This window comes from Salvelinus namaycush, unplaced genomic scaffold (assembly GCF_016432855.1).
Source record: "Salvelinus namaycush isolate Seneca unplaced genomic scaffold, SaNama_1.0 Scaffold85, whole genome shotgun sequence".
Lineage (NCBI taxonomy): Eukaryota > Metazoa > Chordata > Actinopteri > Salmoniformes > Salmonidae > Salvelinus > Salvelinus namaycush.
Genome location: NW_024061586.1, coordinates 332147 through 404235, shown reverse-complemented (window position 1 = coordinate 404235; position 72089 = coordinate 332147). Strand labels below are relative to the sequence as shown.

At 46.6% G+C, this 72089-nt stretch overlaps 1 long non-coding RNA gene across 1 annotated transcript; it reads left to right on the top strand.

Annotated features, from left to right (window-relative positions):
- Window positions 1-41399: 41399 nt before the first annotated feature.
- LOC120043057 lies at window positions 41400-51025 on the top strand. Its single transcript, XR_005476308.1, has 3 exons — window positions 41400-41416; window positions 50669-50704; window positions 50817-51025. It is a non-coding gene; the product is annotated as an uncharacterized LOC120043057 (long non-coding RNA).
- Window positions 51026-72089: the final 21064 nt, after the last annotated feature.

The following is a 72089-nucleotide window of genomic DNA, read 5'->3' as shown; positions in this document are numbered from 1 at the left end:
TAACCCATGTGTGTCCAGTAGCCTTCACAAGATCAGACTGATGTCTATGTATTATTAACCCATGTGTGTCCAGTAGCCTTCACAAGTTCAGACCGATGTTGTCTATGTATTATTAACCCATGTGTGTCCAGTAGCCTTCACAAGATCAGACTGATGTCTCTGTATTATTAACCCATGTGTGTCCAGTATCCTTCACAAGATCAGACTGATGTTGTCTATGTATTATTAACCCATGTGTGTCCAGTATCCTTCACAAGATCAGACCGATGTTGTCTATGTATTATTAACCCATGTGTGTCCAGTAACCTTCACAAGATCAGACTGATGTTGTCTATGTATTATTAACCCATGTGTGTCCAGTAACCTTCACAAGATCAGACCGATGTTGTCTATGTATTATTAACCCATGTGTGTCCAGTAACCTTCACAAGATCAGACCGATGTTGTCTATGTATTATTAACCCATGTGTGTCCAGTAACCTTCACAAGATCAGACCGATGTTGTCTATGTATTATTAACCCATGTGTGTCCAGTAGCCTTCACAAGATCAGACTGATGTTGTCTATGTATTATTAACCCATGTGTGTCCAGTAGCCTTCACAAGATCAGACTGATGTTGTCTATGTATTATTAACCCATGTGTGTCCAGTAGCCTTCACAAGATCAGACTGATGTTGTCTATGTATTATTAACCCATGTGTGTCCAGTAGCCTTCACAAGATCAGACTGATGTTGTCTATGTATTATTAACCCATGTGTGTCCAGTAGCCTTCACAAGATCAGACTGATGTTGTCTATGTATTATTAACCCATGTGTGTCCAGTAGCCTTCACAAGATCAGACTGATGTTGTCTATGTATTATTAACCCATGTGTGTCCAGTAGCCTTCACAAGATCAGACTGATGTTGTCTATGTATTATTAACCCATGTGTGTCCAGTAGCCTTCACAAGATCAGACTGATGTTGTCTATGTATTATTAACCCATGTGTGTCCAGTAGCCTTCACAAGATCAGACTGATGTTGTCTATGTATTATTAACCCATGTGTGTCCAGTAGCCTTCACAAGATCAGACTGATGTTGTCTATGTATTATTAACCCATGTGTGTCCAGTAGCCTTCACAAGATCAGACTGATGTTGTCTATGTATTATTAACCCATGTGTGTCCAGTAGCCTTCACAAGATCAGACTGATGTTGTCTATGTATTATTAACCCATGTGTGTCCAGTATCCTTCACAAGATCAGACCGATGTTGTCTATGTATTATTAACCCATGTGTGTCCAGTAACCTTCACAAGATCAGACTGATGTTGTCTATGTATTATTAACCCATGTGTGTCCAGTAGCCTTCACAAGATCAGACTGATGTTGTCTATGTATTATTAACCCATGTGTGTCCAGTAACCTTCACAAGATCAGACCGATGTTGTCTATGTATTATTAACCCATGTGTGTCCAGTAACCTTCACAAGATCAGACCGATGTTGTCTATGTATATTAACCCATGTGTGTCCAGTAGCCTTCACAAGATCAGACCGATGTTGTCTATGTATTATTAACCCATGTGTGTCCAGTAGCCTTCACAAGATCAGACTGATGTCTCTGTATTATTAACCCATGTGTGTCCAGTAGCCTTCACAAGATCAGACCGATGTTGTCTATGTATTATTAACCCATGTGTGTCCAGTAACCTTCACCAGATCAGACCGATGTTGTCTATGTATTATTAACCCATGTGTGTCCAGTAACCTTCACAAGATCAGACTGATGTTGTCTATGTATTATTAACCCATGTGTGTCCAGTATCCTTCACAAGATCAGACTGATGTTGTCTATGTATTATTAACCCATGTGTGTCCAGTAGCCTTCACAAGTTCAGACCGATGTTGTCTATGTATTATTAACCCATGTGTGTCCAGTAACCTTCACAAGATCAGACCGATGTTGTCTATGTATTATTAACCCATGTGTGTCCAGTAACCTTCACAAGATCAGACCGATGTTGTCTATGTATTATTAACCCATGTGTGTCCAGTAACCTTCACAAGATCAGACCGATGTTGTCTATGTATTATTAACCCATGTGTGTCCAGTAGCCTTCACAAGATCAGACTGATGTTGTCTATGTATTATTAACCCATGTGTGTCCAGTATCCTTCACAAGATCAGACCGATGTTGTCTATGTATTATTAACCCATGTGTGTCCAGTATCCTTCACAAGATCAGACTGATGTTGTCTATGTATTATTAACCCATGTGTGTCCAGTATCCTTCACAAGATCAGACCGATGTTGTCTATGTATTATTAACCCATGTGTGTCCAGTAACCTTCACCAGATCAGACTGATGTTGTCTATGTATTATTAACCCATGTGTGTCCAGTAACCTTCACAAGATCAGACCGATGTTGTCTATGTATTATTAACCCATGTGTGTCCAGTAGGATGCCATGAGAATGCTACCTGCCCCAATGCATCATGCCAACTGTAAAGTTTGGTGGAGGAGGAATAATGGTCTGGGGCTGTTTTTCATGGTTTGGGCCCCTTAGTTCCAGTGAAGGGAAATCTTAATGCTACAGCATACAATGACATTCTAGAAGAATCTGTGCTTCCAACTTTGTGGCAACAGTTTGGGGAAGGCCCTTTCCTGTTTCAGCATGACAATGCCCCGTGCGATAAAGCGAGTTCCATACATGAATGGTTAGTTGAGATTGGTGTGGAAGAACTTCACAAAGCCCTGACCTCAACGACGTCAAACACCTTTGGGATGAATTGGAAACGCTGACTACGAGCCAGGCCTAATCGCCCAACATCAGTGCCCGACCTCACTAATGCTGTTGTGGCTAAATGGAAGCAAGTCCCCGCAGAAATGTTCCAACATCTAGTGGAAAGCCTTCCCAGAAGAGTGGAGGCTGTTATAGCAGCAACGGGGGGACCAACTCCATATTAATACCCATGATTTTGGATTGAGATGTTTGAACAGCAGGTGTCCACATACTTTTGGTGATTTAGTGTATATACTGCAGATGGCTGGCTGGCTGGCTGGCTGGCTGGCTGGCTGGCTGGCAGACAGACAGAACATTGGCAGTTATATCCTGCCTGTTTTGCCCTGTATGGGGGTATCGTCGGATGGGGCCACAGTGTCTCCCGACCGCTCCTGTCTCAGCCTCCAGTATTTATGCTGCAGTAGTTTATGTGTCGAGGGGCTAGGGTCAGTCTGTTATATCTGGAGTATTTCTGCTGTCTTATCCGGTGTCCTGTGTGAATTTAAGTATGCTCTCTCTAATTCTCTCTTTCTTTCTCTCTTTTTCTCTCTCTTGGAGGACCTGAGCCCTAGGACCATGCCTCAGGACTACCTGGTCTGATGACTCCTTGCTGTCCCTAGTCCACCTGGCCGTGCTGCTGCTCCAGTTTCAACTGTTCTGCCTGCGGCTATGGAACCCTGACCTGTTCACCGGACGTGCTACCTGTCCCAGACCTGCTGTTTTCAACTCTCTAGAGACAGCAGGAGCGGTAGAGAAACTCTGAATGATCGGCTATGAAAAGCCAACTGACATTTTCTCATGAGGTGCTGACCTGTTGCACCCACTACAACCACTGTGGTTATTATTATTTGACCCTGCTGGTCATCTATGAACGTTTGAACATCTTGGCCATGTTCTGTTATTATCTCCACCCTGCACAGCCAGAAGAGGACTAGCCACCCCTCATAGCCTGGTTCTACTCTAGGTTTCTTCCTAGGTTCTGGCTATTCTAGGGAGTTTTTCCTAGCCACCGTGCTTCTACACCTGCATTGCTTACTGTTTGGGGTTTTAGGCTGGGTTTCTGTACAGCACTTTGAGATATCAGCTGATGTAAGAAGGGCTTTATAAATACATTTGATCCGACCGACCCGACCCCCCCCCCCCCCCCCCACACACACACACACACACACACACACACACACACACACACACACACACACACACACACACACGCACACACACACACACACACGGACCCCCTCCACTCTCTCCCTGAGTCCAGGCCACAGACAGACAGACAGACAGACAGACAGACAGACAGACAGACAGACAGACAGACAGACAGACAGACAGACAGACAGACAGAACTACTAGTCACCCCTCCACTCTCTCCCTGAGTCCAGGCCCCAGACAGACAGACAGACAGAACTACTAGTCACCCCTCCACTCTCTCCCTGAGTCCATGCCCCAGACAGACAGACAGACAGAACTACTAGTCACCCCTCCACTCTCTCCCTGAGTCCATGCCCCAGACAGACAGAACTACTAGTCACCCCTCCACTCTCTCCCTGAGTCCAGGCCCCAGACAGACAGACAGAACTACTAGTCACCCCTCCACTCTCTCCCTGAGTCCAGGCCCCAGACAGACAGGCAGACAGACAGAACTACTAGTCACCCCTCCACTCTCTCCCTGAGTCCAGGCCCCAGACAGACAGAACAGCAACACCGTCAGAACTATAGCAGTCTTCATTCTGAAATGACTCTGGTCTTCTTCAGAAGTAGTGCAGTAGTCTACAGGGTTCAGAACTCACCTTTTTAAACACTTCTTATCACTCATATCATGAGGTTTCACATGTGTTTGGTTACATAGTGTCCAATGTTCTTCTGTGTGATAAAACAGCAAACATTAAGAGTGTTTACTTATCAGACCCACATATATAATAAATATACTATAATATACTATATTCATATGCTTTTAGTACTCACACATGAATCATATCCTGTATGCAGGTCATGTGTTGTTTTGAGCCAGCAGTAAAAACACACTGACAGGACAGTTCCTCTTATGGCCACTAGGTGGTAATCTGGTGTCACAGACGCAGGACTGAAGACTAAAGAGAAGCATTGCCCCAATTATCTCCTTTCTCCTGAAGTGTGCACTTGTTCCCTTCACTGAAATGACTGGTAAACTAAATATAATGTTAACGCCCACTTGATAACAGAAGGTAGAGTCCTCTGAGTGGAACGGTGGGAGACAAACAGTACCTCCTCTCCCTTTCTCCCATCCTCCTCTTCTCTCTCTCCTCTTTTCTCCTCTCCTCTTTTCTCCCCCTCTCCTCTCCTCTCCTCTCCTCTCCTCTCCTCTCCTCTCCTCTCCTCTCCTCTCCTCTCCCCTTTCTCCCATCCTCCTCTTCTCTCTCTCCTCTTTTCTCCACCTCTCCTCCCTCTCCTCTCCCTTTCTCCCATCCTCCTCTTCTCTCTCTCCTCTTTTCTCCCCCTCTCCTCTTCTCCTTCCTCTCCCCTTCATCTTTTATTCACTGACTTCTCGGTTATGTTGTAACTAGATGTGATGGGTTATGTTGTAACTAGATGTGCTGGGTTATGTTGTAACTAGATGTGCTGGGTTATGTTGTAACTAGATGTGATGGGTTATGTTGTAACTAGATGTGATGGGTTATGTTGTAACTAGATGTGCTGGGTTATGTTGTAACTAGATGTGCTGGGTTATGTTGTAACTAGATGTGCTGGGTTATGTTGTAACTAGATGTGATGGGTTATGTTGTAACTAGATGTGCTGGGTTATGTTGTAACTAGATGTGCTGGGTTATGTTGTAACTAGATGTGATGGGTTATGTTGTAACTAGATGTGATGGGTTATGTTGTAACTAGATGTGCTGGGTTATGTTGTAACTAGATGTGCTGGGTTATGTTGTAACTAGATGTGATGGGTTATGTTGTAACTAGATGTGCTGGGTTATGTTGTAACTAGATGTGATGGGTTATGTTGTAACTAGATGTGATGGGTTATGTTGTAACTAGATGTGATGGGTTATGTTGTAACTAGATGTGCTGGGTTATGTTGTAACTAGATGTGATGGGTTATATTGTAACTAGTTGTAACTAGATGTGCTGGGTTATGTTGTAACTAGATGTGATGGGTTATGTTGTAACTAGATGTGATGGGTTATGTTGTAACTAGATGTGCTGGGTTATGTTGTAACTAGATGTGCTGGGTTATGTTGTTGTAACTAGATGTGCTGGGTTATGTTGTAACTAGATGTGCTGGGTTATGTTGTAACTAGATGTGATGGGTTATGTTGTAACTAGATGTGCTGGGTTATGTTGTAACTAGATGTGCTGGGTTATGTTGTAACTAGATGTGATGGGTTATGTTGTAACTAGATGTGATGGGTTATGTTGTAACTAGATGTGATGGGTTATGTTGTAACTAGATGTGATGGGTTATGTTGTAACTAGATGTGATGGGTTATGTTGTAACTAGATGTGATGGGTTATGTTGTAACTAGATGTGATGGGTTATGTTGTAACTAGATGTGATGGTTATGTTGTAACTAGATGTGCTGGGTTATGTTGTAACTAGATGTGCTGGGTTATGTTGTAACTAGATGTGATGGGTTATGTTGTAACTAGATGTGATGGGTTATGTTGTAACTAGATGTGATGGGTTATGTTGTAACTAGATGTGCTGGGTTATGTTGTAACTAGATGTGATGGGTTTTGTTGTAACTAGATGTGATGGGTTATATTGTAACTAGTTGTAACTAGATGTGCTGGGTTATGTTGTAACTAGATGTGATGGGTTATGTTGTAACTAGATGTGATGGGTTATGTTGTAACTAGATGTGCTGGGTTATGTTGTAACTAGATGTGATGGGTTATGTTGTAACTAGAGGTGATGGGTTATGTTGTAACTAGATGTGATGGGTTATGTTGTAACTAGATGTGATGGGTTATGTTGTAACTAGATGTGATGGGTTATGTTGTAACTAGATGTGATGGGTTATGTTGTAACTAGATGTGCTGGGTTATGTTGTAACTAGATGTGATGGGTTATGTTGTAACTAGATGTGATGGGTTATGTTGTAACTAGATGTGCTGGGTTATGTTGTAACTAGATGTGATGGGTTATGTTGTAACTAGATGTGATGGGTTATGTTGTAACTAGATGTGCTGGGTTATGTTGTAACTAGATGTGATGGGTTATGTTGTAACTAGATGTGATGGGTTATATTGTAACTAGTTGTAACTAGATGTGCTGGGTTATGTTGTAACTAGATGTGCTGGGTTATGTTGTAACTAGATGTGATGGGTTATGTTGTAACTAGATGTGATGGGTTATGTTGTAACTAGATGTGCTGGGTTATGTTGTAACTAGATGTGATGGGTTATATTGTAACTAGTTGTAACTAGATGTGCTGGGTTATGTTGTAACTAGATGTGCTGGGTTATGTTGTAACTAGATGTGATGGGTTATGTTGTAACTAGATGTGATGGGTTATGTTGTAACTAGATGTGCTGGGTTATGTTGTAACTAGATGTGATGGGTTATGTTGTAACTAGATGTAACTAGATGTGCTGGGTTATGTTGTAACTAGATGTGCTGGGTTATGTTGTAACTAGATGTGCTGGGTTATGTTGTAACTAGATGTGATGGGTTATGTTGTAACTAGATGTGCTGGGTTATGTTGTAACTAGATGTGATGGGTTATGTTGTAACTAGATGTGCTGGGTTATGTTGTAACTAGATGTGATGGGTTATGTTGTAACTAGATGTGCTGGGTTATGTTGTAACTAGATGTGCTGGGTTATGTTGTAACTAGATGTGCTGGGTTATGTTGTAACTAGATGTGATGGGTTATGTTGTAACTAGATGTGATGGGTTATGTTGTAACTAGATGTGCTGGGTTATGTTGTAACTAGATGTGATGGGTTATGTTGTAACTAGATGTGATGGGTTATGTTGTAACTAGATGTGATGGGTTATGTTGTAACTAGATGTGATGGGTTATGTTGTAACTAGATGTGATGGGTTATGTTGTAACTAGCTCTAGATGTGATGGGTTATGTTGTAACTAGCTCTAGATGTGCTGGGTTGGTAGAAGGAGACATGGGAGGAGGGAGAGAGAGAAACATTTAAATCAACTGAAAATATTTGTATCACTGACTTCTCACCAGTGATGTCATCATAACCAGTAACCTGTTCCTCTCTTGGCCCAGCCCAGCCTGACCCTGACATATAGCATCAGGCCTGTAGAGTTGACTTGGGTAACAGACCTCTAGCTTCTACACCACATCCCCCCTCTCCTGCTCTAACATGAGACCTCATCAGTACTCATTTTGGGTGCTGGTACTGTTTATATTGAGGTGCTGGAACATTAAGCCAATATTCTATAAGAGGTGAACTCAAGCAGTAGAAAGTTAGAGGTGATATTATAGGACACACTATGTGTAACGTTGCTGCTCTGTCAGCAGTTTCCTGTGGAGTTTTTCAGTTTGCTGTAGTGTGTTCAACCACTGATCCAAGATAAGTTGCTAAGAAGTTTATCTCACATCATTGAAGTTAGGACGTAATGAGAGAGAAGTCATAAAGCCTAGCAGTATTTTCCACACTTCAGTCCTCTCTTCATGACAGTAGTCTTGTTTCGCTCAGTGGAGCCCCAGTTAGAGACAGATATGATACCTGCAGTGGTACTGACCATCCTGTTGTGGAGCACAGGTAGGAGGCTGTTACGTTGATATACACTTGTGACAGTTACTGAGATATGTTTTGATATTGTAAGATATATTACCATTTGCAGGGCTAGTAAAATAACATGCAACTGGAAGCAGACAGTAAAAATGTGTCTCAAAGCAGGACAATGATGTGATCACCTGTAAATGTACTTTACTGTAGCCTAACTGTCCATCTGGGGACAGGCACTAATGTCAGTTAAGTTGTGATGGTGTCATGCATCTGACTGTTGTATATTCAGTGTGTCAATGATTGATTGTATCTGTCTCTATGTAAATGAATGAGAGTATATTTTATGTATCTGTTTAATATTGGTCTTATGTTAGAGCAGGAGAAGGGGGGAGTGTCGATGCCAGAGGTCTGTGACCTGAGTCAAGCTCAACAGGCCTGATGCTACATGTCAGGAAGAGAGAGAGAACGAGAGATAGGAGGGGAGGGGACAGAGCATAGCCGAGGGAAGTAGGGGTGTGGGGAGGGCAGAGGAGAGAGATAGGAGGGGAGGGGACAGAGCATAGCTGAGGGAAGTAGGGGTGTGGGGAGGGCAGAGCAGAGAGATAGGAGGGGAGGGGACAGAGCATAGCTGAGGGGAGTAGGGGGAGGGGAGGGCAGAGGAGAGAGATAGGAGGGGAGGGGACAGAGCATAGCTGAGGGAAGTAGGGGTGTGGGGAGGGCAGAGGAGAGAGATAGGAGGGGAGGGGACAGAGCATAGCTGAGGGAAGTAGGGGTGTGGGGAGGGCAGAGGAGAGAGATAGGAGGGGAGGGGACAGAGCATAGCTGAGGGAAGTAGGGGTGTGGGGAGGGCAGAGGAGAGAGATAGGAGGGGAGGGGACAGAGCATAGCTGAGGGGAGTAGGGGGAGGGGAGTGCAGAGGAGAGAGATAGGAGGGGAGGGGACAGAGCATAGCCGAGGGAAGTAGGGGAGGGGAGGGCAGAGGAGAGAGATAGGAGGGGAGGGGACAGAGCATAGCCGAGGGAAGTAGGGGTGTGGGGAGGGCAGAGGAGAGAGAGAGGAGGGGAGGGGACAGAGCAGAGAGATAGGAGGGGAGGGGACAGAGCATAGCCGAGGGAAGCAGGGGTGGGGAGGGCAGAGCAGAGAGATAGGAGGGGAGGGGACAGAGCAGAGAGATAGGAGGGGAGAGGACAGAGCATAGCTGAGGGGAGTAGGGGGTGGAGAGGGTAGAGGAGAGAGATAGGAGGGGAGGGGACAGAGCATAGCCGAGGGAAGTAGGGGTGTGGGGAGGGCAGAGGAGAGAGAGAGGAGGGGAGGGGACAGAGCATAGCCGAGGGAAGTAGGGGAGGGGAGGGGACAGAGCATAGCTGAGGGAAGTAGGGGAGGGGAGGGCAGAGCAGAGAGAGAGGAGGGGAGGGGACAGAGCATAGCTGATGGAAGTAGGCATTATGAGGGTGCTGCGGCGCCCCCAAAAAAATACATGAATGTAATTAGATTTTTTTACTTTTTGGAAAACCATTTCCCCCCTGTGGTAGACCAGGGACTTTGGTCAAGACGTTTACCCAGATCAGACACGAACAGAGTAGGATTAGCTCGGTTTCAAGGGTGTTTATTTAAATAATAAATCAAAAAGATAAAGATAGGTCTCCCCCATGAGACCCTCTCCGGGATACCGTCTTCTACGCTCCGGGTCTTGCTGTATCCTGTCCAGCACAAAAACTCCCGCCTCATACCTCTGCAACCGTCCCCATCTATACGGGAGTCCTTTCCTCCCCCACTCTCTCTGTGTGCTGCCCTTCTGGCAGCTCTATGGGCCTTGCACAGCTGGTGAGCAATCAGCCCCTGATTACTCACCAACTCCCAGTCAGCTACAATTAGTCCTGGCCGGAGAGCCCGTTGAGACCTGGCACGTCCAGCAGATGGAGCCATCGGCTCGTGATGTATACTCTGTCTGTCACCAGGCCTCGACGAGTCTCCCCCTGGTGGCTGACCTGCTGTACGCCACACCCACTAGTAGTCCAGTACTGTATCAGTGGTTTGATCCCAAAATTAACTTCTTACCTATAAATCTACATCATCATCCTCTGTCTGCATCCTAATCCCTACCTGTAGTCTACCTACCTCTGGTATAATGCATTTCCACCTCTCACTCCATCAGTGTTGCTCTGTCTGCATCCTAATCCCTACCTGTAGTCTACCTACCTCTGGTATAATGCATTTCCACCTCTCACTCCATCAGTGTTACTCTGTCTGCATCCTAATCCCTACCTGTAGTCTACCTACCTCTGGTATAATGCATTTCCACCTCTCACTCCATCAGTGTTGCTCTGTCTGCATCCTAATCCCTACCTGTAGTCTACCTACCTCTGGTATAATGCATTTCCACCTCTCACTCCATCAGTGTTGCTCTGTCTGCATCCTAATCCCTACCTGTAGTCTACCTACCTCTGGTATAATGCATTTCCACCTCTCACTCCATCAGTGTTGCTCTGTCTGCATCCTAATCCCTACCTGTAGTCTACCTACCTCTGGTATAATGCATTTCCACCTCTCACTCCATCAGTGTTGCTTGTCCATCTTCCTGAATTAAAAGATGAACAGATCAATATTGCTGCATAACGTCATTAAATATTGCTAAGTTATTTATCTATAGTGTGGATGTAGGGCTGTTTTTAGTATATAATGAGCACCCAGATGCTGCGTAGGCAACACAATAATATCAGACAGACAAACTGGCCCTGCTGCCTCCGTGTTGACTACTATGTTGCAATATGAATATTCTCAGAGTTGTCTTGTTGATACTAAATGTTTCAGTTTCTCCGAGCCGCCTCGTTCATTTATACAATGTTTCAATATTATCAGAGCCACCTTGTTGATGCAATGCTTCAGTATTCACAGAATGTTTCCTTTCTCTGGTGAATAATGCAGACAGGCAAATACAAAATGAGCTGGGTGCACACATCATAAGGAACATCTCTGAATGCAGAGCAACACTTTTGTTGGGAAGCACATGAGACAATTACACTTTCATAGTACACAATACGAACCGCTCCACAAGGGTGACTTCAAATACATAATAGCAGGGGGTCGACGACGTTTTTCAACGTACAAATGATCCTCCCATTTCTAAAGATCTGCGTGCCTGTATAACGCCCCACCCAGCGGACTGTCGACCAATCACGTTCACGTTGTCATGCTGCGTCACGCGGTTGCTAAACCAATCGTCACGTAATCCCTTCTCAAAGTCAATGTACTTTATGTCGAGAAACTGCCTATATTCATCAAAAGTACGTACTGTCATGATTCCAAAGCTATACGATACTACAGAGAGCAAGTTAATTATCTCACATCTCCGAAAATATCTGTAATGTTGTATTTATTTTTGACAAAACTCATGATAATGTTGTGTTTTTGATCTAGAACCCAATAAACTCCCATTCAATCCTTGAAAGAGCGCTCTCCTTGTCCCAGAATCACCCAGAATGCACCGCGCCGCCTAATGAAGTAGCAAGGGCAACGTTTCCCGTCTCCTCAAAAGTATTTCTGAAGTTGTGAATGTTAGATTCCACTCTGTGAGACACATCGATCTGCAGGTTGAATATGGTGAGATTGTAAACTCCTAAATTGATAGTGCAGTTTGTTTAGGTGATTTAACAGCTAGTTAGCTACTTCGCATGCTGATATTGTCTTTGGTATTATTGTGTGTAGATACGTTTAGCTACCAGCCAGCCCATACAGATTGCATTGCATTGTGGATTTTGTAGTCGACTTGAGCTGCAACAGATTTCCTCAACGATTTTCCATCTTGCTACCAACCTTATTATAACGCCAAAATGAAACATTTGTTTACAAAAAGTATTGTTCTCACATACAAGTATTATTTAACACTGTCAAGTAAAGGAATGAGTGATGAATATTTTCATCTTGTATTGCATGATATTCTTCATTCTTTGAATCCAGGCTGCATCACATCCGGCCGTGATTGGGAGTCCCGTAGGGCGGCGCACAATTGTCCCAGCGTCGTCTGGATTAGGCCGGGGTAGGCCGTCATTGTAAATAAGAATGTGTTCTTAACTGATTTGCTTAGTTACATAAAGGTTATATAAAAAATATTTTTATCTGGCATAGTTTACATTCACAGTCAGCTGTTTTATGCTCTGGTTACTTTCACATTGATGTGGGTATTTGAAGTCAGCATTGAAGTGTGTATTATGCATCTATTTCATTGTACTGTTCCACCAGTAGACTAAATGAGTCAATGTAGCCTCTGTATGATGAGGTTGAGTAGTACATTGTACATCCATTCCACAGACCTTTAAACCTAATATAAACCTAATATTGCAGTGATAATTCATGTCTGGGGGCATTCATTTATGTTAGTTTTTGCTGTTCTCCAAATAGTATTATAGAGATTTTAAGTACAGTAAATTAGCTTCAACTGGTGGGGGGATTTATACACACCCCATTTAGCCATACCCTAGGTTTAGCTGTATTTATACACATCCCATTTAGCCATACCCCCTAGGTTTAGCTGTATTTCTACACACCCCATTTAGCCATACCCTAGGTTTAGCTGTATTTCTACACATCCCATTTAGCCATACCCTAGGTTTAGCTGTATTTCTACACACCCCATTTAGCCATACCCTAGGTTTAGCTGTATTTCTACACACCCCATTTAGCCATACCCTAGGTTTAGCTGTATTTCTACACACCCAAACTACTTGATGTGTCTATGGGACAGAAGAGGAGGGGATATGGAGATGGAGAGAGAGAGAGAGGCAGATGTCAACAGAGATGGGCTGACAGAATAACATGCAGTCAACTCAATATCTTTTCATTACTGACTTCTCACCAGTGATGTCATCACAACCAATAACCTTTTCCACGCTTAGTCCGACTCAGCTTGACCGGGACCTACGATATTAATTATTTTAAAAACAGACGAAAGCAAATTTGTTAAATTTAATCCCCCACACGTTTCAAGTAGACATCCGAACATCACACCTGCGGGACAGGTACAGAATGGCAACAACAACTGCCCGAGTTACACCAGGAACGCACAATCCCTCCATCAGTGCTCAGACTGTCTGCAATAGGCTGAGAGAGGTTAGACTGAGGGCTTGTAGGCCTGTTGTAAGGCAGGTCCTCACCAGACATCACCGGTAACAACGTCGCCTATGGGTACACACCCACCATCGCTGGACCAGACAGGACTGGCAAAAAGTGCTCTTCACTGACGAGTCGCACTTTTGTCTCACCAGGGGTGATGGTCAGATTTGCGTTTATTGTCGAAGGAATGAGCGTTACACCGAGGCCTGTCCTCTGGAGCAGGATCGATTGGAGGTGGAGGGTCTGTCTTGGTCTGGGGCGGTGTGTCACAGCATCATCGGACTAAGCTTGTTGTCATTGCAGGCAATCTCAACGCTGTGCGTTACAGGAAGACATCCTCCTCCCTCATGTGGTACCCTTCCTGCAGGCTCATCCTGACATGACCCTCCAGCATGACAATGGCACCAGCCATACTGCTCGTTCTGTGCATGATTTCCTGCAAGACAGGAATGTCAGTGTTCTGCCGTGGCCAGCGAAGAGCCCGGATCTCAATCCCATTGAGCACGTCTGGGACCTGTTGGATCGGAGGGTGAGGGCTAGGGCCATTCCCCCCAGAAATGTCTGGGAATTTGCAGGTGCCTTGGTGGAAGAGTGGGGTAACATCTCACAGCAAGAACCGGCAAGTCTGGTGCAGTCCATGAGGAGGAGACGAGGCTGGTGGCCACACCAGATACTGACGGTTACTTTTGATTTTGTTTTTGTTTGTTACTTTGTTCAGGGACACATTATTCCATTTCTGTTAGTCACATGTCTGTGGAACTTGTTCAGGTTATGTCTCAGTTGTTAAATCTTATGTTCATACAAATATTTACACATGTTAAGTTTGCTGAAAATTAACACAGTTGACAGTAAGAGGACTTCGTTTTTTGCTGAGTTTATAAGACAGATCAGGAAACTCATATTATTATTTTACATGTATTTCACCCCTTATTGTTTGGCACTAAACTATCTCCATATATACTTCCATAAATGTGTTAAACTGGTACCAGGAGACCTTCAGACGAGTCTTGTAAAGCTTGTGGGCGTCCTAGATCAAACCAACCTGTACGTGTTCCTGAGAGACTCACCTTTCCATAGTGGGGTCATGTTAGTGTGTCCTAGATCAAACCAACCTGTACGTGTTCCTGAGAGACTCACCTTTCCATAGTGGGGTCATGTTAGTGTGTCCTAGATCAATACAACCTGTACGTGTTCCTGAGAGACTCACCTTTCCATAGTGGGGTCATGTTAGTGTGTCCTAGATCAATACAACCTGTACGTGTTCCTGAGAGACTCACCTTTCCATAGTGGGGTCATGTTAGTGTGTCCTAGATCAATACAACCTGTATGTGTTCCTGAGAGACTCACCTTTCCATAGTGGGGTCATGTTAGTGTGTCCTAGATCAATACAACCTGTACATGTTCCTGAGAGACTCACCTTTCCATAGTGGGGTCATGTTAGTGTGTCCTAGATCAATCCAACCTGTACATGTTCCTGAGAGACTCACCTTTCCATAGTGGGGTCATGTTAGTGTGTCCTAGATCAATCCAACCTGTACATGTTCCTGAGAGACTCACCTTTCCATAGTGGGGTCATGTTAGTGTGTCCTAGATCAATACAACCTGTACATGTTCCTGAGAGACTCACCTTTCCATAGTGGGGTCATGTTAGTGTGTCCTAGATCAATCCAACCTGTACATGTTCCTGAGAGACTCACCTTTCCATAGTGGGGTCATGTTAGTGTGTCCTAGATCAATCCAACCTGTACATGTTCCTGAGAGACTCACCTTTCCATAGTGGGGTCATGTTAGTGTGTCCTAGATCAATCCAACCTGTACGTGTTCCTGAGAGACTCACCTTTCCATAGTGGGGTCATGTTAGTGTGTCCTAGATCAATCCAACCTGTACGTGTTCCTGAGAGACTCACCTTTCCATAGTGGGGTCATGTTAGTGTGTCCTAGATCAAACCAACCTGTATGTGTTCCTGAGAGACTCATCTTTCCATAGTGGGGTCATGTTAGTGTGTCCTAGATCAAACCAACCTGTATGTGTTCCTGAGAGACTCACCTTTCCATAGTGGGGTCATGTTAGTGTGTCCTAGATCAAACCAACCTGTATGTGTTCCTGAGAGACTCACCTTTCCATAGTGGGGTCATGTTAGTGTGTCCTAGATCAAACCAACCTGTATGTGTTCCTGAGTCTCATCTTTCCACAGTTTACAGGCCAAACTGATCGGACGCTACAGATGTTTTCATGAGAAGACCCATTTTCGGAATGTTTCAAGGTCTGACAAACACAGCTCTGTGACCTTTCACCTCAGATGAGGAGTGGAGATGTTGGTGGATGTGCTGGAGCTGCAAAAAAATATCTCTAGTTTAAACAGATGGATTTTGATGTAATTTACAAAATAGCCTCCAACACTCTACTCAGCAAATTGGATGCAGTCTATCACAGTGCCATCCGTTTTGTCACCAAAGCCCCGTATACTACCCACCATTGTGACCTGTATGCTCTCGTTGGCTGGCCCTCGCTTCATATTCCTTGCCAAACCCACTGGCTCCAGGTCATCTATAAGTCTTTGCTTGGTAAAGCCCCGCCTTATCTCAGCTCACTGGTCACCATAGCAGCACCCACCCTAGCACGCACCCCAGCAGGTATATTTCATTGGTCACCCCCAAAGCCAGCACCTCCTTTTGCCGCCTTTCCTTCCAGTTTTCTGCTGCCAATTACTGGAACGAATTGCAAAAATCACTGAAGCTGGAGACTTATATCTCCCTCACTAACTTTTAAGCATCAGCTGTCAGAGCATTGTTACAGATAATTGAACCTGTATATAGCCCATCTGTAAATTGCCCACCCAACGACCTCATCCCCATATTCTTATTTATATTTTTGCTCCTTTGCACCCTAGTATCTCTACTTGTACATTCATCTTCTGCTCATCAATCACTCCAGTGTTTAATTGCTTCAAATGTCTTATGGCTGGGTGGCAGTATTGAGTAGCTTGGATGAAAATGTGCCCAGAGTAAACTGCCTACTACTCAGGCCCAGAGGCTAAGATATGCATATTATTAGTAGGTTTTGATAGAAAACACTATGAAGTTCCTAAAACGGTTTGAATGATGTCTGTGAGTATAACAGAACTAATATGGCAGGCAAAAACCTGAGAAAAAATCTAACCAGGAAGTGGGAAATCTGAGGTTTGTATGTTTGCCTATCCAATATACGGTGTCTGTTGGGTCATATTGCACTTCCTAAGGCTTCCACTAGATGTCAGTCTTTAGAACCTTGTTTGATGCTTCTACTGTGAAGAATGAGAGAAAGAGAGCTCTTTGAGTCAGGTGTGAGCATGAGCTGATTACGCGCGTTCACGTAAGAGCGACCTGTGTTCCGTTGCATTTCTACAGACAAAGGAATTCTCCGGTTGGAACATTATTGAAGATTTATGATAAAAACATCCTAAAGATTGATTCTATACATCGTTTGACATGTTTCTACGAACTGTAATGGAATTGTTTGACTTTTCGTCTGACCTGCGCGTCATGAATTTGGATTACTGGGCTAAACGCGTGAACAAAAAGGAGGTATTTGGACATAAATGATGGACTTTATCGAACAAAACAAACATTTATTGTGGAACTGGGATTCCTGGGAGTGCATTCTGATGCAGATCATCAAAGGTAAGTGAATATTTATAATGCTATTTCTGACATCTGTTGACTCCACAACATGGCGGATATCTGTATGGCTTATTTGGTCTCTGAGCGCTGTACTCAGATTATAGCATGGTCTGCTTTTTCCGTAAAGTTTTTTTGAAATCTGACACAGCGGTTGCATTAAGGAGACGTTTATCTAAAGTTCCATGTATAACACTTGTATCTTTTATCAACGTTTATTATGAGTATTTCTGTAAATTGATGTGGCTCTCTGCAAAATCACTGGATGTTTTGGAGGCAAAACATTACTGAACGTAACGCGCCAATGTAAATTAAGATTTTTGGATATAAATATGAACTTTGTTGAACAAAACGTACATGTATTGTGTAACATGAAGTCCTATGAGTGTCATCTGATGAAGATCATCAAAGGTTAGTGATTAATTTTATCTCTATTTCTGCTTTTTGTGACTCCTCTCTGTGGCTGGAAAAATGTCTGAGTTTTTCTGTGACTAGGTGCAGACCTAACATAATCTTTTGGTGTGCTTTCGTCATAAAGCCTTTTGAAAATCGGACACTGTGGTGGGATTAACAACAAGTTTATCTTTAAAATGGTGTAAAATACATATGTCTAAGGAATTTTAATTATGAGATTTCTGTTGTTTTGAATTTGGCGGCCTGCACTTTCACTGGCTGTTGTCATATCGATCCCGTTAACGGGATCTCAGCTATAAGAAGTTAATTGTAATTATTTCGCCACTATGGCCTATTTATTGCCTTACCTCCCTAATCTTACTTAATATGCACACACTGTATATAGACTTTTCTATTGTGTTATTGACTGTATGTTTGTTTATACCATGTGTAACTCTGTGTTGTTGTTTTTGTCGCACTGCTTTGCTTTAGCTTGGCCAGGTCGCAGTTGTAAATGAGAACATGTTCTGAACTAGCCTACCTGGTTAAATAAAGGTGAAATAATATACACTGCTCAAAAAAATAAAGGGAACACTTAAACAATACAATGTAACTCCAAGTCAATCACACTTCTGTGAAATCAAACTGTCCACTTAGGAAGCAACACTGATTGACAATAAATATCACATGCTGTTGTGCAAATAGAATAGACAACAGGTGGAAATTATAGGCAATTAGCAAGAAACCCCCAATAAAGGAGTGGTTATGCAGGTGGTGACCACAGACCACTTCTCAGTTCCTATGCTTCCTGGCTGATGTTTTGGTCACTTTTGAATGCTGGCGGTGCTTTCACTCTAGTGGTAGCATGAGACGGAGTCTACAACCCACACAAGTGGCTCAGGTAGTGCAGCTCATCCAGGATGGCACATCAATGCGAGCTGTGGCAAGAAGGTTTGCTGTGTCTGTCAGCGTAGTGTCCAGAGCATGGAGGCGCTACCAGGAGACAGGCCAGTACATCAGGAGATGTGGAGGAGGCCGTAGGAGGGCAACAACCCAGCAGCAGGACCGCTACCTCCGCCTTTGTACAAGAAGGAGCAGAAGGAGCACTGCCAGAGCCCTGCAAAATGACCTCCAGCAGGCCACAAATGTGCATGTGTCTGCTCAAACGGTCAGAAACAGACTCCATGAGGGTGGTATGCGGGCCCGACGTCCACAGTTGGGGGTTGTGCTTACAGCCCAACACCGTGCAGGACGTTTGGCATTTGAAAGAGAACACCAAGATTGGCAAATTCGCACTGGCGCCCTGTGCTCATCACAGATGTAGGCAGGTTCACACTGAGCACGTGACAGACGTCTCAGTCTGGAGACGGCGTGGAGAACGTTCTGCTGCCTGCAACATCCTCCAGCATGACCGGTTTGGCGGTAGGTCAGTCATGGTGTGGGGTGGCATTTCTTTGGGGGGCCGCACAGCCCTCCATGGGCTCGCCAGAGGTAGCCTGACTGCCATTAGGTACCGAGATGAGATCCTCAGACCCCTTGTGAGACCATATGCTGGTGCGGTTGGCCCTGGGTTCCTCCTAATGTAAGACAATGCTAGACCTCATGTGGCTGGAGTGTGTCAGCAGTTCCTGCAAGAGGAAGGCATTGATGCTATGGACTGGCCCGCCCGTTCCCCAGACCTGAATCCAATTGAGCACATCTGGGACATCGTGTCTCGCTCCATCCACCAACGCCACGTTGCACCACAGACTGTCCAGGAGTTGGCGGATGCTTTAGTCCAGGTCTGGGAGGAGATCCCTCAGGAGACCATCCGCCACCTCATCAGGAGCATGCCCAGGCATTGTAGGGAGGTCATACAGGCACGTGGAGGCCACACACACTACTGAGCCTCATTGTGACTTGTTTTAAGGACATTACATCAAAGTTGGATCAGCCTGTAGTGTGGTTTTCCACTTTAATTTTGAGTGTGACTCCAAATCCAGACCTCCATGGGTGAATAAATTTGATTTCCATTGATCATTTTTGTGTGATTTTGTTGTCAGCACATTCAACTATGTAAAGAAAAAAACATTTAATAAGAATATTTCATTCATTCAGATCTAGGATGTGTTATTTTAGTGTTCCCTTTATTTTTTGGAGCAGTGTATATATATATATATATATATACACTGCTCAAAAAAATAAAGGGAACACTTAAACAACACAATGTAACTCCAAGTCAATCACACTTCTGTGAAATCAAACTGTCCACTTAGGAAGCAACACTGATTGACAATAAATTTCACATGCTGTTGTGCAAATGGAATAGACAAAAGGTGGAAATTATAGGCAATTAGCAAGACACCCCCAATAAAGGAGTGATTCTGCAGGTGGTGACCACAGACCACTTCTCAGTTCCTATGCTTCCTGGCTGATGTTTTGGTCACTTTTGAATGCTGGTGGTGCTCTCACTCTAGTGGTAGCATGAGACGGAGTCTACAACCCACACAAGTGGCTCAGGTAGTGCAGCTCATCCAGGATGGCACATCAATGCGAGCTGTGGCAAGAAGGTTTGCTGTGTCTGTCAGCGTAGTATCCAGAGCATGGAGGCGCTACCAGGAGACAGGCCAGTACATCAGGAGACGTGGAGGAGGCCGTAGGAGGGCAACAACCCAGCAGCAGGACCGCTACCTCCGCCTTTGTGCAAGGAGGAGCACTACCAGAGCCCTGCAAAATGACCTCCAGCAGGCCACAAATGTGCATGTGTCAGCATATGGTCTCACAAGGGCTCCGAGGATCTCATCTCGGTACCTAATGGTAGTCAGGCTACCTCTGGCGAGCACATGGAGGCCTGTGCGGCCCCACAAAGAAATGCCACCCCACACCATGACTGACCCACCGCCAAACCGGTCATGCTGGAGGATGGTGCAGGCAGCAGAACGTTCTCCACGGCGTCTCCAGACTCTGTCACGTCTGTCACATGTGCTCATGTGCTCAGTGTGAACCTGCTCTCATCTGTGAAGAGCACAGGGCACCAAAGGCGAATTTGCCAATATTGGTGTTCTCTGGCAAATGCCAAACGTCCTGCACGGTGTTGGGCTGTAAGCACAACCCCCACCTGTGGACGTCGGGCCCTCATACCACCCTCATGGAGTCTGTTTCTGACCGTTTGAGCAGACACATGCACATTTGTGGCCTGCTGGAGGTCATTTTGCAGGGCTCTGGTAGTGCTCCTCCTTGCACAAAGGCGGAGGTAGCGGTCCTGCTGCTGGGTTGTTGCCCTCCTACGGCCTCCTCCACGTCTCCTGATGCCCGACAGGATGCTCTCGATTGTGCATCTGTAGAAGTTTGTGAGTGCTTTTGGTGACAAGCCGAATTTCTTCAGCCTCCTGAGGTTGAAGAGGCGCTGCTGCGCCTTCTTCACAACGCTGTCTGTGTGGGTGGACCAATTCAGTTTGTCCGTGATGTGTACCCCGAGGAACTTAAAATTACTACCCTCTCCACTACTGTCCCGTCGATGTTGATAGGGGGGTGCTCCCTCTGCTGTTTCCTGAAGTCCACAATCATCTCCTTTGTTTTGTTGACGTTGAGTTTGAGGTTATTTTCCTGACACCACACTCCGAGGGCCCTCACCTCCTCCCTGTAGGCCGTCTCGTCGTTGTTGGTAATCAAGCCTACCACTGTAGTGTCGTCCGCAAACTTGATGATTTGAGTTGGAGGCGTGCATGGCCACGCAGTCGTGGGTGAACAGGGAGTACAGGAGAGGGCTCAGAACGCACCCTTGCGGGGCCCCAGTGTTGAGGATCAGCGGGGTGGAGATGTTGTTACCTACCCTCACCACCTGGGGGTGGCCCGTCAGGTAGTCCAGGACCCAGTTGCACAGGGCGGGGTCTCGAGCTTAATGATGAGCTTGGAGGGTACTATGGTGTTGAATGCTGAGCTGTAGTCGATGAACAGTAGTCGTTTAGCTCAGTTACCTTAGCTTTCTTGGGAACAGGAACAATGGTGGCCCTCTTGAAGCATGTGGGAACAGCAGACTGGGATAAGGATTGATTGAATATGTCCGTAAACACACCAGCCAGCTGGTCTGCGCATGCTCTGAGGATGCGGCTGGGGATGCCGTCTGGGCCTGCAGCCTTGCGAGGGTTAACACGTTTAAATGTTTTACTCACGTCGGCTGCAGTGAAGGAGAGTCTGCAGGTTTTGGTAGCGGGCCGTGTCAGTGGCACTGTATTGTCCTCAAAGCGAGCAAAGAAGTTGTTTAGTCTCTCTGGGAGCAAGACATCCTGGTCCTCGACGGGGCTGGTTTTCTTTTTGTAATCCGTGATTGACTGTAGACCCTGCCACATACCTCTTGTGTCTGAGCTGTTGAATTGCAACTCTACTTTGTTCCTATACTGACGCTTAGCTTGTTTGATTGCCTTGCGGAGGGAATAGCTACACTGTTTGTATTCGGTCATGTTTCCGGTCACATTGCCCTGGTTAAAAGCAGTGGTTCGCGCCTTCAGTTTTGCTGAATGCTGCCATCAATCCACAGTTTCTGGTTTGGGAATGTTTTAATCGTTGCTGTGGGTACGACATCGTCAATGCACTTTCTAATGAACTCGCTCACCGAATCAGCATATTCGTCAATGTTGTTGTTGGACGCAATGCGGAACATATTCCAATCCACGTGATCGAAGCAGTCTTGAAGCGTGGAATCAGATTGGTCGGACCAGCGTTGAACAGACCTGAATAGGGACCTTCAATGCTGCAGACATTTTTTGGATCCCTTCCCCAGATTTGTGTCTCAACACAATCCTGTCTTGGAGCTCTACAGACAATGGTTTTAACTCTGACATGCACTGTCAACTGTGGGACCTTATATAGACAGGTGTGTGCCTTTCCAAATCATCTCAAGGATGATCAATGGAAACAGATTTCTGAATGCACTGTATGTAAATGAAGGCAGGGTAAAGTGACTAGACATCAGGATAGATAATAATAAGGTATTTGAGGTGATATGTACATGAAGGCAGGGTAAAGTGACTAGACATCAGGATAGATAATAATAAGGTATTTGAGGTAGATATGTACATGAAGAACAGAGCAGGAGAAGCATATGATGTGTGTGAGTGAGTGTTTTATATAGTGTGTATGTGTAGTCTTGTGAGTGTTTATATAGTGTGTATGTGTAGTCTGGTGAGTGTTTGTAGTGTCAGTGCAGACAGTCCAGGTAACCATTAATGAACTATTTAACAGTCTTATAGCTCATCTGTGAAGTGGTAGGTCACACAGAACGGGACCACAGAGTGATGAAGCACCTAGTGCGTAAAAATCGTCTGTCCTTGTTTGCAACGTTCACTACCGAGTAAACTGAAGAGAAGAGGGGAAGAAGAGGAGAGGAGAGGGGGGAGAAGAGGAGAGGGGGAGGAGAGAGAAGAAGAGAGGGGAAGAAGAGGATAAGAGAGGGGAAGAAGAGGAAAAGGAGAGGGGGAGGAGAATAGAGGGGGGAGGAGAGAGAAGAAGAGAGGGGAAGAAGAGGATAAGAGAGGGGAAGAAGAGGAAAAGGAGAGGGGGAGGAGAATAGAGGGGGGAGGAGAGGGGTGGAAGGGGGAAGTGAGAGGGGTAGAAGAGGAAAGGGGGGAGAAGAGGAGAAGAGACAGGGAAGAGAGGGGGAGAGGAGAAGAGAGGGGAAGAAGAGAAATAGGAGAGGGGGAGAAGGAGAGCGAGGGGGGAGGAGAAGGAGAGAGGGGGAGGGGAAGAAGAGGATAAGAGGGGGGAGAAGAGGAGAATAAAGGGGGGAGAAGAGGAGAATAAAGGGGGAGAAGAGGAGAATAAAGGGGGGAGAAGAGGAGAATAGAGGGGGGGAGTGAGAGGGGTAGAAGAGGAAAGGGGGGAGAAGAAGAGAGGGGAAGAAGAGGATAAGAGAGGGGAAGAAGAGGAAAAGGAGAGGGGGAGGAGAATAGAGGGGGGAGGAGAGGGGTGGAAGGGGGAAGTGAGAGGGGTAGAAGAGGAAAGGGGGGAGAAGAGGAGAAGAGACAGGGAAGAGAGGGGGAGAGGAGAAGAGAGGGGAAGAAGAGAAATAGGAGAGGGGGAGAAGGAGAGCGAGGGGGGAGGAGAAGGAGAGAGGGGGAGGGGAAGAAGAGGATAAGAGGGGGGAGAAGAGGAGAATAAAGGGGGGAGAAGATGAGAATAAAGGGGGGAGAAGAGGAGAATAAAGGGGGGAGAAGAGGAGAATAGAGGGGGGGAGTGAGAGGGGTAGAAGAGGAAAGGGGGGAGAAGAGGAGACGGGGAGAAGAGGCGATGGGGGAGAAGAGAGTGGGAGGGAGAGGAGTGTGGGAGGAGAGAGGAGAGTATAGAGGGGGAGGAGAGGGGGGAGGAGAGGAGTGGGGGAGACGGGGAGAAGAAAAGGGGAGGAGAAGAGAGCGGGAGAAGAGGAGAGGAGGAGAAGAGAGGAGGCGAATAGAGCGGGAGAAGAGGAGAGGGGGAGAATAGGAGAAGAGAGGAGGGGGGAGAAGAGCAGGAGGAGAGGAGAAGGGGGAGGAGGGGAGAAGGGGGAGGTACTGTTTGTCTCCCACCGGTCCACTCAGAGGACTCTACTTTCTGTTATCAAGTGGGGCGTTTCCACCATATTTAGTATACCAGTCATTTCAGTGAAGGGAACAAGTGCACACTTTAGGAGAAAGGAGAGATAATTGGGACAATGCTTCTTTCTAGTCTACAGTCCTGCATCTGTGACACCAGATTACCACCTAGTGGCCATAAGAGGAACTGTCCTGTCAGTATGTTTTTACTGCTGGCTCAAAACAACACATGACCTGCAAACATGATATGATTCATGTGTGAGTACTAAAAGCATATGAATATAGTATATTATAGTATATTTATTATATATGTGGGTCTGATAAGTAAACACTCTTAATGTTTGCTGTTTTATCACTAAGAAGAACATTGGACACTATGTAACCAAACACATGTGAAACCTCATGATAAGCCTGTCTTCCCATCACATCATGAAAGGTCATGTTGATGTTCATTTAACCTCTGTCTCTCTCTTCCTCTGACTCCTCCCTTTCTCCTCTGTCTCTCTCTTCCTCTGACTCCTCCCTTTCTCCTCTGTCTCTCTCTTCCTCTGACTCCTCCCTTTCTCCTCTGTCTCTCTCTCTTCCTCTGACTCCTCCCTTTCTCCTCTGTCTCTCTCTCTCTCTCTCTCCTCAGATCTCCAGGCTCAAAGTGTCAGTCCACCAGGTAGGTAGAGTATAAATCAACAGTGATTATAGCAGTTCAATATTAGTCAACTTTATTATCCCACATGGAGAAATTCATGTGTCCATACAGACCATTCTAAAACCCAATAAAAAGTAGTGTTTTATGGAACTACTAATACTTGTCAACCACAAAGCACTACTGCTGTTAGAATAACAGAATCACCGTCATCATCTGTCCTCACCACTGTGTTTTCCTCTCTGCTGTTTACAGCTGAACTCTCAGTCAGACTGGTGGATGGGACCACTTCCTGTTCTGGGACAGTGAAAGTCTTCTACGAAGGAGAGTGGTCAGGTCTATGTTCTAGTTGGTGGAGCATGATGAGAGAGACTAAGGTTGTGTGTAGAGAGCTGGACTGTGGGAATGTTGTAGCTAAATCAAGAGGACCTCTGGTTGAAGAGGGAAGAAGAAGAGTCACACTATATAGTAGATGCAGTGGAAATGAGTCTTCTATTAGACAGTGTGTCATCATAGGACCTGGTGTCTGTGATGGTGAATATTATCATCATGTGATCTGTTCAGGTAAGAGACTGGTCATATTGAGAGATTTATTTATACATTATACAATATTACCATGTATCATGTTTTATGTGTTTTTATTTCATTTAAATAGAGGGAGCAATGTCAGATGTATTTAAACATTATATTTGTGTTTGTCATATTGGTTTATGGGAGATGTTCATGGGCAGATCATTGTAGTTCAGATGGTACTGAAGTGAAGCTGCCTGATGGATGTCCAGCTGTTTATTTTCTATAAAGTGAAGTGAACTTATTCCTGTCTCCTGCCTGCATTATTCCCAACCCGATCCTGAGTGACTAAGAACCCATTTCTACCTCTTACAGTATCAAACATAGCAAACTACAATCTTTTATCCAACATATTTGTGTTTAGTCCTTGACAGTGTCATCAACAAAACTGATTGAATGTTCAACCAACTCTTTTTCTCCAGAGTCTGTGCGGCTTGTGGATGGAGCTGGTCTCTGCTCTGGGAGAGTGGAGGTGAAGTCCAATCAGTCCTGGGCCTCAGTGTGTGAAGCTGACTTTGACCGGCAGGATGCAGAGGTAGTCTGTGGGGAGCTTGGCTGTGGGGCTCCTGCAGCTCTACAGGGGGGGCTCTATGGAGGAGGTGAGGGTCAGACCTGGGATAAAGAGTTCCAGTGTAAAGGCAAAGAGTCCCTTCTCCTGGAATGTGACACCTCAGACAGAAAACACAACACCTGCCTACCTGGTAATGCTGTTGGACTCACCTGCTCAGGTAAGAAACAGTTTGTCACTCAATCAACATTGTTTCTCACCTGAAGTGAAGAATATGAGAGACAATATTGGTGTGTTTTAGTGAGAAAATAGTAAGATTACTGTCTCTCTCTTTTCTTTTCTCAGAGCCTGATGATGTGAGGCTGGTGGGAGGAGGCAGTCGCTGTGCTGGTGGAGTGGAGTGGTACAACCAGGGAGAGTGGAGGACTGTGGGAGCTGACTGGAACATGAAGGCTATAAGTGCAGTAGTGTGTAGACAGCTGGGTTGTGGCTCCACTGTTTCAGTACTTCCTGGAAACACCACTAGAGGGTTTGGAGTTTACTGTTCTGGGTCTGAATCTTCACTGAGGGATTGTTCTAGAAGTTATGATCTCCTTGCTCAGGTAATAACAAGATACACTATATGGCCAAAAGTATGTGGACATCAGTGGATTCGGCTATTTCAGTCACACTGTTGCTGACAGGTGTATACATATGAGAACACAGCCATGCAATCTCCATAGACAAACACAGTCAGTAAAATGGCCTTACTGAAGATCTCAGTGACTTAACGTGGCACGTCTAGGAGCAACAACGGCTCAGCCGTGAAGTGGTAGACAACACAAGCTGACAGATCGGACCGCCGAGTGTTGAACCACGTAGAGCGTAAAAATAATCCTCTGTTGTACAACTCACTGCTGAGTTCCACATACTTTTGTCCATGTATTATATCTCCTTCCTGGACTCACATTGATCTGCTCAGGAAATGTTAAGATATTAATTTTATTTTATTTATTTAACCTGGTAGGCCAGTTGAGAACAAGGTCTCATTTGCAGCTGCGACCTGGCCAAGATATGCAAAGCGACACAAAAAACAACACAGAGTTACACATGGAATAAACAAACGTACAGTCAATAACACAATGGAAAAAATCTATATACAGCTTGTGCAAATGAGACAAGATTAGGGAGGTAAGGCAATAAATAGGCAGTAGTGGCAAAGTAATTAACATTTAGCAATTTAACACTGGAGTGATAGATGTGCAGAAGGTGAATGTGCAAGTAGAGATACTGGGGTGCAAAGGAGACAAAAAAAGAACAATATGGGGATGAGGTAGTTGGATGGGCTATTTACAGATGAGCTATGTACAGGTGCAATGATCTGTGAGCTGCTCTGACAGCTGATGCTTAAAGCTAGTGAGGGAGATATGAGTCTCCAGCTTCAGCGATTTTTGCAATTCGTTCCAGTTATTGGCAGCAGAGAACTGGAAGGAAAGGCGGCCAAAAGAGGAATTGGCTTTGGGGGTGACCAATGAAACATTCCTGCTGGAGCGCGTGCTACGGGCGGGTGCTGCTATGGTGACCAGTGACTGAGATAAGGCGGGGCTTTACCTAGCAAAGACTTATAGATGACCTGGAGCCAGTGGGTTTGGAGACGAATATGAAGCGAGGGCCAGCCAATGAGGGCATACAGGTCGCAGTGGTGGGTAGTATGTGGGGCTTTGGTGACAAAACGGATGGCACTGTGATAGACTGCATCCAGTTTGTTAAGTAGTGTGTTGGAAGCTATTTTGTAAATGACATCGCCGAAGTCAAGGATCGGCAGGATAGTCAGTTTTACGAGGGTATGTTTGGCAGCATGAGTGAAGGAGGCTTTGTTGCAAAATAGGAAGCCGATTCTAGATGTAATTTTGGATTGGAGATGCTTAATGTGAGTCTGGAAGGAGAGTCTACAGTCTAACCACACACCTATGTATTTGTAGTTGTCCACATATTCTAAGTCAGAACCATCCAGAGTAGTGATGCAGGACGGGCGGGCGGGTGTCGACAGCGATCGGTTGAAGAGCATGCATTTAGTTTTACTTGCATTTAAGAGCAGTTGGAGGCCACGGAAGGAGAGTTGTATGGCATTGAAGCTCATCTGGAGGTTAGTTAACACAGTGTCCAACAAGGGGCCAGAAGTATACAGAATGGTGTCATCTGCGTAGAGGTGGATCAGAGAATCACCAGCAGCAAGAGCGATATCATTGATGTATACAGAGATAAGAGTCGGCCTGAGAATTGAACCCTGTGGCACCCCCATAGAGACTGCCAGAGGTCCGGACAACAGGCCTTCCAATTTGACACACTGAACTCTGTCTGAGAAGTAGTTGGTGAACCAGGCAAGGCAGTCATTTGAGGAACCAAGGCTGTTGAGTCTGCAGATAAGAATGTGGTGATTGACAGAGTCAAAAGCCTTTGCCAGGTCGATGAATTTGGCTGCACAGTATTGTCTCTTATCGATGGCAGTTATGATATCGTTTAGGACCTTGAGCGAGGCTGAGGTGCACCCGTGACCAGCTCGGAAAACAGATTGCATAGCGGCGAAGGTAAAGGTGGGATTCGAAATGGTCGGTGATCTGTTTGTTAACTTCGCTTCGAAGACTTAAGAAAGGCAGGGTAGGATAGATATATGTCTGTAACAGTTTGGGTCTAGAGTGTCTCCCCCTTTGAAGAGGGGGATGACCGCGGCAGCTTTCCAATCTTTGGGGATCTCAGACGATACGAGGTTGAACAGGCTAGTAATAGGGGTTGCAATAATTTCGGGCGGGTAATTTTAGAAAGAGAGGGTCCAGATTGTCAAGGCCAGCTGATTTGTAGGGGTCCAGATTTTGCAACTCTTTCAGAACATCAGCTATCTGGATTTGGGTGAAGGAGAAATGGGGTAGGCTTGGGAAAGTTGCTATGGGGGTTGCAGGGCTGTTGACCGGGGTAGGGGTAGCCAGGTGGAAAGCATGGCCATCCATAGAAAAATGCTTATTGAAATTCTCAATGATTGTGGATTTATCGTGGTGACAGTGTTTCCTAGCCTCAGTGCAGTGGGCAGCTGAGAGGAGGTGCTCTTATTCTCCATGGAATTTACAGTGTCCCAGAACTTTTTTTGAGTTTGTGCTACAGGATGCAAATTTCTGTTTAAAAAAGCTAGCCTTTGCTTTCCTAACTGCCTGTGTATATTGGTTACTAACTTCCCTGAAAAGTTGCAGACGCGGGGGCTATTCGATGCTAATGCAGTACCCCACAGCATGTTTTTGTGCTGGTCAAAGGCAGTCAGGTCTGGAGAGAACCAAGGGCTATCTGTTCCTGGTTCTACATATTTTGGAATGGGGCTTATTTAAGATGGTGAGGGAGGCACTTTTAAAGAATAACCAGGTCGATTAGAAAGGCCTGCTCGCTGTTTTAGGGAGCATTTGACAGTGATGAGGGGTGGTCGTTTGACCGCACGGACGCAGGCAATGAGGATGTGATCGCTGAGATCCTGGTTGAAGACAGCAGAGGTGTATTTAGAGGGCAGGTTGGTCAGGATGATATCTATGAGGGCGCCCGTGTTTACAGATTTGGGGTTTGTCACGAACCGGCTCAAAGCCCGTAACAAAAGGGAGACAACATGAAGATAAAGAATAACAAAGTATATTTATTAACTAAGGTAACCTACATGCAATTAACAATGGTGTGTGTAATCTGTAGTGTAAGTGAGTGTTTTGCATAAATGTGATAATGCTGGGTGTTGAAAGGTGCCAAAGCAAACAACCAAAAGGCCACAAAAATACCACAACAAAATCTATGACGGTGTCTGCATGGAGAGAGTCTCCCCAGTGTATGTAGAAGAGGTCTATTTATTTACACCCGGGCCCAGGTGTTTCCCATGTAGCTAACGACCCTCCCAACTCCGCCCACCGGCATCCTAATAAGGAGACAAGAGCACAGAGGGAATATGGCAGACAGAGTGGGAGGGTTGTCAAAGGTTGTACCTGGTAGGTTCATTGATCATTTGTGTGAGATTGAGGGCATCTATCTTAGATTGTAGGACGGCCGGGGTGTTAAGCATGTCCCAGTTTAGAACACCTAACAGTACGAGCTCCGAAGATAGATGTGTGGCAATCAATTCACATATGGTGTCCAGGGCATAGCTGGGGCAGAAGGTGGTCTTTAACAAGCGGCAACGGCGAAGTAGAAGCTCGAATTGTTTGGGCACAGACCTGGATTGTGTGACAGAACTCTGCAGGCTATCTCTGCAGTAGATTGCAACTCCGCCCCCTTTGGCAGTTCTAGCTTGTCGGAAATTGTTATAGTTAGGGATGGAAATATCAGGATTTTTGGTGGTCTTCCTAAACCAGGATTCAGACACGGCTAGAACATCCGGGTTGGCAGAGTGTGCTAAAGCAGTGAATAAAACAAACTTAGGGGGGAGGCTTCTAATGTTAACATGCAAGAAACCAATGCTTTTACGGTTACAGAAGTCAACAAATGAGAGCACCTGGGGAATGGGTGTAGAGCTAGGCGCTGCAGGGCCTGGATTAACCTCTACATCACCAGAGAAACAAAGGAGGAGTAGGATAAGGGTACGGCTAAAGCCTATAAGAACTGGTCGTCTAGTGCGTTCGGAACAGAGAGTTAAAGGAGCAGGTTTCTTGGCGCGGAAGAATAGATTCAAGGCATAATGTACAGACAAGGGTATGGTAGGATGTGAATTCAGTAGAGGTAAATTTAGGCTTTGAGTGATGATGAGAGAGGTATTGTCTCTAGAGACACCATTTAAACCAGGTGAGGTCACCGCATGTGTGGGAAGTGGAACAAAAGGGCTAGCTAAGAAATATTGAGCAGGTCTAATGGCTCTACAGTGAAATAATACAATAATCCCTAACCAAAACAGCAATGGACAAGGCATATTGACATTAAGGAGAGGCATGCGTAGCCCAGTGATCACAGGGACCAGTGAGGAGCTAGACGAGCTGTAGACACGGCAATTCAGACAGCTAGCGGCCCGGGGATAGCAGGCTAGCAGAACGGCCTTGGGGGGACGTCGCTACGGAAGAGTCTGTTGTAGCCCCCTCGAACGGTTACGTCGGCAGACCAGTCGTAATGGATCGGCAGGGCTCCATGTAGGCATTAAAAGGGTCCCGGCCAATTGACAAAATAGATATTGTAGCCCAAGAAATTGGCTGATGGACCTCTTCAGCTAACTATCCGATAATTACATTCAACTGATTTCCTTCATTCATACAACTTCCTCTGCACCTCTCATGATTACTGTTTAGCTTGTAAGTCTGCTTTACTAAATAGATCACTCAGTCAAGTAGGAATGAAATACAAGTTAAGTATCCCAGAATGCTTTTGTATTTGAGTGTTATCTCAGTGAACGTCTCTACTCACTACCACTGTCACATGTCATGTTATTGTCATATCTAAATGAGGAAAGTAGTTGAGGAGCTACGTTTTCTTTTTCTCTCCTCTTGTTCCAGATGTCCTGCTTAAGCCTGATATCAACATATGTTGTCTCAGTGACTGTAGGCCCACTACTCATGTTGCCCTGTGAGGGAGGGTGGCTGGCACTGTTACATGCTGATGTTATTGTCATATCTATAGGAAACTAGTTGAAGAGGTTTTTCTTCTTCTCTTTTACTGTTACAGATCACCTGGTCCAGTCTGATATCTCCCTGACTGACTCAATGGGAGGGGTCTCGTTGTCTTGTTGATACGAAATGTTTCAGTTTCTCCGAGCCGCCTCGTTCATTTATACAATGTTTCAATATTATCAGAGCCACCTTGTTGATGCAACGCTTTAGTATTCACAGAATGTTTCCTTTCCCTGGTGAATAATGCAGACGGGCAAATACAAAATGAGCTGGGTGCACACATCATAAGGAACATCTCTGAATGCAGAGCAACAATTTTGTTGGGAAGCACATGAGACAATGACACTGTCATAGTGTAACAGTATAACTTTAGACCGTCCCCTCGCCCCGACACGGGCGCGAACCAGGGACCCCCTGCACACATCCGACAGCTATACGATACTACAGACAGCAAGTTAATTATCTCACAAAGCTATACGATACTACAGAGAGCAAGTTAATTATCTCACATCTCCGAAAATATCTGTAATGTACTTTTTGACAAAATTCATGCTAATTTTGGGTTTTGACCTAGAGCCCAATAGACTCCCATTCAATCCTGGAAAGAGCCTCTCCTTGTCCCAGAATCACCCAGAATGCACCGCGCCGCCTATTGAGTTAGCAAGGGCACCGTTTCCCATCTCCTCAAAAGTATTTCTGAAGGTTGAATATGGTGAGATTGTAGACTCCTAAAATGATAGTGCAGTTTGTTTAGGTGATTTAACAGCTAGTTAGCTACTTCACATGCTGACATTGTCTTTGGTATTATTGTGTGTAGATACGTTTAGATACCAGCCAGCACATACAGAGAGCATTGCATTGTGGATTTTGTAGTCGACTTGAGCTGCAACAGATTTCCACAACGATGTTCCATCTTGTTACCAACCTTATTATTAGGGATGCACCGATATTACATTTTTGGCCAATTCCGAAATCCAATATTTTCCTTGCCAAAAAGAAACGATACCGATATCCGATATAAAACATATTGTGACCTTTTAAGCATTCTAGTACAGTTAAATAGTTAATGTCTGGGGGCATTTTTGTTAGTTTTTGCTGTTCTCCAAATAGTATTTAAGAGTTTATAGGACAGTAAATTAGCTTCAACTGGTGGAGGGATTCTACACACCCCATTTAGCCATACCTTAGGTTTAGCTGTATTTCTACACATCCCATTTAGCCATACCCTAGGTTTAGCTCTATTTCTACACAACCCATTTAGCCATACCCTATGTTTAGCTGTATTTCTACACACCCCATTTAGCCATACCCTAGGTTTAGCTGTATTTCTACACACCCCATTTAGTCACACCCTAGGTTTAGCTGTATTTCTACACACCCCATTTAGCCATACCCTAGGTTTAGCTGTATTTATACACCCCATTTAGCCATACCCTAGGTTTAGCTGTATTTATACATATCCCATTTTGTCATACCCTAGGTTTAGCTGTATTTATACATCCCATTTAGCCATACCCTAGGTTTAGCTGTATTTCTACACATCCCATTTAGCCATACCCTAGGTTTAGCTGTATTTCTACACACCCCATTTAGCCATACCCTAGGTTTAGCTGTATTTATACATATCCCATTTTGTCATACCCTAGGTTTAGCTGTATTTATACACCCCATTTAGCCATGCCCTAGGTTTAGCTGTATTTATACACATCCCATTTAGCCATACCCTAGGTTTAGCTGTATTTCTACACATCCCATTTAGCCATACCCTAGGTTTAGCTGTATTTCTACACACCCAAACTACTTGATGTGGCTATGGGACAGAGGAGGAGGGGAGGGGAGATGGAGAGAGAGGGAGATGTCAACAGAGATGGGGCTGACAGACTAACATGCAGTCAACTCAATTTCTTTTCATTACTGACTTCTCACCAGTGATGTCATCACAACCAGTAACCTTCTCCACTCTTCCACTCTTGGTCCGGCTCAGCTTGACCCTGACCTTTGAATTTCATTATTTAAAAAACAGACAGAAGCAAATGTATTAAATTAGATCCACCACATGTTTCAATCAGACCACCATAGTCCCTGTGTCCAAGAACACCAAGGTAACCTGCCTAAATGACTACCGACCCGTAGTACTCACGTCTGTAGCCATGAAGTGATTTGAAAGGCTGGTCATGGCTCACATCAACACCATCATCCCAGAAACCCTAGACCCACTCCAATTTCCATACCGCCCCAACAGATCCACAGATGATGCAATCTCTATTGCACTCAACACTGCCCCTTCCCACCTGGACAAAAGGAACACCTATGTGAGAATGCTATTCATTGACTACAGCTCAGCGTTCAACACCATAGTGCCCTCAAAGCTCATCACTAAGCTAAGGACCCTGGGACTAAACACCTCCCTCTGCAACTGGATCCTGGACTTCCTGACGGGCCCCCCCCAGGTGGTAAGGTTAGGTAACAACACATCCACCACGCTGATCCTCAACATGGGGCTGTGTGCTCAGTCCCCTCCTGTACTCCCTGTTCACTCATGACTGCACGCCGAGGCATGACTCCAACACCATTAAGTTTGCCGATGACACAACAGTGGTAGGCCTGATCACTGACAACAGTGTGACAGCCTATAGGGAGGAGGTCAGAGACCTGGCCGTGTGGTGCCAGGACAACAATCTCTCCCTCAACATGATCAAGACAAAGGAGATGATTGTGAAAGACAGGAAAAGGAGGACCGAGCACGCCCCCATTCTCATCAACGGGGCTGTAGTGGAGCAGGTTGAGAGCTTCAAGTTCCTTGGTGTCCACATCACCAACATCCTAACATGGTCCAAACACACCAAGACAGTCGTGAAGAAGGCACGACAAAAGAAGACTGAAAAGATTTGGCATGGGTCCTCAGATCCTCAAAGGTTCTACAGCTGCACCATCGAGAGCATCCTGACGGGTTGCATCACTGCCTGGTATGGCAACTGATCGACCTCTGACCGCATGACACTATAGAGGGTAGTGCGTACGGCCCAGTACATCACTGGGTCAAGCTTCCTGCCATCCAGGACCTCTATACCAGGCGGTGTCAGAGGAAGGCCATAAAAATGGTCAAAGACTCCAGTCGCCCTCGTCATAGACTGTTCTCTCTTCTACCGCACGGCAAGCGGTACCGGAGCACCAAGTCTACGTCCAAGAGGCTTCTAAACATCTTCTACACCCAAGCCATAAGACTCCTGAACATCTAATGAAATGGCTACCCAGACTATATGCATTGTCCCTCCCTTCGCCTACGCTGCTGCTACTCTCTGTTATTATGTAGTCACTTTAATAACTCTACATACATGTACATATTACCTCAATAACCTTGACACCGGTGACCCGTACATTGACTCTGCACCGGTACCCCGGTACCACTAGGGCCCTCTCAACCAGCTGGCTCCACTATGGCCCTCTCAACCAGCTGGCTACACTAGTGCCCTCTCAACCAGCTGGCTCCACTCGGGCAATCTCAGCCAGCTGGCTACACTAGTGCCCTCTCAGCCAGCTGGTTCCACTAGTGCCCTCTCAACCAGCTGGCTACACTAGTGCCCTCTCAACCAGCTGGCTACACTAGTGCCCTCTCAACCAGCTGGCAACACTAGTGCCCTCTCAACCAGCTGGCTACACTAGTGCCCTCTCAACCAGCTGGCAACACTAGGGCCCTCTCAACCAGCCAGCTCCACTAGGGCCCTCTCGGTCAGCTGGTGTGTGTAGGAGAGCGTGAGCTGTGTGTACAAAAAGTAGAACTACAAATGTCAAGGGAAATGAACTAAAGTGATAAATCTAGTCCTAGGTTGTATTTACTGTGGTGTTTGTTCTCCACTGGTTACCCTGTTCTCATCACAACAGGTCACACATTCTGCTGACATGATTGCACACTGTGGTATTTCACCTAACAGATGCAGGAGCTAGTCAATATTATATTTGTTTTCAAATTATTTTGGGGTCCTTGTAATCTGAGGGAAATATGTGTCTCTTATATCGTTGTACATTTGGCAGGAGGTTAGAAAGTACAGCTCAGTATCCAACTCATTTTGTGGCAGTGGGCACATAGCCAGTCTTCTCTCTGCCTGTTTCAATCCTTTCTCAATAGCAAGGCTCACTTCATTTGTATAGTAGGGTCATGTTAGTGTGTCCTAGATCAATACAACCTGTACGTGTTCCTGAGAGACTCACCTTTCCATAGTGGTAATGTTATAATAATAATAATATTCTTGGACTTATATATATAATATATATAAATATATTCATAATGTTCTCCGTTTTGCTCTACGACCCCATAAGCATCGTCTGAAGTCATACAGTCCATCTGCCAACTTCTGTCTGTAGTGTCAGAACCGTTTGGACTACACACTAACATGACCCCACTATGGAAATCAGACACGTCTGATTGGACTAGATCCATGTTGAGGTGAGACACGTCTGATTGGACTAGATCCATGTTGAGGTGAGACACGTCTGATTGGACTAGATCCATGTTGAGGTGAGACGTCTGATTGGACTAGATCCATGTTGAGGTGAGACACGTCTGATTGGACTAGATCCATGTTGAGGTGAGACACGTCTGATTGGACTAGATCCATGATGAGGTGAGACACGTCTGATTGGACTAGATCCATGTTGAGGTGAGACACGTCTGATTGGACAAGATCCATGTTGAGGTGAGACACGTCTGATTGGACTAGATCCATGTTGAGGTGAGACACGTCTGATTGGACTAGATCCATGTTGAGGTGAGACACGTCTGATTGGACTAGATCCATGTTGAGGTGAGACACGTCTGATTGGACTGTTGAGATTGGGGGTAAAGACAAGAGGGGGGAAGAGGAGAAGAGAAGAGGGGGTAGAAGAGGAGAGGAGAGGAGTGAAGGGAGAATGAGAGGGGGAAGAGAGGGGCAGAAGTGGGGAATGGGAGGATAGGAGAGGGTTGGAAAAGATGAGAGGGAAAGGGGAGAAGAGAAGAGTGGGAGAAGAGGGGAGGGGAGAAGAGTGGCAAAAGAGGAGAAGAGAGGGGGGGTGGAGAGGGGGGAGAATAGGAGAGCGGGGAGGGGGAGAAAAGTAGATGAGATGGGGAGAAGATTAGAAGAGAGGTGAGGAAGAGAGGGGAGAGAAGAAGAGAAGATGGCGGAGAAGAGGGGAGGGGAGAAAAGAAGAGGGAGAAGAGGGGAGGAGATGGGGGAAGAGAGAAGAAGAGAGGAGAGGGGGGAAAGAGGAGAAGAGATAAGGAGATGAAGGGTAGAGGTGGAGAAGAGAGGGGGAGAAGAGGAGAGGGGGAAAGAGGAGAAGAGATGGGGAGAAGAAGGGTAGAGGAGAAGAGAGGGGGAGGAGAGGGGGAGAAGAGTAGAGGGGGGAGGGGAAGAGAGGAGTGGAGGGAGAATGTTCACGTCTTCTCCCCCTCTCAGAGTGTCAAAAGAGAGAGGGGCGGAAGGGGAGGAGAGGAGAGGGTTGGAGAAGATGAGTGGGAGAGAAGAGGGGGAGAAGATGAGAGGGAGAGAAGAGAAGACTAGATGAGATGGGGGAGGAGAGGGGAGAAGGGGGGAGAAGATTAGAAAAGAGGTGAGGAAGAGAAGGGAGAGGGGAGAAGAGAAGATGGGGGAGGAGAGGAGAGGGGGAGAAGAGGAGAGGGGGAGAAGAGGAGAAGACAGGGGGAGCTGGGAGAGAAAGAGGAGAGGAGAGCGGGATGGAGAAGGGAGTGGCAGAAGAGGAGAAGAGAGGGGGAGAAGTGGAGAGGAGATGAGGAAGAATGAGAAGGGGAGAATAGAGTGTCAAAAGAGGAGAAGAGAGGGGCAGAAGTGGGGAAGGGAAGGAGAGAAGAGGATAGGTGGAGAAGAGGGGCAAAAGAGAAGAGAGGGGGAGGTGTGGAGAGGGGGGAGAATAGGAGAGCGGGGAGGGGGAGAAGAGAATAGTAGATGAGATGGGGGAGAAGAGGAGAGGTGCAGAAGAGGAGAGGGGAGAAGATGAGAAGAGAGGTGGAGAAGAGAGAGGAAGAGAAGGGAGAGAGGAGAGGAGAAGATGGGGGAGAAGAGGGGACGGTGAGAAGCAGAGAATTGAAGAGAGGAGAGGAGAAGAGATGGGGGAAAGAGGAGAAGAGAGGGGGAGAAGAGGAGAAGAGAGGGGGAGAAGAGGGGGAGGAGAGGAGAAGAGATGGGGGGAAGAAGGGTAGAGTGGGAGAAGAGGAGAGTGGGAGAAGAGTAGAGGGGGGGAGAGGAGGGTGTAGAAGAGAGGGAGAGAAGAGAAGAGGGGGAAAGAGAAGAGGGGGAGGAGAGGAGAAGAGAAGAGAGGGGGAGAAGAGGAGAAAAGAGGGGGAGCTGGGAGAGTGGGAGGAGTGTAGAGGAAAGCGGGGTGGAGAAGGGAGGGGCAGAAGAGGAGAAGAGAGGGGGAGAAGAAAAGTGAAAGGAGGAGAGGAGAGGACAGGGGGAGAAGAGGAGAATAGAGTGTCAAAAGAGGAGAAGAGAGGGGCAGAAGTGGGGAAGGAGAGGAGAGGGTTGGAGAAGATTAGAAGAGAGGTGGAGAAGAGAGAGGAAGGGAGAGAGGAGAGGGGGAGTCGGGGAAAGAGGAGAAGAGATGAGAAGAGATGAGGAGAGGAGATGAGGAGAGGAGAGGAGAAGAGAGCGGGGAAAGAGGAGAAGAGAGGGATAGAAGAGAAGAGTAGAGGTGGAGAAGAGGAGAAGAGATGGGGAAAGAGAAGATGAGATGAGATGGGGAAAGAGGAGAAGAGAGGGGGAGAAGAAGGGTGGAGCAGAGGAGAGGAGGGGGAGGGGAAGAGAGGAGGGTGTAGAAGAGAGGGGGAGGAGAGGGAGAAGTGGAGAAAAGAGGGGGAGCTGGGAGAGGGGAGGAGTGTAGATGAGAGGAGAGCGGGGTGGAGAAGGGAGGGGCAGAAGAGGAGAAGAGAGGGGGAGAAGTGGAGAGGGGAGAAGAAAAGTGAGAGGAGAGGACAGGGGGAGAAGAGGAGAGGAGTGGGGGAACAGAGGAGAGGAGAAGATGGGGGAGAAGAGAAGATGAGGAGAGGAGAGGGGGAGGAGAGAGGGAGAAGAGAGGGGAAGATTAGTAGAAGAGAGAGGGAGAAGTGGAGTAGAGATGCGGAGAAGAGAGGACAATAAGAGAAGAAGTGAGGGAGAGGAATAGGAGAGGGGGGAGAAGAGGGGAGGAGAGGGGTAGATGAGGAGAGGCGGATAAGAGGAGAGGAGAGGAGTTGGGGGATTATGAAATTTGACCATCTGACTTGGAAAGGTGGTATCCTATGATGGTGCCATGTTGAAAGTCACTGAGCTCTTCATTAAGGCCATTCTACGGACAATGTTTGTCTATGGAGATTGCATGGCTGAGTGCTTGATTTTATACATTTGTCAGGAAGGGGAGTGCCTGAAATAGAATCCACTCATTTGAAGGGTGTCCACATTCTTTTGTAAATATAGTGTATGTACACATGGGTGTTGTTGCACCATACCAACGATAAGCCTGTCTTCCCATCACATCATGAAAGGTCATGTTGATGTTCATTTAACCTCTGTCTCTCTCTTCCTCTGACTCCTCCCTTTCTCCTCTGTCTCTCTCTTCCTCTGACTCCTCCCTTTCTCCTCTGTCTCTCTCTTCCTCTGACTCCTCCCTTTCTCCTCTGTCTCTCTCTTCCTCTGACTCCTCCCTTTCTCCTCTGTCTCTCTCTTCCTCTGACTCCTCCCTTTCTCCTCTGTTTCTCTCTTCCTCTGACTCCTCCCTTTCTCCTCTGTCTCTCTCTTCCTCTGACTCCTCCCTTTCTCCTCTGTCTCTCTCTTCCTCTGACTCCTCCCTTTCTCCTCTGTCTCTCTCTTCCTCTGACTCCTCCCTTTCTCCTCTGTCTTTCTCTTCCTCTGACTCCTCCCTTTCTCCTCTGTCTTTCTCTTCCTCTGACTCCTCCCTTTCTCCCTCTCTTCCTCTGACTCCTCCCTTTCTCCTCTGTCTCTCTCTTCCTCTGACTCCTCCCTTTCTCCTCTGTCTCTCTCTTCCTCTGACTCCTCCCTTTCTCCTCTGTCTCTCTCTTCCTCTGACTCCTCCCTTTCTCCTCTGTCTCTCTCTTCCTCTGACTCCTCCCTTTCTCCTCTGTCTCTCTCTTCCTCTGACTCCTCCCTTTCTCCTCTGTCTCTCTCTTCCTCTGACTCCTCCCTTTCTCCTTTGTTTCTCCTCTGTCTCTCTGTCTCTTTGTCTCTTTCTCCTCTCTCTCTCTGTCTCCTCAGATCTCCAGGCTCAAAGCGTCAGTCCACCAGGTAGGTAGAGTATAAATCTACAGTGATTATAGCAGTTCAATATTAGTCAACTTTATTATCCCACATGGAGAAATTCATGTGTCCATACAAACCATTCTAAAACCCAGTAACAAGTAGTGTTTTATGGAACTACTGATACTTGTCAACCACAAAGCATTACTGCTGTTAGAATAACAGAATCACTGTCATCATCTGTCCTCACCACTGTGTTTTCCTCTCTGCTGTTTACAGCCAAACACTCAGTCAGACTGGTGGATGGGACCACTTCCTGTTCTGGGACAGTGGAAGTCTTCTACAGAGGAGAGTGGTCAGGTCTATGTCCTGGGTGGTGGAGAATGATGAGAGAGGTTAAGGTTGTGTGTAGAGAGCTGGACTGTGGGAATGTTGTAGCTGCATCTAGAGGACCTCTGAGTGAAGATGGAAAACGAAGAGTCACACTAAGTTGTGATGGACATGAGTCTTCTATTAGACAGTGTGCATTCATGATCAGCGCAGGACCTGGTGACTGTGATGGTAGATATGATCATCATGTGATCTGTTCAGGTAAGAGACTGGTCATATTGAGAGATTTATTTGTACATTATACAATATTACCATGTATCATGTTTTATGTTTTTATTTCATTTAAATAGAGGGAGAGACGTCAGATGTATTTAAACATTATATTTGTGTTTGTCATATTGGTTTATGGGAGATGTTCATGGGCAGATCATTGTAGTTCAGATGGTACTGAAGTGAAGCTGCCTGATGGATGTCCAGCTGTTTATTTACTATAAAGTGAAGTGAACTTATTCCTGTCTCCTGCCTGCATTATTCCCAACCCGATCCTGAGTGACTAAGAACCCATTTCTACCTCTTACAGTATCAAACATAGTAAACTACAATCTTTTATCCAACATATTTGTGTTTAGTCCTTGACAGTGTCATCAACAAAACTGATTGAATGTTCAACCAACTCTTTTTCTCCAGAGTCTGTGCGGCTTGTGGATGGAGCTGGTCTCTGCTCTGGGAGAGTGGAGGTGAAGTCCAGTCAGTCCTGGGCCTCAGTGTGTGAAGCTGACTTTGACCGGCAGGATGCAGAGGTAGTCTGTAGGGATGTTGGCTGTGGGGCTCCTGCAGCTCTACAGGGGGGGCTCTATGGAGGAGGTGAGGGTCAGACCTGGGATAAAGAGTTCCAGTGTAAAGGCAAAGAGTCCCTTCTCCTGGACTGTGACACCTCAGACAGAGAAAACAACACCTGCCTACCTGGTAATGCTGTTGGACTCACCTGCTCAGGTAAGAAACAGTTTGTCCCTCAATCAACATTGTTTCTGACCTGGAGTGAAGAATATGAGAGACAATATAGGTGTGTTTTGGTGAGAAAATAGTAAGATTACTGTCTCTCTCTTTTCTTTTCTCAGAGCCTGATGATGTGAGGCTGGTGGGAGGAGGCAGTCGCTGTGCTGGTGGAGTGGAGTGGTACGACCAGGGAGAGTGGAGGACTGTGGGAACTGCTGACAGGGACCAGGAGAATGTAGCTGCAGTAGTGTGTAGACAGCTGGGTTGTGACTCCACTGTTTCAGTACCACCTGGAAACACCACTAGAGAGTTTGGAGTTCACTGTTATGGGTCTGAGTCTTCACTGAGGGAGTGTAAAAGAATCTATTTACTCCGTCCTGGACTCACAGTGATCTGCTCAGGTAAGAACAAGATACACTATATGGCCAAAGGTATGTGGACATATGTGGATTTGGCTATTTCAATTGAGCACACAGCCATGCAATCTCCATAGACAAACATCGGCAGTAACATGGCCTTACTGAAGATCTCAGTGACTTTCAACGTGGCACGTCTAGGAGCAACAACGGCTCAGCAGTGAAGTGGCAGGCCACACAAACTTACAGAACGGACTGCAGAGTGCTGAAACACGTAGAGCGTAAAAATAATCCTCTGTTGTAAAACTCACTGCTGAGTTCCACATACTTTTGTCCATGTATTATATCTCCTTCCTGGACTCACATTGATCTGCTCAGGAAATATCAAGATATTATTTTTATTTTATTTATTTAACCTGGTAGGCCAGTTGAGAACAAGGTCTCATTTGCAGCTGTGACCTGGCCAAGATAAGCAAAGCGACACAAAAAACAACACAGAGTTACACATGGAATAAACAAACGTACAGTCAATAACACAATGGAAAAAATCTATATACAGCTTGTGCAAATGAGACAAGATTAGGGAGGTAAGGCAATAAATAGGCAGTAGTGGCAAAGTAATTAACATTTAGCAATTTAACACTGGAGTGATAGATGTGCAGAAGGTGAATGTGCAAGTAGAGATACTGGGGTGCAAAGGAGACAAAAAAATAACAATATGGGGATGAGGTAGTTGGATGGGCTATTTACAGATGAGCTATGTACAGGTGCAATGATCTGTGAGCTGCTCTGACAGCTGATGCTTAAAGCTAGTGAGGGAGATATGAGTCTCCAGCTTCAGTGATTTTTGCAATTCGTTCCAGTTATTGGCAGCAGAGAACTGGAAGGAAAGGCGGCCAAAAGAGGAATTGGCTTTGGGGGTGACCAGTGAAACATTCCTGCTGGAGCGCGTGCTACGGGCGGGTGCTGCTATGGTGACCAGTGAGCTGAGATAAAGTGAGGCTTTACCTAGCAAAGACTTATAGATGACCTGGAGCCGGTGGGTTTGAAGACGAATATGAAGCGAGGGCCAGCCAATGAGGGCATACAGGTCGCAGTGGTGGGTAGTATGTGGGGCTTTGGTGACAAAACGGATGGCACTGTGATAGACTGCATCCAGTTTGTTGAGTAGTGTGTTGGAAGCTATTTTGTAAATGACATCGCCGAAGTCAAGGATCGGCAGGATAGTCAGTTTTACGAGGGTATGTTTGGCAGCATGAGTGAAGGAGGCTTTGTTGCAAAATAGGAAGCCGATTCTCGATTTAATTTTGGATTGGAGATGCTTAATGTGAGTCTGGAAGGAGAGTTTACAGTCTAACCAGACACCTAGGTATTTGTAGTTGTCCACATATTCTAAGTCAGAACCATCCAGAGTAGTGATGCAGGACGGGCGGGCAAGTGCTGGGCAGCGATTGGTTGAAGAGCATGCATTTAGTTTTACTTGCATTTAAGAGCAGTTGGAGGCCACGGAAGGAGAGTTGTATGGCATTGAAGCTCATCTGGAGGTTAGTTAACACAGTGTCCAACAAGGGGCCAGAAGTATACAGAATGGTGTCATCTGCGTAGAGGTGGATCAGAGAATCACCAGCAGCAAGAGCGATATCATTGATGTATACAGAGAAAAGAGTCGGCCTGAGAATTGAACCCTGTGGCACCCCCATAGAGACTGCCAGAGGTCCGGACAACAGGCCCTCCAATTTGACACACTGAACTCTGTCTGAGAAGTAGTTGGTGAACCAGGCGAGGCAGTCATTTGAGGAACCAAGGCTGTTGAGTCTGCAGATAAGAATGTGGTGATTGACAGAGTCAAAAGCCTTTGCCAGGTCGATGAATTTGGCTGCACAGTACTGTCTCTTATCGATGGCGGTTATGATATCGTTTAGGACCTTGAGCGAGGCTGAGGTGCACCCATCGCCAGCTCGGAAAACAGATTGCATAGCGGCGAAGGTAAAGGTGGGATTCGAAATGGTCGGTGATCTGTTTGTTAACTTGGCTTCGAAGTCTTTAGAAAGGCAGGGTAGGATAGATATATGTCTGGAACAGTTTGGGTCTAGAGTGTCTCCCCCTTTGAAGAGGGGGATGACCGCGGCAGCTTTCCAATCTTTGGGGATCTCAGACGATACGAGGTTGAACAGGCTAGTAATAGGGGTTGCATCAATTTCGGACGGGTAATTTTAGAAAGAGAGGGTCCAGATTGTCTAGCCCAGCTGATTTGCAGGGGTCCAGATTTTGCAACTCTTTCAGAACATCAGCTATCTGGATTTGGGTGACGGAGAAATGGGGTAGGCTTGGGAAAGTTGCTATGGGGGTTGCAGGGCTGTTGACCGGGGTAGGGGTAGCCAGGTGGAAAGCATGGCCATCCATAGAAAAATGCTTATTGAATTTCTCAATTATCGTGGATTTATCGTGGTGACAGTGTTTCCTAGCCTCAGTGCAGTGGGCAGCTGAGATGAGGTGCTCTTATTCTCCATGGACTTTACAGTGTCCCAGAACTTTTTTTGAGTTTGTGCTACAGGATGCACATTTCTGTTTAAAAAAGCTAGCCTTTGCTTTCCTAACTGCCTGTGTATATTGGTTACTAACTTCCCTGAAAAGTTGCAGACGCGGGGGCTATTCGATGCTAATGCAGAACCCCACAGCATGTTTTTGTGCTGGTCAAAGGCAGGTCTGGAGAGAACCAAGGGCTATCTGTTCCTGGTTCTACATTTTTTGGAATGGGGCTTATTTAAGATGGTGAGGAAGGCACTTTTAAAGAATAACCAGGTCGATTAGAAAGGCCTGCTCGCTGTTTTAGGGAGCATTTGACAGTGATGAGGGGTGGTCGTTTGACCGCAGACCCATTACGGAGGCAGGCAATGAGGATGTGATCGCTGAGATCCTGGTTGAAGACAGCAGAGGTGTATTTAGAGGGCAGGTTGGTCAGGATAATATCTATGAGGGTGCCCGTATTTACAGATTTGGGGTTTGTCACGAACCGGCTCAAAGCCCGTAACAAAAGGGAGACAACATGAAGATAAAGAATAACAAAGTATATTTATTAACTAAGGTAACCTACATGCAATTAACAATGGTGTGTGTAATCAGTAGTGTAAGTGAGTGTTTTGCTTGCATAAATGTGATAATGCTGGGTGTTGAAAGGTGCCAAAGCAAACAACCAAAAGGTCACAAAAATACCACAACAAAATCTATGACGGTGTCTGCATGGAGAGAGTCTCCCCAGTGTATGTAGAAGAGGTCTATCTATTTACACCCGGGCCCAGGTGTTTCCCATGTATCTGACGACCCTCCCAACCGGCATCCTAATAAGGAGACAAGAGCACAGAGGGAATATGGCAGACAGAGTGGGAGGGTCGTCAAAGGTTGTACCTACATTTAACATTTACATTTAAGTCATTTAGCAGACGCTCTTATCCAGAGCGACTTACAAACTGGTGGATTCACCTTATGATATCCAGTGGAACAACCACTTTACAATATTCACTTTACACTTTTACACATATCCCTACCGGCCAAACCCTCCCTAACCCGGACCCGGACGACTCTAAGCCAATTGTGCGTCGCCCCACGGACCTCCCGGTCGCGGCCGGCTGCGGCAGAGCCTGGGCGTGAACCCAGAGACTCTGGTGGCGCAGCTAGTACTGCGATGCAGTGCTTTAGACCACTGCGCCACCCGGGAGGACACAACCTGGTAGGTTCATTGATCATTTGTGTGAGATTGAGGGCATCTATCTTAGATTGTAAGACGGCCGGGGTGTTAAGCATGTCCCAGTTTAGATCACCTAACAGTACGTGCTCCGAAGATAGATGTGGGGCAATCAATTCACATATGGTGACCAGGGCATAGCTGGGGGCAGAAGGTGGTCTTTAACAAGCGGCAACGGTGAAGTAGAAGCTCGCATTGTTTGGGCACAGACCTGGATTGTGTGACAGACCTCTGCAGGCTATCTCTGCAGTAGATTGCAACTCCGCCCCCTTTGGCAGTTCTAGCTTGTCGGAAATTGTTATAGTTAGGGATGGAAATATCAGGATTTTTGGTGGTCTTCCTAAACCAGGATTCAGACACGGCTAGAACATCCGGGTTGGCAGAGTGTGCTAAAGCAGTGAATAAAACAAACTTAGGGAGGAGGCTTCTAATGTTAACATGCAAGAAACCAATGCTTTTACGGTTACAGAAGTCAACAAATGAGAGCACCTGGGGAATGGGTGTAGAGCTAGGCGCTGCAGGGGCTGGATTAACCTCTACATCACCAGAGAAACAAAGGAGGAGTAGGATAAGGGTACGGCTAAAACCTATAAGAACTGGTTGTCTAGTGCGTTCAGAACGGAGAGTTAAAGGAGCAGGTTTCTGGGCGCGGAAGAATAGATTCAAGTCATAGATTCAAGGCACATGTACAGACAAGGGTATGGTAGGATGTGAATTCAGTAGAGGTAAATTTAGGCTTTGAGTGATGATAAGAGAGGTATTGTCTCTAGAGACACCATTTAAACCAGGTGAGGTCACCGCATGTGTGGGAAGTGGAACAAAAGGGCTAGCTAAGAAATATTGAGCAGGGCTAATGGCTCTACAGTGAAATAATACAATAATCACTAACCAGGACAGTAATGGACAAGGCATATTGACATTAAGGAGAGGCATGCGTAGCCCAGTGATCACAGGGACCAGTGAGGAGCTAGACGAGCTGGAGACACGGCAATTCAGACAGCTAGCGGGCCGGGGATAGCAGGCTAGCAGAACAGCCTTAGGGGGACGTCGCAACGGAAGAGTCTGTTGTAGCCAGACTAGTCGTAATGGATCGGCAGGGCTCCATGTAGGCAGTAAAAGGGTCCCGGCCAATTGACAAAATAGATATTGTAGCCCAAGAAATTGGCTGATGGACCTCTTCAGCTAACTATCCGATAATTACATTCAACTGATTTCCTTCATTCATACAACTTCCTCTGCACCTCTCATGATGACTGTTTAGCTTGTAAGTCTGCTTTGCATAATAGATCACTCAGTCAACTCACAATGATCTGCTCAGGAAATGTCAACATACTGTATTATAATTATATTCAACTATCCCAGAATGCTTTTGTATTTGAGTGTTATCTCAGTGAACGTCTCTACTCACTACCACTGTCACATGTCATGTTATTGTCATATCTAAATGAGAAAAGTAGTTGAGGAGCTACGTTTTCTTTTTCTCTCCTCTTGTTCCAGATGTCCTGCTTAAGCCTGATATCAACATATGTTGTCTCAGTGACTGTAGACCCACTACTCATGTTGCCCTGTACAATGTTTCAATATTATCAGTGCCACCTTGTTGATGCAATGCTTCAGTATTCACAGAATGTTTCCTTTCCCTGGTGAATAATGCAGACAGGCAAATACAAAATGAGCTGGGTGCAGACATCATAAGGAACATCTCTGAATGCAGAGCAACAATTTTGTTGGGTCGCACATGAGACAATGACACTGTCATAGTGTAACAGTAAAACTTTAAACCGTCCCCTCGCCCCGACACGGGAGCGAACCAGGGACCCTCTGCACACATCAACAACTGACACCCACGAAGCATCCTTCCCATCGCTCCACAAAAGCCGCGGCCCTTGCAGAGCAAGGGGAACCACTACTTCAATTCAAGGTCTCAAAGCGAGTGACGTAATCGATTGAAACGCTATTAGCGCGCACCACCGACTAGCTAGCCATTTCACATCCGTTACAATAGTACACAATACGAACCCCTCCACAAGGGTGACTTCATATACATTATAGCAGGGGGTCGGCAACGTTTTTCAATGTACAAATGATCCTCCCATTTCTAAAGATCTGCGTGCCTGTATAACGCCCCACCCAGCAGACTGTCGACCAATCACGTTCACGTTGTCATGCTGCGTCACGCGGTTGCTAAACCAATCATCACGTAATCCCTTCTCAAAGTCAGTGTACTCTATGTCGAGAAACTGCCTATTTTCATCAAAAGTACGTACTGTCACGATTCCAAAGCTATACGATACTACAGATAGCAAGTTAATTATCTCACATCTCCGAAAATATCTTTAATGTTGCACTTCTTTTTGACAAAACTCATGATAATGTTGTGTTTTTGATCTAGAGCCCAATAGACTCCCATTCAATCCTTGAAAGCCTCTCCTTGTCCCAGAATCACCCAGAATGCACCGCACCGCCTATTGAGTTAGCAAGGGCACCGTTTCCCATCTCCTCAAAAGTATTTCTGAAGTTGTGAATGTTAGATTCCACTCTGTGAGACACATCGATCTGCAGGTTGAATATGGTGAGATTGTAGACTCCTACATTGATAGTGCAGTTTGTTTAGGTGATTTAACAGCTAGTTAGCTACTTCACATGCTGATATTGTCTTTGGTATTATTGTGTGTAGATACGTTTAGCTACCAGCCAGCCCATACAGAGAGCATTGCATTGTGGATTTTGTAGTCGACTTGAGCTGCAACAGATTTCCACAACGACGTTCCATCTTGTTACCAACCTTATTATTAGGGATGCACCGATATTACATTTTTGGCCGATTCCGAAATCCAATATTTTCCTTGCCAAAAAGAAACGATACCGATAACCGATATAAAACATTTTGCGGTCTTTTAAGCATTCTAGTACAGTTAAATAGTTAATGTCTGGGGGCATTTTTGTTAGTTTTTGCTGTTCTCCAAATAGTATTTAAGAGTTTATAGGACAGTAAATTAGCTTCAACTGGTGGGGGGATTCTACACACCCCATTTAGCCATACCCTAGGTTTAGCTGTATTTCTACACACCCCATTTAGCCATACCCTAGGTTTAGCTGTATTTATACACACCCCATTTAGCCATACCCTAGGTTTAGCTGTATTTATACACACCCCATTTAGCCATACCCTAGATTTAGCTGTATTTATACACACCCCATTTAGCCATACCCTAGGTTTAGCTGTATTTCTACACACCCCATTTAGCCATTTTTATTATTTTTATTTTTTTATTTCACCTTTATTTAACCAGGTAGGCTAGTTGAGAACAAGTTCTCATTTGCAACTGCGACCTGGCCAAGATAAAGCATAGCAGTGTGAACAGACAACAACACAGAGTTACACATGGAGTAAACAATAAACAAGTCAATAACATGGTAGAAAAAAAATAAATAAAGAGAATCTATATACAATGTGTGCAAAAGGCATGAGGAGGTAGGCAATAAATCGAATAATTACAATTTAGCAGATTAACACTGGAGTGATAAATCATCAGATGACCATGTGCAAGTAGAGATACTGGTGTGCAAAAGAGCAGAAAAGTAAATAAATAAAAGCAGTATGGGGGGTGAGGTAGGTACATTTGGTGGGCTATATACCGATGGACTATGTACAGCTGCAGCGATCGGTTAGCTGCTCGGATAGCAGATGTTTAAAGTTGTTGAGGGAGATAAAAGTCTCCAACTTCAGGGATTTTTGCAATTCGTTCCAGTCGCAGGCAGCAGAGAACTGGAAGGAAAGGCGTCCAAATGAGGTTTTGGCTTTAGGGATGATCAGTGAGATACACCTGCTGGAGCGCGTGCTACGGGTGGGTGTAGCCATCGTGACCAGTGAACTGAGATAAGGCGGCACTTTACCTAGCATAGCCTTGTAGATGACCTGGAGCCAGTGGGTCTGACGACGAACATGTAGCGAGGGCCAGCCGACTAGGGCATACAGGTCGCAGTGGTGGGTCGTATAAGGTGCTTTAGTAACAAAACGGATGGCACTGTGATAAACTGCATCCAGTTTGCTGAGTAGAGTATTGGAAGCTATTTTGTAGATGACATCGCCGAAGTCGAGGATCGGTAGGATAGTCAGTTTTACTAGGGTAAGTTTGGCGGCGTAAGTGAAGGAGGCTTTGTTGCGAAATAGAAAGCCGACTCTAGATTTGATTTTGGATTGGAGATGTTTGATATGAGTCTGGAAGGAGAGTTTGCAGTCTAGCCAGACACCTAGGTACTTATAGATGTCCACATATTCTAGGTCAGAACCGTCCAGGGTGGTGATGCTGGTCGGGCGTGCGGGTGCAGGCAGCGAACGGTTGAAAAGCATGCATTTGGTTTTACTAGCGTTTAAGAGCAGTTGGAGGCCACGGAAGGAGTGTTGTATGGCATTGAAGCTCGTTTGGAGGTTAGATAGCACAGTGTCCAAGGAAGGGCCAGAAGTATACAGAATGGTGTCGTCTGCGTAGAGGTGGATCAGGGATTCGCCCGCAGCAAGAGCAACATCATTGATATATACAGAGAAAAGAGTCGGCCCGAGAATTGAACCCTGTGGTACCCCCATAGAGACTGCCAGAGGACCGGACAACATGCCCTCCGATTTGACACACTGAACTCTGTCTGCAAAGTAGTTGGTGAACCAGGCAAGGCAGTCATTAGAAAAACCGAGGCTACTGATGTCAGGTTTTGGCCAGGACTGTTCTGGTTTTTTGTCACTAGATGTCCCCATTGCACCTTTTTTGTACCTTTTGTTTTTCCCTTGCTCTATTATTGTTTGCACCTGTATGTCGTTCCCTTGTTAGTATTTAATCCCTGTGTGTTCCTTAGTTCCTTGCTCAGTGTTTGTATGTTAGCACCCAGCCCCAGCCCAAGCCTTGTTGTGAACATATATTTTTCTCTTGTTGGATTTTCCAGAGGTTCTCTGGTTTTGTTCTTTTGCATTTTGGATTAGTCTTTTAGGTTTGTTTTTTCCCTTGCTGTTTTTACCACTTTGTGGATTTTCTTTGTATTTTGGAAGTTATCTATTTTTTATTAAACCACCATCTCTAGTACTGCTGTGTCTGCCTCATCTTCTGGGTTCTGCCGATTTAGTGACTGTTTCTCGCACCGGGTCCTGACAGAAACAATGGCTCAAAAATCAGCAGTAAGTATCAGCAGTGGAAAGAGGTGGCCATTTCAAACGGCCTCGTACTCAATTCTTGCTCGTTCAATATGCATATTATTATTACCTTTGGATATAAAACACCTTCTAGTTTCTAAAACAGGTTTAATTATTTCTCTAAGTGAAACATAACTCTTTTTACAGCCCATTTTCTGTAAAAAGTGACATTTCCAAGAAGCTATGTCTCTCTTCAAGATACTCTCTATAAAAGGCCTTGGCACTTAGGACTGTAGAAACACGTCACACATCTTCCCCTGGTTGTCATGCGGAAGTGAGAGAAAAAATGACTTGATTATCTCTGTCAGGGACTGAAAAGAACATCTTTGAGTGATAAGTGCGCACTTAATTTTTTTTTCTGGGCGCGAAGTAGGAACTGGACTGCGCTCCTGGAAAACACTCGTTATAGGTGAATATGACCTCCAGCTTCGATTTTCTTTGATACATGTCACAATCTCATCCTAAAGTATGTTTTTTCAATATACTTTAATTATATTATTGAAATTTATTCTGGACTTTAGACGTGATGCGACGCAAGAATTTTGTCAAGACGGAGAGGTTAGCACGGCATGGCCAGTGTGCCATGCTAATTCAACAGGGACATCGTTCGTTCTAGGTCCAAATGAACACGGTTCTGAACAAAGGACCCTTTGGAGAACATTCTGATGGAAAATCAACAAAGATAAGGACCCAATTTGGGATGCTTTTTCATATATCTGTCGAACTGTGCTATCGCTAGCGTTTGACTAGAATCAATGCTGCTGTGTGTTAGCTATTGTAGTAAGCTAATATAACGATATATTGTGTTTTCGCTGTAAAACACTTCAGAAATCGGAAATATTGTCTGTATTCACAAGATCTTTCTCTTTCATTAGCTATCCACCATATATTTTTCTGAAATCTTTTCTGATGTGAAATTAGAAGTTGACGTTGGTGTCTGTTTTCTCTGGCTACTGCCGTGCGATTTCTGACTGTAGCTATGATGGTGGCTAAGATGGTAGCAGTAATGTAAAACTGATTTATAGCTAAAATATTCAACTTTTTCGAACAAAACATAGATTTATTGTGTAACATGTTATAGGACTGTCATCTGAGGGAGTTTTTTCTAGGTTATTTAGGTTAGTTCTAGGTTAGTTAGGTTGGCTTTGCATGCTAGCTGCATGCTAGCTGCATGCTACCGGTGCTGTGAAAAATATCTGTCTCTCTTTTTGTATTTGGTGGTGAGCTAACATGAATATATGTGGTGTTTTCGCTGTAAAACATTTAAAGAATCTGAAATATTGTCTGTATTCACAAGATCTTTCTCTTTCATTAGCTATCCACCATATATTTCTCTGAAATGTTTTCTGATGTGTAATAAGGTAGTTGACGTTGGTGTCTGTATTTTCTCTGGCTACTCCCGTGCGATTTCTTACTGTAGCTATGATGGTAGCAGTAATGTAAAACTGATTTATAGCTAAAATATGCATTTTTTTTGAACAAAACATAGATTTATTGTGTAACATGTTATAGGACTGTCATCTGAGGTAGTTTTTTCTAGGTTATTTAGGTTGGTTTTAGGTTAGTTAGGTTGGCTTGTGCATGCTACTTCATCCTACTTGTGCTGTGAAAAATGTCTGTCCTCTTTTTTATTTGGTGGTGAGCTAACATAAATATATGTGGTGTTTTCTCTGTAAAACATTTAAAAAATCGGACATGTTGGCTGGATTGACAAGATGTTTATCTTTCAAATGCTGTATTGGACTTGTTAATGTGTGAAAGTTAAATATTTTACAAAAATAGATTTTGAATTTCGCGCCCTGCACTTGCAGTGGCTGTTGTCATATTAATCCCGATGTCGGGCTTGCAGCCTGAAGAAGTTAAAATGAACCCAGAGGCAGCCAGTACCCAGGACTTTTTTCCCATGCTGTCCCACCACGAGGGGACTGTCCAACGTCACGAAGCTGCTCTGGTTCAGCAAGAGGCCTTAATGGCTGGACATTCTCAACTTCTGTCGGAGATGATGACTTCCATAAAGCAGATTTCTGATCAACTTTCTCCTGCAACCGCTTCTGCTCCAGTTCATCAGATTCAAGTGCCCGTGGCAGTTAACCCCCTGGCTGAACCTCGTCTGCCGCCTCCCCAACGGTTCTCAGGTGATCCGAGTGGTTGTAAGGGGTTTTTCACCCAATGTTCTCTCTCCTTCGAGCTGCAACCCTCGTCATTTCCCACCGACCGGTCCAAGATAGCATATATCATCACCCTGCTGTCGGAAAAAGCCCTAGCCTGGGCTACTGCTGTGTGGGATGCCCAAAGTCCCTGCTGTGCCAGCTACTCTACCTTTGCTGATGAATTCAAGCGAGTGTTTCAAGGTCCTACCAGCGGTCCTGACTCAGCCAAACAGCTCCTGACTCTCCGCCAAGGTCGGCGCAGCGTGACGGACTATGCCATCCAGTTCCGCACGGTGGCAGCAGCGAGTGGCTGGAATGACGAGGCGCTCACAGTGTGCTTTTTGAAGGGTCTTTACGACACCATCCAAGATGAACTGGCCACTCGGGAACCACCGGACAACCTCGAGTCCCTGATCAAGTTGGCTTCACGCATAGACCAGCGTCTGAGAGAGAGAGAGCTCTCCCGTGCAGGCCTGGGAGGACTGTAACGGGAAACATAACCTCCTCCCATCCATCCAACTCCCGCCTGCTCATTCCAGTTACCCTTTCCTGGGACAACCACGAGCTTCCCCTTCAAGCCTTGGTAGACTCTGGAGCCGCAGGTAACTTCATGGATGGTGTCTGGGCGAAGGAGAATGGCGTTCCCTCTGAACCTCTAAGTGACCCCATAAGGGTTACTACGTTGGATGGAAGCCCTTTGGGATCTGGACTTGTCACTCGTGTCACTACCCCCTTGCGTCTTTCAGTTTCCCAACACCAGGAAGTGATGAACTTTCATCTGACCTCGTGTTCCGAGTTCCCTCTCGTCCTTGGATACCCCTGGCTTCACAGCCATAACCCTCACATCGACTGGTCTGTGGGCACTATCAAGCAGTGGGGTCCTACGTGCCAAGCCACTTGTATCTTCCCAAGTTCCCCGAGTTCCCCTCCCGAGTCTCTAGAATCCATCGACCTGTCCCGCGTTCCCGAGTGTTACCATGACCTCAAACCGGTATTTAGCAAACAGAGGGCCACCAAACTACCACCCCATAGACCTTACGATTGCCCCATCGACCTGTTTCCGGGCACCTGCCCCCCCAGGGGTCGGATCTTTTCCCTATCTCCTCCCGAACGAGCTGCTATGGATACCTACATCAAGGACGCTCTGGCAGCAGGCCTCATGCGTCCATCCACCTCGCCGGCGGGAGCAGGGTTTTTCTTTGTGGCCAAAAAAGACGGGGGATTACGTCCTTGCATCGACTACCGGGGACTTAATGCCATAACCGTCCGTAACCGCTACCCGCTACCCCTTATGGCCACAGCCTTTGAGCTGCTCCAGGAAGCAGTGGTCTTCACTAAGCTTGACCTGCGGAACGCATACCATCTTGTGCGGATCAAACCCGGTGACGAGTGGAAGACCGCTTTCAACACGCCTACTGGTCACTACGAATACTTGGTGATGCCCTTCGGCCTGACCAACGCCCCGGCTGTGTTCCAAGCGCTCATAAACGATGTGCTTAGGGATATGCTTAACATTTTCGTGTTTGTTTACTTGGATGACATCCTCATCTTTTCGAGCTCCCTTCAAGAACACACTAAGCATGTCAGACAAGTGCTCAAAAGCCTCCTAGACAGCCATTTGTACGTTAAGCCGGAAAAGTGTGAATTTCATTCCTCTCGAGTACAGTTCCTGGGATTTGTAGTGGAACCCGGTCGAGTCCAGATGGACCCCAAGAAGGTAGGGGCGGTAGCAGATTGGCCCACCCCCAAGTCCGTTAAGGAAGTTCAGCGTTTCCTGGGCTTCACTAACTTCTACCGCGAGTTCATCAAGAACTTCAGCTCGGTGGCAGCCCCTCTCTCAGCTTTAACCAAGGGTGGCAACACAAGGTTTCTGTGGGGAAGAGAAGCTGAGACGGCCTTCCAAGGACTCAAGCAGCGCATCCTCTCTGCTCCCATCCTGACACTACCGACGGCGGATGAACATTTTGTGGTGGAGGTAGACGCATCAGAGGTTGGTGTTGGAGCTGTCCTGTCTCAGAGGGGTGAAGACAAGAGGCTTCATCCTTGCGCCTTCTTCTCTCACCGGCTTACCCCGGCCGAGAGGAATTACGATGTGGGGGATCGTGAACTCCTAGCGGTTAAGATGGCATTGAAGGAATGGAGACACTGGCTCGAGGGGGCTTCTCAACCGTTTCAAGTGCTTACGGACCACAAAAATCTGGAGTATATCCAGCAGGCGAAGCGGTTGAACTCCAGACAAGCTCGATGGTCTCTTTTCTTCAGCCGATTCCAGTTTATTCTCACCTATAGACCCGGGTCGAAGAATCTCAAACCGGATGCCTTGTCACGAGTCTACTCTCCTGCCATTCGAGAAGATACTGACATGACTGTTCTTCCTGCCGCTAAGATCGTGGCTCCGATCTCGTGGCAAGTGGAGGATACCGTGAAACAAGCTCAAGCCATCGAACCGGGCCCTGGAGGAGGTCCTGCTAATCGGTTGTTTGTTCCCAAGGCAGCAAGGTCCCAAGTCCTTCTGTGGGGGCACTCCTCTCGCCTCACCTGTCACCCGGGCGTAGGTCGCACCTTGGAGTTCATCCAGCGTAAGTTCTGGTGGCCCACCATAAAAGAAGACGTTGCCACTTTCGTCAAGGCCTGTTCCGTGTGCTGCCAGGGCAAATCTTCTCACCTCCGCCCTCAAGGACTCCTTCACCCTTTATCTATTCCCCACCGACCCTGGTCCCATATCTCTCTGGACTTTATTACTGGCCTTCCTCCGTCCCATGGTAATACTACGATCCTAGTCATCATCGACAGGTTTTCTAAGGCGGCCAGGTTTGTTCCCTTGACCAAATTACCTTCTGCCAAGGAAACAGCTGAGTTGGTGATTAACCATGTGTTCCGAGTCTTTGGCATCCCACAAGATATGGTTTCCGACAGAGGTCCCCAGTTCGCCTCAAGGTTTTGGAAGGCCTTCTGCCAACTCATAGGGGCCACGGCCAGTTTATCTTCAGGGTACCATCCGGAGTCCAACGGCCAAACTGAGAGGATGAATCAGGAGCTGGAAACCACCCTCAGATGTATGGTTTCCAACAACCCATCCACATGGTCATCCTTCATTGTTTGGGCTGAGTACGCGCACAACACCTTGTGCTCCTCCTCCACTGGTATATCCCCGCACGAGTGTCAGTTTGGCTATGCTCCTCTATTGTTCCCGGACCAGGAGGCAGAAGTCAGAGTGCCTTCAGCCTCGAGGTTCATCAGACGCTGTCGGCTTACGTGGAAGAAGGCCCGTCTTAATCTTCTGCGTTCCTCTCAGCAGTACCAACGACAAGCCAACAGACGTCGCCGTCCCGGTCCTACCCTGTACCCCGGCCAGAGAGTATGGCTCTCAACAAAAAACTTACCGCTACGGGTGGAGTCTCGCAAGCTGTCCCAGAGATTCATCGGACCCTTTAAGATTGCCAGGAGAGTCAATCCCGTTACTTTTCGCCTGCACTTACCCAGATCCCTTAAAATCAATCCCACATTTCACATTTCTTTATTAAAACCTGTTGTTTTTTCTCCCCTTATTCCGGCAGGCAGACCTCCCCCTCCGCCCCGTGTCATCGGAGGCCAGTCGGCTTATACCGTCCACCGGATACTGGACTCCCGCCGGGTGCAGCGGTCCTGGCAGTATCTGGTGGACTGGGAAGGCTACGGTCCCGAGGAGCGCTCCTGGGTTCCTGCCAAGGACATACTGGACCCTGACCTCATTCGTCAGTTCAGGGCCCTCCACCCTGAGAAGGCTGGTAGGAACGTCAGGAGCCGTTCCTAGGAGGGGGATTCTGTCAGGTTTTGGCCAGGACTGTTCTGGTTTTTTGTCACTAGATGTCCCCATTGCACCTTTTTTGTACCTTTTGTTTTTCCCTTGCTCTATTATTGTTTGCACCTGTATGTCGTTCCCTTGTTAGTATTTAATCCCTGTGTGTTCCTTAGTTCCTTGCTCAGTGTTTGTATGTTAGCACCCAGCCCCAGCCCAAGCCTTGTTGTGAACATATATTTTTCTCTTGTTGGATTTTCCAGAGGTTCTCTGGTTTTGTTCTTTTGTATTTCGGATTAGTCTTTTAGGTTTGTTTTTTCCCTTGCTGTTTTTACCACTTTGTGGATTTTCTTTGTATTTTGGAAGTTATCTATTTTTTATTAAACCACCATCTCTAGTACTGCTGTGTCTGCCTCATCTTCTGGGTTCTGCCGATTTAGTGACTGTTTCTCGCACCGGGTCCTGACAACTGAGTCTGCCGATAAGAATATGGTGATTGACAGAGTCGAAAGCCTTGGCCAGGTCGATGAAGACGGCTGCACAGTACTGTCTTTTATCGATGGCGGTTATGATATCGTTTAGTACCTTGAGCGTGGCTGAGGTGCACCCGTGACCGGCTCGGAAACCGGATTGCACAGCGGAGAAGGTACGGTGGGATTCGAGATGGTCAGTGATCTGTTTGTTGACTTGGCTTTCGAAGACCTTAGATAGGCAGGGCAGGATGGATATAGGTCTGTAACAGTTTGGGTCCAGGGTGTCTCCCCCTTTGAAGAGGGGGATGACCGCGGCAGCTTTCCAATCCTTGGGGATACCCTAGGTTTCGCTGTATTTCTACACACCCCACTTAGCCATACCCTAGGTTTAGCTGTATTTATACACACCCCATTTAGCCATAACCTAGGTTTAGCTGTATTTCTACACACCCCATTTAGCCATAACCTAGGTTTAGCTGTATTTCTACCCACCCCATTTAGCCATACCCTAGGTTTAGCTGTATTTCTACACACCCCATTTAGCCATACCCTAGGTTTATCTGTATTTCTACACATCCCATTTAGCCATACCCTAGGTTTAGCTGTATTTTTACACACCCCATTTAGCCATACCCTAGGTTTAGCTGTATTTCTACACACACCATTTAGCTATACCCTAGGTTTAGCTGTATTTCTACACACCCAAACTACTTGATGTGTCTATGGGACAGAGGAGGAGGGGAGGGGAGATGGAGAGAGAGGGAGATATCAACAGAGATGGGGCTGACAGACTAACATGCAGTCAACTCAATATCTTTTCATAACTGACTTCTCACCAGTGATGTCATCACAACCGGTAACCTTTTCCACTCTTCCACTCTTGGTCCGGCTCAGCTTGACCCTGACCTTTGAATTTCATTATTTAAAGAACAGACAGAAGCAAATGTATTAAATTAGATCCACCACATGTTTCAATCAGACCACCATAGTCCCTGTGTCCAAGAACACCAAGGTAACCTGCCTAAATGACTAGCGACCCGTAGTACTCACGTCTGTAGCCATGAAGTGATTTGAAAGGCTGGTCATGGCTCACATCAACACCATCATCCCAGAAACCCTAGACCCACTCCAATTTCCATACCGTCCCAACAGATCCACAGATGATGCAATCTCTACTGCACTCAACACTGTCCTTTCCCACCTGGACAAAAGGAACACCTATGTGAGAATGCAATTCATTGACTACAGCTCAGCGTTCAACACCATAGTGCCCTCAAAGCTCATCACTAAGCTAAGGACCCTGGGACTGAACACCTCCCTCTGCAACTGGATCCTGGACTTCCTGACGGGCCCCCCCAGGTGGTGAGGGTAGGTAACAACACATCCGCCACGCTGATCCTCAACACGGGGGCTGTGTGCTCAGTCCCCTCCTGTACTCCCTGTTCACTCATGACTGCACGCCGAGGCATGACTCCAACACCATCATTAAGTTTGCTGATGACACAACAGTGGTAGGCCTGATCACTGACAATAGTGCAACAGCCTATAGGGAGGAGGTCAGAGACCTGGCCGTGTGGTGCCAGGACAACAATCTCTCCCTCAACGTGATCAAGACAAAGGAGATGATTGTGAAAGACAGGAAAAGGAGGACCGAGCACGCCCCCATTCTCATCGACGGGGCTGTAGTGGAGCAGGTTGAGAGCTTCAAGTTCCTTGGTGTCCACATCACCAACATCCTAACATGGTCCAAACACACTAAGACAGTTGTGAAGAAGGCACGACAAAAGAAGACTGAAAAGATTTGGCATGGGTCCTCAGATCCTCAAAAGGTTCTACAGCTGCACCATCGAGAGTATCCTGACGGGTTGTATCACTGCCTGGTATGGCAACTGATTGATCTCTGACCACATGCCACTATAGAGGGTAGTGCGTACGGCCCAGTACATCACTGGGTCAAGCTTCCTGCCATCCAGGACCTCTATACCAGGCGGTGTCAGAGGAAGGCCATATGGTCAAAGACTCCAGTCACCCTAGTCATAGACTGTTCTCTCTGCTACCGCACGGCAAGCGGTTCCGGAGCATCAAGTCTAGGTCCAAGAGGCTTCTAAACATCTTCTACCCCCGAGCCATAAGACTCCTGAACATCTAATCAAATGGCTACCCAGACTATTTGCATCGTCCCCCCCTTCGCCTACGCTGCTGCTACTCTCTGTTATTATCTATGTATAGTCACTTTAATAACTCTACTTACATGTACATATTACCTCAATAACCTTGAAACACCGGTGACCCGTACATTGACTCTGCACCGGTACCCCGGTACCACTAGTGCCCTCTCAGCCAGCTGGCTCCTCTAGGGCCCTCTCAACCAGCTGGCTACACTAGTGCCCTCTCAACCAGCTGGCTCCACTAGGGCCCTCTCAACCAGCTGGCTCCACTAGGGCCCTCTCAACCAGCTGGCTACACTAGGGCCCTCTCAACCAGCTGGCTCCACTAGGGCCCTCTCAACCAGCTGGCTACACTAGGGCCCTCTCAACCAGCTGGCTACACTAAGGCCCTCTCAACCAGCTGGCTACACTAGTGCCCTCTCAACCAGCTGGCTACACTAGTGCCATCTCAACCAGCTGGCTCCACTATGGCCCTCTCAACCAGCTGGCTACACTAGGGCCCTCTCAACCAGCTGGCTACACTAGGGCCCTCTCAACCAGCTGGTTCCACTAGGGCCCTCTCAACCAGCTGGCTACACTAGGGCCCTCTCAACCAGCTGGCTACACTAGGGCCCTCTCAACCAGCTGGCTACACTAGGGCTCTCTCAACCATCTGGTTCCACTAGGGCCCTCTCAACCAGCTGGCTACACTAGGGCCCTCTCAACCAGCTGGCTACACTAGTGCCCTCTCAACCAGCTGGTTACACTAGGGCCCTCTCAACCAGCTGGCTCCACTATGGCCCTCTCAACCAGCTGGTTACACTAGTGCCCTCTCAACCAGCTGGCTACACTAGTGCCCTCTCAACCAGCTGGCTACACTAGTGCCCTCTCAACCAGCTGGCTCCACTAGGGCCCTCTCAACCAGCTGGTTATACTAGTGCCCTCTCAACCAGCTGGCTCCACTATGGCCCTCTCAACCAGCTGGTTATACTAGTGCCCTCTCAACCAGCTGGCTCCACTAGGGCCCTCTCAACCAGCTGGTTATACTAGGGCCCTCTCAACCAGCTGGTTATACTAGTGCCCTCTCAACCAGCTGGTTACACTAGTGCCCTCTCAACCAGCTGGCTCCACTATGGCCCTCTCAAGCAGCTGGTTACACTAGTGCCCTCTCAACCAGCTGGCTCCACTAGTGCCCTCTCAACACAGCTCAGACTCTCCTACACACACCAGCTGGCTGAGAGGGCCATAGTGGAGCCAGTTAGTGTGTGTAGGAGAGTCTGAGCTGTGTGTACAAAAAGTAGAAGTACAAATGTCAAGGGAAATGAAGTGATAAATATAGTCCTAGGTTTTATTTACTGTGGTGTTTGTTCTCCACTGGTTACCCTGTTCTCATCACAACAGGTCACACATTCTGCTGACATGATTGCACAGTGTGGTATTTCACCTAACAGATACAGGAGCTTGTCAATGTTATATTTGTTTTCAAATTATTTTGGGGTCCTTGTAATCTGAGGGAAATATGTGTCTCTTATATCGTTGTACGTTTGGCAGGAGGTTAGAAAGTACAGCTCAGTTTCCACCTCATTTTGTGGCAGTGGGCACATAGCCAGTGTTCTCTCTGCCTGTTTCAATCCTTTCTCAATAGCAAGGCTCACTTCATTTGTATATTGTACATTTTTTCCTCAGTTTTCTATCAGATTGTCTGTCACCATGTAATGTCTGTTTAGGGCCAAATAGTTTTGGGATTTTTATATTTTGGGGGAAAAAGATCAGGAAACTCATATTAATATTTTACCCCTTATTTTCTACACTAAACTATCTCCATATATACTTCCATAAATGTGTTAAACTGGTACCAGGAGACCTTCAGACGAGTCATGTAAAGCTTGTGGGCGTCCTAGATCAATACAACCTGTACGTGTTCCTGAGAGACTCACCTTTCCATAGTGGGGTCATGTTAGTGTGTCCTAGATCAATACAACCTGTACGTGTTCCTGAGAGACTCACCTTTCCATAGTGGGGTCATGTTAGTGTGTCCTAGATCAATACAACCTGTACGTGTTCCTGAGAGACTCACCTTTCCATAGTGGGGTCATGTTAGTGTGTCCTAGATCAATACAACCTGTACGTGTTCCTGAGAGACTCATCTTTCCATAGTGGGGTCATGTTAGTGAGTCCTAGATCAATACAACCTGTACGTGTTCCTGAGAGACTCACCTTTCCATAGTGGGGTCATGTTAGTGTGTCCTAGATCAATACAACCTGTATGTGTTCCTGAGAGACTCACCTTTCCATAGTGGGGTCATGTTAGTGTGTAGTCCAAACGGTTCTGACACTACAGACAGAAGTTGTCAGATGGACTGTATGACTTCAGACGATGCTTATGGGGTCGTAGAGCAAAACGGAGAACATCATCGTGTTCCTGAGTCTCATCTTTCCACAGTTTAAAGGCCAAACTGATCGGACGTTACAGATTTCCACACGGCCGCAGAAATTGTAGACTAACGGTTCAATTGTAAATGAAAAGAGCATCTGCCAAACATGGATTGTGTGTGTGGGGGTACAGAGATGTGGTAGTCATATAATAATCATGCTGTGGTCTACATTTAGTTCATCATCAAGCAGACCAGATCATTAGAGATGGTGGGAGAGCCTGTTAGGCTGTTTAAAATGGAAGAATATCATTTATATACTGTAGCATGAGACTAATACCTCTATATACATTTAACAGGATTTGAGTGACGTTTTCTAAATTGTTTTATAATAAATATATATAATACATTTTCACTGAGACATCATGATGTGTCCATCAATTTAAATCCCAACTTGTAAGGAAAGTATAAATAATAAAAATCAACAATGCATTGGACAGGCCTATGAGGTCTAAAGGTCTGTCTTTCCAAGACATTCTGTTCATCTGCAAGCAGACCTGATGATTCTAGATGGTGGGAGAGCCTGTTATTTAAAATGGAAGAATATAACTTACTGTAGCCTATATAATGTAACAATGACAATAATCACTTCATACAAAGTGGGGCAAAAAAGTATTTAGTCAGCCACCAATTGTGCAAGTTCTCCCACTTAAAAAGATGAGAGAGGCCTGTAATTTTCATCATAGGTACACTTCAGCTATGACAGACAAAATGAGAAAAAAGATCCAGAAAATCACATTGTAGGATTTTTAATTTATTTATTTGCAAATTATGGTGGAAAATAAGTATATGGTCAATAACAAAAGTTTATCTCAATACTTTGTTATATACCCTTTATATACTTTGTTATATACCCACTGTAGTTGAAGGTTATTTTAGTGTCATAAAAAGTGTTGATTAAAACAAATCAGGATGTTTGGTGGATGGATTCAATGTAGATGTTCTGCTGTGTATCGAGGGGTTTATATGAAAGTGGTAGATTTGTAATTCTTTACAAGAGAAAGTTCTGGAATTCTTTTCTTTGGGTGACCTCAGGCTACGGTCTTTGACAATTCAGCTACTTTGTTAACAGTCCTACAACTGTCACCTCATGTAACAACTGATTTACTTAACTAAAGGCACATCTCAATATGTGGTCCAGGTGCCTTAGTGTTCCTATAAAAACCTGTGTCCAAACTCAGCATTAAATAGAAATGGACTAGATCCATGTTGAGGTGAGACACGTCTGATTGGACTAGATCCATGTTGAGGTGAGACACGTCTGATTGGACTAGATCCATGTTGAAGTGAGACACGTCTGATTTGACTAGAGCCATGTTGAGGTGAGACACGTCTGATTGGACTAGATCCATGTTGAGGTGAGACACGTCTGATTGGACTAGATCCATGTTGAGGTGAGACACGTCTGATTGGACTAGATCCATGTTGAGAGGGGAGGGGGTAAAGACAAGAGGGTGAGAAGAGGAGAAGAGGGGGGGAGAAGAGGAGAAGAAAGGGAGAGAAGAGGGGGAGGAGAGGAGAAGAGGTGGGGGAAAGAGGAGAAGAGAGGGGGAGGAGAAGAGAGGGGGAGAAGAGGAGAAGAGGTGGGGGAAAGAGGAGAAGAGAGGGGGAGGAGAGGAGAAGAGAGGGAGAGAAGGGTAGAGTTGGAGGAGAGGAGAAGAGAAGAGAGGGGTAGAAGAGGGAGAAAAGGAGAAGAGAGGGGGAGAAGAGAGGGGGTAGAGAGGGGAGAAGAAAAGTGAGAGGAGGAGAGGAGTGGACAGGGGGAGAAGAGGAGAGGAGTGGAGGGAGAATGAGAGGGGGAAGAGAGGGGCAGAAGTGGGGAAGGGGAGGAGAAGAGAGGGTTGGAAAAGATGAGAGGGGAGAAGAGGGGGAGAAGAGGGGCAAAAGAGGAGAAGAGGGGGGGGTGGAGAGAGGGAGAATAGGAGAGCGGGGAGGGGGAGAAGAGAAGAGTAGATGAGATGGGGGAGAAGAGAAGGGGGGAGAAGATTAGAAGAGAGGTGAGGAAGAGAGGGGAGAGGAAAAGAGAAGATTGGGGAGAAGAGGGGAGGGGAGAAGGGGGGGAGGAGAAGAGAAGAGAGGGAGAAGAGATGGAGAAGAGAGGGGGAGAAGAGAAGAGAGGGGGAAAGAGGAGAAGAGAGGGGGAGAAGAGGAGAGGGGGAGAAAGGTAGAGGGGGGAGGGGAAGGGATGAGAGGAGTGGAGGGAGAATGAGAGGGGGAGAAGAGGTGAACAGTGTCAAAAGAGGAGAAGAGAGGGGCGGAAGGGGAGAAGAGGAGAGGAGAGGGTTGGAGAAGATGAGAGGGAGAGAAGAGAAGAGGAGGAGAGGAGGAGAGAAAACAGAGGAGAGAAGAGAAGAGAAGAGGGGGAGAAGAGGTGAGTAGATGAGATGGGGGAGAAGAGGAGAGGTGCAGAAGAGGAGGGGGGAGAAGATTAGAAAAGAGGTGGAGAAGAGAGAGGAAGAGAAGGGAGAGGGGAGAAGAGAAGATGGGGGAGAAGAGGGGAGGAGAAGAGATGGAGAGAAGAGGAGAGGGGGAGAAGAGTAGAGGAGAGGGAGAGAAGAGGAGTGGAGGGAGAAGAGAAGAGGAGTGGAGGGAGAAGAGAAGAGGAGTGGAGGGAGAATGAGAGGGGGAGAAGAGGAGTGGAGGGAGAAGAGTAGTGGAGGGAGAATGAGAGGGGGAGAAGAGGAGAATAGAGTGTCAAAAGAGGAGAAGAGAGGGGCAGAAGTGGGGAAGGAGAGGAGAGGAGAGGGGAAGAGAAGAGGGGGAGGGGAGTGGGGGGGAGAAGAGGAGAATTGAAGAGAGGAGAGGAGAGCGGGGAAAGAGGAGAAGAGATGGGGGAAAGAGGAGAAGAGAGGAGAGGAGAAGAGATGGGGGAAAGAGGAGAAGAGAGGGATAGAAGAGAAGAGTAGAGGTGGAGAAGAGGAGAAGAGAGGAGAGGAGAAGAGATGGGGGAAAGAGGAGATGAGATGGGGAGAAGAGAGGGGGGAAAGAGGAGAAGAGAGGGGGAGAAGAAGGGTAGAGGTGGAGGAGGGGGGAGGGGAAGAGAGGAGGGTGTAGAAGAGAGGGGGAGAAGAGGAGAAGAGATGGGGAGGAGAGGGAGAAGAGAGGGGGAGCTGGGAGAGGGGAGGAGTGTAGATGAGAGGAGAGCGGGGTGGAGAAGGGAGGGGCAGAAGAGGAGAAGAGGGGGGAGAAGTGGAGAGGGGAGAAGAAAAGTGAGAGGAGAGGACAGGGGGATAAGAGAGGGGCAGAAGAGGAGAGGGGGAGGTGAGGAGAGGAAAGGGTGAGAAGAGGAGAGGGGGAGGAGTGTAGAGGAGAGGAGTGGGGGAACAGAGGAGAAGAGAGGGTGAGAAGAGGAGAAGAGTGGGGGAGAAGAGAGGGGAGAAGGGGGGTAGAAGAGAGTGGGAGAAAAGGAGAAGAGGGGGGAGAAGATTAGAGGGGAGAAGAGAAGATGAGGAGAGGGGGAGAAGAGAGGGAGAAGAGGGGAAGATTAGTAGAAGAGAGAGGGAGAAGTGGAGTAGAGATGGGGAGAAGAGGAGAAGAGAGGACAATAAGAGGAGAAGTGAGGGAGAGGAGAGGGGGAGAGGAATAGGAGAGGGGGGAGAAGAGAAGAGGGGAGGAGAGGGGCAGATGAGGAGAGTTGGAGGAGAGGGAGAAGAGGAGAGGAGAGGGAGATAAGAGGAGAGGAGAGGAGAGGAGAGGAGAGGAGAGGAGAGGAGAGGAGTTGGGGGATTATGAAATTTGACCGTCTGACTTGGAAAGGTGGTATCCTATGATGTTGCCATGTTGAAAGTCACTGAGCTCTTCATTAAGGCCATTGTACTGACAATGTTTGTCTATGGAGATTGCATGGCTGAGTGCTTGATTTTATACATATGTCAGGAAGGGGTGTGCCTAAAATAGAATCCACTAATTTGAAGGGGTGTCCACATACTTTTGTATATACAGTGTATGTACACATGGGTGTTGTTGCACCATACCAACGATAAGCCTGTCTTCCCATCACATCATGAAAGGTCATGTTGATGTTCATTTAACCTCTGTCTCTCTCTTCCTCTGACTCCTCCCTTTCTCCTCTGTCTCTCTCTTCCTCTGACTCCTCCCTTTCTCCTCTGTCTCTCTCTTCCTCTGACTCCTCCCTTTCTCCTCTGTTTCTCTCTTTCTCTGACTCCTCCCTTTCTCCTCTGTCTCTCTCTTCCTCTGACTCCTCCCTTTCTCCTCTGTTTCTCTCTTCCTCTGACTCCTCCCTTTCTCCTCTGTTTCTCTCTTCCTCTGACTCCTCCCTTTCTCCTCTGTCTCTCTCTTCCTCTGACCCCTCCCTTTCTCCTCTGTCTCTCTCTTCCTCTGACTCCTCCCTTTCTCCTCTGTTTCTCTCTTCCTCTGACTCCTCCCTTTCTCCTCTGTCTCTCTCTTCCTCTGACTCCTCCCTTTCTCCTCTGTTTCTCTCTTCCTCTGACTCCTCCCTTTCTCCTCTGTCTCTCTCTTCCTCTGACTCCTCCCTTTCTCCTCTGTCTCTCTCTTCCTCTGACTCCTCCCTTTCTCCTCTTGACTCCTCCCTTTCTCCTCTGTCTCTCTCTTCCTCTGACTCCTCCCTTTCTCCTCTGTCTCTCTCTTCCTCTGACTCCTCCCTTTCTCCTCTGTCTCTCTCTTCCTCTGACTCCTCCCTTTCTCCTCTGTCTCTCTCTTCCTCTGACTCCTCCCTTTCTCCTCTGTCTCTCTCTTCCTCTGACTCCTCTCTCTGTCTCTCTCTTCCTCTGACTCCTCCCTTTCTCCTCTTGACTCCTCCCTTTCTCCTCTGTCTCTCTCTTCCTCTGACTCCTCCCTTTCTCCTCTGTTTCTCTCTTCCTCTGACCCCTCCCTTTCTCCTCTGTCTCTCTCTTCCTCTGACTCCTCCCTTTCTCCTCTGTCTCTCTCTTCCTCTGACTCCTCCATTTCTCCTCTGTTTCTCTCTTCCTCTGACTCCTCCCTTTCTCCTCTGTCTCTCTCTTCCTCTGACTCATCCCTTTCTCCTCTGTTTCTCTCTTCCTCTGACTCCTCCCTTTCTCCTCTGTCTCTCTCTTCCTCTGACTCCTCCCTTTCTCCTCTGTCTCTCTCTTCCTCTGACTCCTCCCTTTCTCCTCTTGACTCCTCCCTTTCTCCTCTGTCTCTCTCTTCCTCTGACTCCTCCCTTTCTCCTCTGTCTCTCTCTTCCTCTGACTCCTCCCTTTCTCCTCTGTCTCTCTCTTCCTCTGACTCCTCCCTTTCTCCTCTGTCTCTCTCTTCCTCTGACTCCTCCCTTTCTCCTCTGTCTCTCTCTTCCTCTGACTCCTCCCTTTCTCCTCTGTCTCTCTCTTCCTCTGACTCCTCCCTTTCTCCTCTGTCTCTCTCTTCCTCTGACTCCTCCCTTTCTCCTCTGTCTCTCTCTTCCTCTGACCCCTCCCTTTCTCCTCTGTCTCTCTCTTCCTCTGACTCCTCCCTTTCTCCTCTGTTTCTCTCTTCCTCTGACTCCTCCCTTTCTCCTCTGTCTCTCTCTTCCTCTGACTCCTCCCTTTCTCCTCTGTTTCTCTCTTCCTCTGACCCCTCCCTTTCTCCTCTGTCTCTCTCTTCCTCTGACTCCTCCCTTTCTCCTCTGTCTCTCTCTTCCTCTGACTCCTCCATTTCTCCTCTGTTTCTCTCTTCCTCTGACTCCTCCCTTTCTCCTCTGTCTCTCTCTTCCTCTGACTCCTCCTCCCTTTCTCCTCTGTTTCTCTCTTCCTCTGACTCCTCCCTTTCTCCTCTGTCTCTCTCTTCCTCTGACTCCTCCCTTTCTCCTCTGTCTCTCTCTTCCTCTGACTCCTCCCTTTCTCCTCTGTCTCTCTCTTCCTCTGACTCCTCCCTTTCTCCTCTTGACTCCTCCCTTTCTCCTCTGTCTCTCTCTTCCTCTGACTCCTCCCTTTCTCCTCTGTCTCTCTCTTCCTCTGACTCCTCCCTTTCTCCTCTGTCTCTCTCTTCCTCTGACTCCTCCCTTTCTCCTCTTGACTCCTCCCTTTCTCCTCTGTCTCTCTCTTCCTCTGACTCCTCCCTTTCTCCTCTGTCTCTCTCTTCCTCTGACTCCTCCCGTTCTCCTCTGTCTCTCTCTTCCTCTGACTCCTCCCTTTCTCCTCTGTCTCTCTCTTCCTCTGACTCCTAATTTCTCCTCTGTTTCTCTCTTCCTCTGACTCCTCCCTTTCTCCTCTGTCTCTCTCTTCCTCTGACTCATCCCTTTCTCCTCTGTTTCTCTTTTCCTCTGACTCCTCCCTTTCTCCTCTGTCTCTCTCTTCCTCTGACTCCTCCCTTTCTCCTCTGTCTCTCTCTTCCTCTGACTCCTCCCTTTCTCCTCTTGACTCCTCCCTTTCTCCTCTGTCTCTCTCTTCCTCTGACTCCTCCCTTTCTCCTCTGTCTCTCTCTTCCTCTGACTCCTCCCTTTCTCCTCTGTCTTTCTCTTCCTCTTGACTCCTCCCTTTCTCCTCTGTCTCTCTCTTCCTCTGACTCCTCCCTTTCTCCTCTGTCTCTCTCTTCCTCTGACTCCTCCCTTTCTCCTCTGTCTCTCTCTTCCTCTGACTCCTCCCTTTCTCCTCTGTCTCTCTCTTCCTCTGACTCCTCCCTTCTCCTCTGCCTCTCTCTTCCTCTGACTCCTCCCTTTCTCCTCTGTCTCCCTCTGACTCCTCCCTTTCTCCTCTGCCTCTCTTTTCCTCTGCCTCCTCCCTTTCTCCTTTGTCTCTCTCTTCCTCTGACTCCTCCCTTTCTCCTTTGTTTCTCTCTGTCTCTCTGTCTCTCTTTCTCCTCTGTCTCTCTCTTCCTCTGACTCCTCCCTTCTCCTCTGCCTCTCTCTTCCTCTGACTCCTCCCTTTCTCCTCTGTCTCCCTCTGACTCCTCCCTTTCTCCTCTGTCTCTCTCTTCCTCTGACTCCTAATTTCTCCTCTGTTTCTCTCTTCCTCTGACTCCTCCCTTTCTCCTCTGTCTCTCTCTTCCTCTGACTCCTCCCTTTCTCCTCTGTTTCTCTCTTCCTCTGACTCCTCCCTTTCTCCTCTGTCTCTCTCTTCCTCTGACTCCTCCCTTTCTCCTCTGTCTCTCTCTTCCTCTGACTCCTCCCTTTCTCCTCTTGACTCCTCCCTTTCTCCTCTGTCTCTCTCTTCCTCTGACTCCTCCCTTTCTCCTCTGTCTCTCTCTTCCTCTGACTCCTCCCTTTCTCCTCTGTCTCTCTCTTCCTCTGACTCCTCCCTTTCTCCTCTGTCTCTCTCTTCCTCTGACTCCTCCCTTTCTCCTCTTGACTCCTCCCTTTCTCCTCTGTCTCTCTCTTCCTCTGACTCCTCCCTTTCTCCTCTGTCTCTCTCTTCCTCTGACTCCTCCCGTTCTCCTCTGTCTCTCTCTTCCTCTGACTCCTCCCTTTCTCCTCTGTCTCTCTCTTCCTCTGACTCCTAATTTCTCCTCTGTTTCTCTCTTCCTCTGACTCCTCCCTTTCTCCTCTGTCTCTCTCTTCCTCTGACTCCTCCCTTTCTCCTCTGTCTCTCTTTTCCTCTGACTCCTCCCTTTCTCCTCTGTCTCTCTCTTCCTCTGACTCCTCCCTTTCTCCTCTGTCTCTCTCTTCCTCTGACTCCTCCCTTTCTCCTCTTGACTCCTCCCTTTCTCCTCTGTCTCTCTCTTCCTCTGACTCCTCCCTTTCTCCTCTGTCTCTCTCTTCCTCTGACTCCTCCCTTTCTCCTCTGTCTTTCTCTTCCTCTGACTCCTCCCTTTCTCCTCTGTCTCTCTCTTCCTCTGACTCCTCCCTTTCTCCTCTGTTTCTCTCTTCCTCTGACTCCTCCCTTTCTCCTCTGTCTCTCTCTTCCTCTGACTCCTCCATTTCTCCTCTTGACTCCTCCCTTTCTCCTCTGTCTCTCTCTTCCTCTGACTCCTCCCTTTCTCCTCTGTCTCTCTCTTCCTCTGACTCCTCCCTTTCTCCTCTGTCTCTCTCTTCCTCTGACTCCTCCCTTTCTCCTCTGTCTCTCTCTTCCTCTGACTCCTCCCTTCTCCTCTGCCTCTCTCTTCCTCTGACTCCTCCCTTTCTCCTCTGTCTCCCTCTGACTCCTCCCTTTCTCCTCTGCCTCTCTTTTCCTCTGCCTCCTCCCTTTCTCCTTTGTCTCTCTCTTCCTCTGACTCCTCCCTTTCTCCTTTGTTTCTCTCTGTCTCTCTGTCTCTGTCTCTCTTTCTCCTCTGCCTCTCTCTTCCTCTGACTCCTCCCTTTCTCCTCTGCCTCTCTATTCCTCTGACTCCTCCCTTTCTCCTCTGTCTCTCTCTTTCTCCTCAGATCTCCAGGCTCAAAGCGTCAGTCCACCAGGTAGGTAGAGTATAAATCTACAGTGATTATAGCAGTTCAATATTAGTCAACTTTATTATCCCACATGGAGAAATTCATGTGTCCATACAAACCATTCTAAAACCCAATAACAAGTAGTGTTTTATGGAACTACTAATACTTGTCAACCACAAAGCATTACTGCTGTTAGAATAACAGAATCACTGTCATCATCTGTCCTCACCACTGTGTTTTCCTCTCTGCTGTTTACAGCTGAACTCTCAGTCAGATTGGTGAATGGGACCACTTCCTGTTCTGGGACAGTGGAAGTCTTCTACAGAGGAGAGTGGTCAGGTCTATGTGCTTTTGGGTGGAGCATGATGATAGAGACTAAGGTTGTGTGTAGACAGCTGGACTGTGGGAATCCTGTAGCTGCATCTAGAGGACCTCTGATTGAAGATGGAAGAGGAGTCGCACTAAGTAGATGCAGTAGACATGAGTCTTCTATTAGACAGTGTATCATCAGAGGAAGACGTGGTGTCTGTGATGGTAGATATTATCGTCATGTGATCTGTTCAGGTAAGAGACTGGTCATATTGAAAGATTTATTTGTACATTATACATTATTATCATGTATCATGTTTTATGTGTTTTTATTTCATTTAAATAGAGGGAGAGATGTCAGATGTATTTAAACATTATATTTGTGTTTGTCATATTGGTTTATGGGAGATGTTCACGGGCAGATCATTGTAGTTCAGATGGTACTGAAGTGAAGCTGCCTGATGGATGTCCAGCTGTTTATTTTCTATAAAGTGAAGTGAACTTATTCCTGTCTCCTGCCTGCATTATTCCCAACCCGATCCTGAGTGACTAAGAACCCATTTCTACCTCTTACAGTATCAAACATAGCAAACTACAATCTTTTATCCAACATATTTGTGTTTAGTACTTGACAGTGTCATCAACAAAACTGATTGAATGTTCAACCAACTCTTTTTCTCCAGAGTCTGTGCGGCTTGTGGATGGAGCTGGTCTCTGCTCTGGGAGAGTGGAGGTGAAGTCCAATCAGTCCTGGGCCTCAGTGTGTGAAGCTGACTTTGACCGGCAGGATGCAGAGGTAGTCTGTGGGGAGCTTGGCTGTGGGGCTCCTGCAGCTCTACAGGGGGGGCTCTATGGAGGAGGTGAGGGTCAGACCTGGGATAAAGAGTTCCAGTGTAAAGGCAAAGAGTCCCTTCTCCTGGACTGTGACACCTCAGACAGGAAACACAACACCTGCCTACCTGGTAATGCTGTTGGACTCACCTGCTCAGGTAAGAAACAGTTTGTCACTCAATCAACATTGTTTCTCACCTGGAGTGAAGAATATGAGAGACAATATAGGTGTGTTTTAGTGAGAAAATAGTAAGATTACTGTCTCTCTCTTTTCTTTTCTCAGAGCCTGATGATGTGAGGCTGGTGGGAGGAGGCAGTCGCTGTGCTGGTGGAGTGGAGCGGTACGACCAGGGAGAGTGGAGGATTGTGGGATCTTTCTCTGACGTGAAGGCTATAGCTGCAGTAGTGTGTAGACAGCTGGGTTGTGGCTCCACTGTTTCAGTACTTCCTGGAAACACCACTAGAGAGTTTAGAGTTTCCTGTTCTGGGTCTGAGTCTTCACTGAGGGAGTGTTACAGAAGAAGCTATGATCTCCTTCCTGGACTCACAGTGATCTGCTCAGGTAATAACAAGATACACTATATGGCCAAAGGTATGTGGACAATAGTGGATTCGGCTATTTCAGCACACCCCTTCCTGACAGGTGTATAAAAAGAGCACATAGTCATGCAATCTCCATAGACAAACATTGTCAGTAGAATGGCCTTACTGAAGATCTCAGTGACTTAACGTGGCAAGTCTAGGAGCAACAACGGCTCAGCCGTGAAGTGGTAGACAACACAAGCTCACAGAACGGACCGCCGAGTGTTGAACCACGTAGAGCGTAAAAATAATCCTCTGTTGTAAAACTCACTGCTGAGTTCCACATACTTTTGTCCATGTATTATATCTCCTTCCTGGACTCACAGTGATCTGCTCAGGAAATATAAACATATTATAATTATATTCAACTGATTTCCTTCATTCATACAACTTCCTCTGCACCTCTCATGATGACTGTTTAGCTTGTCAGTCTGCTTTGCAAAATAGATCACTCAGTCAAGTAGGAATCAAATACAACTTAAATATCCCAGAATGCTTTTGTATTTGAGTGTTATCTCAGTGAACGTCTCTACTCACTACCACTGTCACATGTCATGTTATTGTCATATCTAAATGAGGAAAGTAGTTGAGGAGCTACGTTTTCTTTTTCTCTCCTCTTGTTCCAGATGTCCTGCTTAAGCCTGATATCAACATATGTTGTCTCAGTGACTGTAGGCCCACTACTCATGTTGCCCTGTGAGGGAGGGTGGCTAGCACTGTTACATGCTGATGTTATTGTCATATCTATAGGAAACTAGTTGAAGAGGTTTTTCTTCTTCTCTTTTATTGTTACAGATCTCTTGGTCCAGCCTGA